The 72,089-nt window shown below is 44.3% G+C and overlaps 2 protein-coding genes and 1 pseudogene across 2 annotated transcripts; 2 read left to right on the top strand and 1 right to left on the bottom strand.

Annotated features, from left to right (window-relative positions):
- Window positions 1-38,954: 38,954 nt before the first annotated feature.
- On the top strand, window positions 38,955-42,942 carry NHX3 (Na+/H+ (sodium hydrogen) exchanger 3). The gene is made up of 14 exons (XM_048684642.2): window positions 38,955-39,304; window positions 39,414-39,532; window positions 39,654-39,751; window positions 40,426-40,485; window positions 40,571-40,617; window positions 40,714-40,908; window positions 41,030-41,076; window positions 41,162-41,228; window positions 41,307-41,407; window positions 41,554-41,655; window positions 41,870-42,011; window positions 42,090-42,152; window positions 42,233-42,316; window positions 42,411-42,942. The coding sequence occupies exons 1-14, from the start codon at window positions 39,131-39,133 to the stop codon at window positions 42,693-42,695; spliced, it is 1,584 nt and encodes a 527-aa protein (XP_048540599.2). The 5' UTR covers window positions 38,955-39,130; the 3' UTR covers window positions 42,696-42,942.
- Window positions 42,943-45,395: 2,453 nt separating this feature from the next.
- On the bottom strand, window positions 45,396-60,929 carry LOC147959090 (uncharacterized; annotated as a pseudogene).
- Window positions 60,930-61,785: 856 nt separating this feature from the next.
- LOC125519863 (Peptidase S41 family protein) lies at window positions 61,786-67,159 on the top strand. The gene is made up of 12 exons (XM_048684641.2): window positions 61,786-62,218; window positions 62,306-62,387; window positions 62,542-62,672; window positions 62,769-62,855; window positions 62,937-63,015; window positions 63,967-64,055; window positions 64,245-64,286; window positions 64,828-64,947; window positions 65,287-65,373; window positions 65,458-65,607; window positions 66,393-66,500; window positions 66,614-67,159. Exons 1-12 carry the CDS (start codon window positions 61,895-61,897, stop codon window positions 66,860-66,862), a joined length of 1,548 nt encoding a protein of 515 aa, XP_048540598.1. The 5' UTR covers window positions 61,786-61,894; the 3' UTR covers window positions 66,863-67,159.
- Window positions 67,160-72,089: the final 4,930 nt, after the last annotated feature.

Below are 72,089 nucleotides of genomic sequence, written 5' to 3'. Positions count from 1 at the left end.
TTGAGGTGAATACTTTGGGAGGCAAAACAATAAGCCCCTATCTTTCTATGTGTCCGGTTGAAACATTTTGCTCATGTGTATGCGGTGAGTGTTAGCAATCATAGAATACTATATGACGGTTGAGTATGTGGAGCTCTTACTTAAACTTTGTTGAATAAGTTGTTGCAATTGCTTGGTGACTAAGAACATAGGTTGTTGGGTTTCAAGAGAATTCATTGTTTGAACCTTAACATGTGAATTGGTTGCCACTATAACATGAGAAGTTTTATAAGAAAGAATTGTTGTTATGATGCTAGGAAAAGTGATTGAAATTATCATTGATCAAACTTGTGCACTTTGCTAGCATTCACACTTCATAAATTATTTCTTTTATCATTTACCTACTCAAGGACGAGTAGAAATTAAGCTTGGGGATGTTGATACGTCTCCAACGTATCTATAATTTATGTAGTATTCATGCCAATATATTATCATTCTTGGATGTTTTACAATCATTTTATAGCAACTTTATATCATTTTTGGGACTAACCTATTAACCCAGTGTCCAGTGCCAGTTGTTGTTTTTTGCTTGTTTTTTACATCGCAGAAAATCAATATCAAATGGAGTCCAAACACCGTGAAACTTTTTTTGAATTTTTTATGGGCCAGAAGACTCCCGATGGGCCAAAGCAGCACCTGTGGGTGCCCCGAGGGGGCACAACCCACTAGGGCGCGCTAGGGCCCCCTGGCGTGCCCAGGTGGGTTGTTGATAACCCACAAGTATAGGGGATCGCAACAGTTTTCGAGGGTAGAGTATTCAACCCAAATTTATTGATTCGACGCAAGGGGAGCCAAAGAATATTCTCAAGTATTAGCAGCTGAGTTGTCAATTCAACCACACCTGGATAACTTAATATCTGCAGCAAAGTATTTAGTAACAAAGTAATATGATAGTAGTGGTAACGATAGCAAAAGCAATATTTTTGGGTTTTGTAGTGATTGTAATAGTAGCAACGGAAAAGTAAATAAGCGAAGAACAATATGTGGAAAGCTCGTAGGCATTGGATCGGTGATGGAGAATTATGCCAGATGCGATTATTCATGCAATAGTTATAACATAGGGTGACACAGAACTAGCTCCAATTTATCAATATAATGTAGGCATGTATTCCAAATATAGTCATACGTGCTTACGAGAAAGAACTTGCATGACATCTTTTTTCCTACCCTCCCGTGGCAGCGGGGTCCTATTGGAAACTAAGGGATATTAAGGCCTCCTTTTAATAGAGTACCAGACCAAAGCATTAACACATAGTGAATACATAAACTCCTCAAACTACGGTCATCACTGGGAGTAGTCCCGATTATTGTCACTTCGGGGTTGCCGGATCATAACACATAGTACATGACTATTGACTTGCAAGATAGGATCAAGAACTCACATATATTCATGAAAACATAATAGGTTCAGACCTAAAATCATGGCACTCGGGCCCTAGTGACAAGCATTAAGCATAGCAAATTCATAGCAACATCAATCTCAGAACATAGTGGATACTAGGGATCAAACCCTAACAAAACTAACTCGATTACATGATAAATATGATCCAACCCATCACCGTCCAGCAAGCCTACGATGGAATTACTCATGCACTGTAACACCCTCGATGCGACTATAGCTCCCACGTGTCGAGGCACGACTTAGAGACATAATCGCATTGAAGGCATATGTCGCAAGTTAGGCAATCTTCACAACATCCCATGTAATATAAATAATAAAGGGGAGATAACATAGTTGGCTTACACTCGCCACGTCAATCAAGTACATAAATAAAATTACATCATCCAAACACTCATGGCCCGACTACAGCGCCAAAATAAAAGATAACCCAACATGCGACACGGTCCCGTTCACCCCCAACTGGGCACCACTACTGATCATCAGGAAAGGAAACATAGTAACGTTGAGAGTCTTCGTCGAACTCCCACTTGAGCTCAAACGCGTCTCCTGGAGCGGAATCATCAGGCCCTGCATCTAGTGTAATAGTAATCTGTGAGCCACAGGGACTCAGCAATCTCGCACCCTCGCGATCAAGACTATTTAAGCTTATAGGTAAGGCAAGGTAAAATATGAGTGGAGCTGCAGCAAGCGACTAGCAAGTATGGTGGCTAGCTTATTCGCAAAAGAGAGCGAGAAGAGGAGGCAAAGCGCGAGCGAGAAACTAAAGAGCAACCTGCGCAAACATTACTCCAACACCGTGTCCACTTCCCGGACTCCGCCGAGAAGAGGCCATCACGGTAACACACTCAGTTGATTCATTTTAATTAATTAAGGTTCAAGTTATCTACAACCGGACATTAACAAATTCCCATCTGCCCATAACCGCGGGCACGGCTTTCGAAAATTCAAAACCCTACAGGGGAGTCCCAACTTAGCCCATGACAAACTCTCATGGTCAACGAAGGAATAGACCTCCTCCCAAGACGTTCCGATCAGACTCGGTATCTCGGTAATTCAAGACACTTCGACAGATTAAAACAAGACCAGCAACACCGCCCGAATGTGCCGACAAATCCCGATAGGAGATGCACATATCTCTTTCTTAGGGCACACTCAGATTGTCCTAGGTACGGGTAGGCCAGCCCAGAGTTGCCCCTGGTGGCCACCGGTAGCTGACAGGTGGACCAACACTCAGAGGAGCACTGGCCCGGGGGGGGGGGGGGGTTAAAATAAGATGACCCTTGAGTCTGCAGAACCCAAGGGAAAGAAAAGGCTGGGTGGCGAATGGTAAAACCAATGTTGGGCACTGCTAGAAAAGCTTTAATCAAGGCGAAATATCAAGGGGTTCCCATTATAACCCAACCGCGTAAGGAACGCAAAATCCGGGAACATAACACCGATATGACGGAAACTAGGGCGGCAAGAGTGGAACAAAACACTAGGAGAGAGGCCGAGCCTTCCACCCTTTACCAAGTATATAGATGCATTTAAGATAACATAGCAATATAATGATATCCCAACAAGTAAATAAAAGATGTTCCAACAAGGAACGGCCTCCAATCTTCACCTGCAACTAGCAACGCTATAAGAGGGGGCTGAGCAAAGCGGTAACATAGCCAATCAACGGTTTGCTAGGACATGGTGGGTTAGAGGTTTGACATGGCAATTTGGGAGGCTTGCAAGAAAGTGGTAGGCATCGTAGCATTGGCATAGCAAAAGAGCGAGCAAACTAGCATAGTAAAGATAGTAGTGATTTCGAGGGTATGATCATCTTGCCTGCACAGTTGTCAGAGTTGACTGGATCCTCGAAAGCAAACTCAACGGGCTCCTCGTTAGCGAACTCGTCTCTAGGCTCTACCCAAACAAGACAAACAAGCAACAAGGATACAATCAACCACATGCAAACTCAAACAACGCAATGCAAAGATGGTATGCTATGCGGGATGCGATGCGGGATGCGAAATGCAAGATATAACAGGAAATGCATGAACCTGGCCTCAACTTGGAAATCCAAGTGTGCCACTGGAAAGATGAGATGAAATCGCTTGAAAACGATATAAAGAACACCGGAATCGGAGTTACGGTTTGGAAATGGCAAGCGATTCAAAATTGGCACCGGTCTGCGATTTACAGCAAGTAGCCATCTAAATGCAATGAGATGAACACGCTACAGCACCCAAACATGACAACAAAATACATGGCAGGGATGCACACAAGATGCTTAACAAAAGACTAGCACTGAGCTACGGCCAAATCATCCATTAACAGGTTCAAACAAGCATGGCAAAAATGCATATGACAAACAGATTTCAGACTTTGGTGATATTAACACTTGTCTGGAATCTCAGATCAACTAGCCCTCTTCGGAGCAACAAAACTACAAGCTACAGGACCTGATCATGGCAAAGTAAAGCATGGCATGGAGCTAATCAAAGAGCTTAACAAAAGTCCCTTAGTGACCTTGAGCCAAAAGGGATCAGAAAATACAATTGCAAGCATGTGAACATAGCAAAAACATAATCAGTTTTCAGACAGTGAAAACTGACACATGCTGAAACATAACTCAAGTAGGCATGTTTACGAGCTCGATGCACTCACTACGGTGCAAGTCATGGCAAGACAAGCATACAACCACCAATAAGGCACAAAATGCAAGCTAGACATGGCAAGAACAATAGCATAGCATGCACGGATCAACTACAACATCATCGGCAAAATCGCAAACAAGTTGACAATCTGCCCAGATTCACAAAGTAGCAAAAGTAGAGTTCGATTGACTCAAGCTAGGGTGCTCCATAATTGCAAACAAGGACATGGATGGATAGAGTACTACAATATTAACAAAACATCCTTACTGATCATCCTCAAAAGAGGCACGTATCACTAGGAAACAATATGAATATATGGCATCATGAGGTAAACAGCTTTAGGACTTTGTGAAATTACTAAGTCTCTGAAAACAGAATTAGCAAGTGCACCACTTTGCAAGCTTGCACAAGTCACCACACACATCACAAAAATACATGGGTTGCACCTCTGGAAAGATGAAAAAACCCTTAACAAAACACATGTAGAGCATCAGGGCATATCATGCACACATTAATCATGGCAAAAATGACAAAAACCTAAACGGATTAGCAGATCTGACAATTAACTCAAGTAGCCCTCTTCTAACAGCATTTCGGGTATCAAGATGAGCTCAAATGAAAATGATGCAATGGAATGAAATGATGTACTCTCCGAGATGAACATTTTGATATGCTATATGCATGAATCGGAGCTACGGATGCAAAGTTACGGGGCTAGGAAGAAGGGCACATGGATCTGCAATTTCGGGACTTAGACAAAAAAATCAACCTCTAGGGTTTACTGTTCACGGATCTCAGATCTGCATGCAAAATGAGGGCGGCGCGAGCGGCGACCGGCCGGCGAGCTCGGGCGGCGGCTTGCGGTGGCGGCGGGGCGGCGGGGTGGCGGGCGCGCGTGGCGACGCCGGACGCGAGGCAGGGCGGCGCGGCGAGGCGCCCTGGAGGAGGAGGCGCGGCCCGGGCGCGGGACGGAGGGGGCCGGCCTTGGGCCCGGCGGGTGTGGCGGCGGCGGGAGGCCACGTGGCAGCGTGGGAGTGGGCGCGGGCGGTGGAGCGGACGCGTCCGGCCGGGGCGGACGTGTCCGGCCGGCGCGGATCTGGGATTGAGGGTTTGAGGACGAGGAGGATTCGGATTTCGGGGAAGGGGTCTTTATATAGGCATAGGAGGAGCTAGGAGAGTCCAAATGAGGTGCGTTTTTTGGCCACGCGGTCGTGATCGAACGATCTAGATGATGGAGCAGAGTTTGGTGGGTTTTGGGCCAAATTGGAGGGGTGTTGGGCTGCAACACACACGAGGCCTTTTCGGTCCCTCGGTTAACCGTTGGAGTATCAAACGAAGTCCAAATGATACGAAACTTGACAGGCGGTCTACCGGTAGTAAACCAAGGCCGCATGGCAAGTCTCGTTCCAAGCCGGAAATGTTTAATCCCCACACACGAAAGAAAGCTAGAAATGACCACCGAAGGAGAACGAAGCGCCGGAATGCAAAACGGACAACGGGAAAAATGCTCGAATGCATGAGACGAACACGTATGCAAATGCAATGCACATGATGACATGATAAGAGATGCATGACAACGACAACAACACACGGAGACAAAGACCCGAACCCGAGAAAATAAATATAACTTAACGCCGAAACGGCAAGAGTTGGAGTACAAATTGGGAAAGTTACATCCGGGATGTTACAACACTCCACCACTACGAAAGGATCTCGTCCCGAGATCTAGGACTAAAAGAACACCGGGTACTCAGAACGGAGGTGATCCTGACGTTCCCAGGTAGCTTCACGATCGGAATGGTGTGACCACTTGACTTTGAGAAATTTGATTGACTTGTTGCGAGTCTTGCGTTCAGTCTCTTCGAGAATAGCAACTGGGTGCTCACGATAGGAAAGATCTTCTTGGAGCTCAATGTCCTCGAAGTTGACGGTGCGGTCAGGAGTCTTGAAGCACTTTCGAAGCTGAGAGACATGGAACACGTCATGAACAATTGCAAAGTTTGAAGGAAGCTCGAGTTGATAGGCGAGGTCGCCTCTCTTGCTGACAATCTTGAAAGGTTCCACGTATCTGGGGGCAAGCTTCCCTTTGATACCGAAGTGACGAGTACCTTTCATAGGAGAGACGCGGAGGTAAACATGATCTCCGATCTCGAAAGCCAAATCACGGTGCTTACTATCATAGTAGCTCTTCTGACGGGATTGGGCTGCTTTGAGGTTATCGCGAATGACTTTGCACATTTCTTCTGCCTCTGTGATTAAGTCATTACCCAAAAGCTGACGTTCACCGGTTTCAGACCAGTTGAGAGGGGTACGGCACTTCCTGCCATACAGAATTTCAAATGGGGCCTTGCCCGAACTTGCTTGAAAACTGTTGTTGTAGGAGAATTCAGCATAAGGAAGACAATCCTCCCACTTCATGCTGAAGGAGATCACACAAGCCCTGAGCATATCTTCAAGAATCTGGTTGACACGCTCGACTTGACCGCTAGTTTGAGGATGGAAAGTTGTGTTGAAACAGATGTTGGTGCCCATGGCCTTCTGAAAAGAATCCCAAAACTTCAAGGTGAAAATGCTGCCACGGTCTGAAGAGATCACTTGTGGAATACCGTGCAGAGAGACAATACGAGAGGTATAGAGTTCCGCCAATTGAGCTACAGTGATCGACTCTTTGATAGGCAGAAAGTGAGCCACTTTGGTGAGTTTGTCGATGACAACGAATATAGCATCATTGCCACGTTTGGACTTTGGAAACCCAGTCACGAAGTCCATTTCAATGTGGTCAAACTTCCATTCTGGAATGGCAAGAGGTTGGAGGAGACCTGCTTGCCTTTGGTGTTCTGCCTTCACTCTTCTGCAGACATCACATTCATTTACGAATTGAGCAATCTCGCGCTTCATTCGAGTCCACCAATAAGCTTGCTTGAAGTCCTGATACATCTTCGTGCTCCCAGGGTGGATGGAGAGGAGAGAATTGTGAGCCTCGTTCATGATCACTTTACGAAGGTCACCTTTGGGTACAACAATACGATCCTCGAAGAAGAGAGTATCCTTGTCATCAAGGCGGTAGCACTTGTACTTGGACTGACTCTTGGCAATCCCAATCTTCACCTTTTTCACCATAGCATCAAGAAGCTGGGCTTGGCGAATCTGGTCTTCTAAGGTAGGAGAGACTTGAAGGTTGGCGAGGAAACCTTGAGGAACAATTTGTAGGTTAAGTTTGCGGAAAGCTTCACAAAGCTCGGGTTGATAAGGCTTGAGAATAAGACTGTTGTAGTAAGCTTTTCTGCTCAATGCGTCAGCAATCACATTGGCCTTTCCTGGAGTATACTCAATACTCGGATTATACTCTTGAATCATTTCGACCCATCGAGTTTTCCTGAGGTTGAGATTAGGCTGAGTGAAGATGTACTTGAGACTCTTGTGATCAGTGAAAATGTCCACTTTTCTTCCCAATAGAAGATTTCTCCAAGTCAAAAGAGCATGCACAACTGCCGCCAACTCGAGATCATGAGTGGGGTAGTTCTTCTCATTAGGCTTCAACTGGCGAGAGGTATAAGCAACAACTTTCTTCTCTTGCATCAAAACTGCGCCAAGACCTTGGAGAGAGGCATCACAAAAGACCTCGTACGGCTTGGATTCATCAAGCGGAGTCAGAACTGGAGCAGTGATCAATTTCTCTTTCAAAGTGTTGAAAGCAATATCACACTCCGGAGACCAAACGTACTTGACGTGCTTCTGGAGAAGATTTGAGAGAGGCTTAGCGATCTTAGAAAAGTTTTCAACGAATCTTCGGCAATAGCTTGCGAGACCGAGAAAACTGCAGAGTTGCTTCACGTTCTGAGGAGGTTCCCAATTCACAATTGCAGACACCTTCTCGGAATTCACGGCAATGCCCTTGGCAGAGATGATATGACCAAGATAAAGAACCTCATCAAGCCAAAATTCACACTTGGAGAACTTGGCATAGAACTGATGTTCTCTGAGCTTATCAAGCACCAAACGCAAGTGCTTGGCATGATCTTCCTTGTTCTTCGAGAAAACCAGAATGTTATCGAGATAGACCAAAACAAAGTCATTGGTGTAGGCGTTGAAGATGAAGTTCATCATGCGAGAGAACGTCGGAGGAGCGTTGACGAGGCCAAAAGACATAACAGTGTATTCGTATGAACCAAAGCTTGTCCTGAAAGCCGTCTTGGGAATATCTTGCTCACGAATACAAATCTGATGATAACCCATACGGAGATCAAGCTTGGAGAATACTTGAGCACCTTTGAGTTGTTCGAACAGCTCATTGATGTTGGGAAGTGGGTATTTGTTCTTGATGGTCTTCTTGTTCACTGGACGGTAATCAACACAAAGTCAGTCCGTTCCATCCTTCTTCTTCACAAAAAGAACACCACAACCCCACGGAGAAGAACTAGGCCGGATGAGACCCATTTTCTCTTGAATATCGAGTTGCTTCTTCAGCTCCTTCAACTCTTCAGGTCCGAGCTTGTAAGGACGTTTGCACACAGGTTCCGTGCCAGGCTCAAGATCAATAACGAATTCAACTGGCTGGTGCGGAGGCATTCCTGGAAGCTCTTCTGGAAAGACATCTTGATATTCGCAAACGACTGGAATTTGAGAGATGCCATCGAGTTCACCCTTCTCATTGAGAGAAAACAGACGGATGGTATCATCACGAGCGGCAAAGACAATTACATCCTCAGACGAATGAGTCAATTGAATCTGCCTGGCAGCACAATCAAGATGTGCCTTGTGCTTAGAAAGCCAATCCATTCCGAGAATAAGATCAATATCCGAGTCACCGAGAACCGTTGGAGAAGCCAAGAACTTGTAGTCACCCAAAGTGATAGTAAGATCCGGAACGATGGAGTTAGCCTGCATGCGCTTACCGGGAGAGACAACTGCTAAAGGACTAGGCAAAACTTGCGAAACCAAATCATGCCTATTGTAAACGGTCTCAAGATGAAGCAATGCGATGCACCAGTGTCAAAAAGAACATTTGCAGGTATATCATTAACAGGAAGGTTACCCATGATCACATCTGACGAGTCCTCTGCCTGAGCTGCATTCATCAAGTTGACCTTGGCATGCTTGACCCACAGCTGTACTTGCCTATCTGACAGGAGGAGGAGGAAGACGCCTCTGGTTGAGACACTTGTTGGCATAGTGACCCTTCTGTTGGCACTTGTTGCACGTGACCTCTGAAAGTGGACGGTGATACGGAGCACTCGATCTTGGAGGTTGAGACGAAGTCTTGTTCTGAAAGCCAGGGTTGGGTGGGTGGGAAGAACCACTGCCACCTTTGCTCTTCTGCTGATATGGCTGACGAAACGGAGGAGGAGGAAGCCAATACTTCTGCTGCTTGGCCACTTGAGTAGAGGAAGAAGGAGTAACATCTCTGACTCGCTTCTTGGAAGCATCACACCTCAACTGAGCAGCCTCTTGCTTCAGTGCCATGTTGTAGAACTCATCGTATCTCAAGGGCTCAAAGAGAACAAGAGCTAGCTGAATTTCTTCTCTGAGACCACCCCAGAACTGGTATATCGTGCTCTTCTCATCAGGGACGTCCTGCTTGGCAAAGCGGGCGAGCTTCTGGAACAAATTGTTGTAGTCATAGACAGACAAAGAGCCTTGCTTCAGATTGCGGAATTCCTCACGCTTGCTTTCAACCACGCTCTGAGGAATATGATGAGTTCGGAAATCTCGACAGAAATCATCCCAAGTGATAACACGTCCACGTCTGGAATCCTTGTATTGCTGGAACCATTCTGCAGCTTGATATTTGAGTTGCAAGGAAGCGAACTTAACAAAGTCCTCAGGCCTGACGTTACTGCACTCGAAATGCTTACACAGATCCACAAGCCAATCGTCAGCATCAGTTGCCTCAACACAATTGCTGAAAGTCTTTGGCCCGTTAGCAAGGAATTGGTTGAGTGTAGCAAAGTGATTCTAATTGCTACCTTGATTCCCTTGGTTGCCTTGATTGCGCTCTTGAAGAATTTGCATGATCAACTGTGTGTTTGCATTGGTTGCGGCCATCACAGCTTGCCATGCCTCCGGAGGAGGTGGTGGTGGTGGCGGATCAGGATTCGGAGTCGTGCGTGTTGGAGGAGCCATCCTGAAGAGGTTGACCACCATTAGCACATTGATAGACAAATATTGAAGCTGAATCCAACGGAATGAAAATTGCAACATATAGTCTTCACAACCGAGCAAAATGAACGAATGCATTCCTCTTGAAATGGTCACATATCCATAAATTGAGAAGCCACGTAGAATTAAGGTAGAGAAATAATTCAACAAGGTACGGATCAAGAACGAATAATCGGTAAGAGATCCCCATCTCAAACCAATATCCGTGGAAGAAGAACTAGAGCTACTAGAATTCCCACCTATGAAACTCCCGAACCTTTCCGGTTATGCAATTAGGTGTTGGGGATACAGGGGAAGCATAATATCTCACCCAAACTAGCAAATCCTACATCCAGCTGTATCCATCCTTCAACACATAACCAAGAAACCTTCGGAAACCATCTACCTCAACCTTCGAAAAGCATCCGTTATACAAGTTATGGCGATACTCCCGAACTCCCGCCCCAGTACTGGGTGGCGTCGAGGTTATCTCACCAACGAACTGCATAAAAGAGATTTTCGATGTCGGCGTACTAAACTCAGGTATTCCAGAACTGCAACGATAAAATTATGATGACAACACCTCAGAGCTCAACTCCCCGGGACACTTCCACTAAACCCCTGAAAGGAGGCACCAAGACAATGTTCTCATCATAAAACCATCGGAACGATTCCGAGATACCCGCGTGATCCTAAAAAAAATTTAGTGAAATTTGAGAAGAGAAGAGTCAAAACTCTACGTCAGGATGCCTCACCAGAGCGATGAGGAGACTGGGAAGTAAAAAGAATTCCTAAACTCTCCGATATATAATTCCTAAAAGACTCAAAACATTTTTCTAGACACAACTCGGCCGCTAAAAACGATCAAGCAATGGGGCTCCTAAGGTCAGGGAAGGCTCTGATTACCAACTTGTAACACCCTCGATGTGACTATAGCTCCCACGTGTCGAGGCACGACTTAGAGACATAATCGCATTGAAGGCATATGTCGCAAGTTAGGCAATCTTCACAACATCCCTTGAAATATAAATAATAAAGGGGAGGTAACATAGTTGGCTTACACTCGCCACGTCAATCAAGTACATAAATAAAATTACATCATCCAAACACTCATGGCCCGACTACGGCGCCAAAATAAAAGATAACCCAACATGCGACACGGTCCCGTTCACCCCCAACTGGGCACCACTACTGATCATCAGGAAAGGAAACATAGTAACGTTGAGAGTCTTCGTCGAACTCCCACTTGAGCTCAAACGCGTCTCCTGGAGCGGAATCATCAGGCCCTGCATCTAGTGTAATAGTAATCTGTGAGCCACAGGGACTCAGCAATCTCGCACCCTCGCGATCAAGACTATTTAAGCTTATAGGTAAGGCAAGGTAAAATATGAGTGGAGCTGCAGCAAGCGACTAGCAAGTATGGTGGCTAGCTTATTCGCAAAAGAGAGCGAGAAGAGGAGGCAAAGCGCGAGCGAGAAACTAAAGAGCAACCTGCGCAAACATTACTCCAACACCGTGTCCACTTCCCGGACTCCGCCGAGAAGAGGCCATCACGGTAACACACTCAGTTGATTCATTTTAATTAATTAAGGTTCAAGTTATCTACAACCGGACATTAACAAATTCCCATCTGCCCATAACCGTGGGCACGGCTTTCGAAAGTTCAAAACCCTACAGGGGAGTCCCAACTTAGCCCATGACAAACTCTCACGGTCAACGAAGGAATAGACCTCCTCCCAAGACGTTCTGATCAGACTCGGTATCTCGGTAATTCAAGACACTTCGACAGATTAAAACAAGACCAGCAACACCGCCCGAATGTGCCGACAAATCCCGATAGGAGATGCACATATCTCTTTCTCAGGGCACACTCAGATTGTCCTTGGTACGGGTAGGCCAGCCCAGAGTTGCCCCTGGTGGCCACCGGTAGCTGACAGGTGGACCAACACTCAGAGGAGCACTGGCCCGGGGGGGTTAAAATAAGATGACCCTTGAGTCTGCAGAACCCAAGGGAAAGAAAAGGCTGGGTGGCGAATGGTAAAACCAATGTTGGGCATTGCTGGAAAAGCTTTAATCAAGGCGAAATATCAAGGGGTTCCCATTATAACCCAACCGCGTAAGGAACGCAAAATCCGGGAACATAACACCGATATGACGGAAACTAGGGCGGCAAGAGTGGAACAAAACACTAGGAGAGAGGCCGAGCCTTCCACCCTTTACCAAGTATATAGATGCATTTAAGATAACATAGCAATATAATGATATCCCAACAAGTAAATAAAAGATGTTCCAACAAGGAACGGCCTCCAATCTTCACCTGCAACTAGCAACGCTATAAGAGGGGGCTGAGCAAAGCGGTAACATAGCCAATCAACGGTTTGCTAGGACATGGTGGGTTAGAGGTTTGACAGCAATTTGGGAGGCTTGCAAGAAAGTGGTAGGCATCGTAGCATTGGCATAGCAAAAGAGCGAGCAAACTAGCATAGTAAAGATAGTAGTGATTTCGAGGGTATGATCATCTTGCCTGCACAGTTGTCAGAGTTGACTGGATCCTCGAAAGCAAACTCAACGGGCTCCTCGTTAGCGAACTCGTCTCTAGGCTCTACCCAAACAAGACAAACAAGCAACAAGGATACAATCAACCACATGCAAACTCAAACAACGCAATGCAAAGATGGTATGCTATGCGGGATGCGATGCGGGATGCGAAATGCAAGATATAACAGGAAATGCATGAACCTGGCCTCAACTTGGAAATCCAAGTGTGCCACTGGAAAGATGAGATGAAATCGCTTGAAAACGATATAAAGAACACCGGAATCGGAGTTACGGTTTGGAAATGGCAAGCGATTCAAAATTGGCACCGGTCTGCGATTTACAGCAAGTAGCCATCTAAATGCAATGAGATGAACACGCTACAGCACCCAAACATGACAACAAAATACATGGCAGGGATGCACACAAGATGCTTAACAAAAGACTAGCACTGAGCTACGGCCAAATCATCCATTAACAGGTTCAAACAAGCATGGCAAAATTGCATATGACAAACAGATTTCAGACTTAGTGATATTAACACTTGTCTGGAATCTCAGATCAACTAGCCCTCTTCGGAGTAACAAAACTACAAGCTACAGGACTTGATCATGGCAAAGTAAAGCATGGCATGGAGCTACTCAAAGAGCTTAACAAAAGTCCCTTAGTGACCTTGAGCCAAAAGGGATTAGAAAATACAATTGCAAGCATGTGAACATAGCAAAAACATAATCAGTTTTCATACTTAGTGAAAACTGACACATGCTGAAACATAACTCAAGTAGGCATGTTTACGAGCTTGATGCACTCAGTATGGTGCAAGTCATGGCAAGACAAGCATACAACCACCAATAAGGCACAAAATGCAAGCTAGACATGGCAAGAACAATAGCATAGCATGCACAGATCAACTACAACATCATCGACAAAATCGCAAACAAGTTGACAATCTGCCCAGATTCACAAAGTAGCAAAAGTAGAGCTCGATTGACTCAAGCTAGGGTGCTCCATAATTACAAACAAGGACATGGATGGATAGAGTACTACAATATTAACAAAACATCCTTACTGATCATCCTCAAAAGAGGCACGGATCACTAGGAAACAATATGAATATATGGCATCATGAGGTAAACAGCTCCAGGACTTAGTGAAATTACTAAGTCCCTGAAAACAGAATTAGCAAGTGCACCACTTTGCAAGCTTGCACAAGTCACCACACACATCACAAAAATACATGGGTTGCACCTCTGGAAAGATGACAAAACTCTTAACAAAACACATGTAGAGCATCAGGGCATATCATGCACACATTAATCATGGCAAAAATGACAAAAACCTAAACAGATTAGCAGATCTGACAATTAACTCAAGTAGCCCTCTTCTAACAGCATTTCGGGTATCAAGATGAGCTCAAATAAAAATGATGCAATGGAATGAAATGATGTACTCTCTGAGATGAACATTTTGATATGCTATATGTATGAATCGGAGCTACGGATGCAAAGTTACGGGGCTAGGAAGAAGGGCACATGGATATGCAATTTCGGGACTTAGACAAAAAAATCAACCCTAGGGTTTACTGTTCACGGATCTCAGATCTGCACGCAAAACGAGGTCGGCCGGGTCCCTTGCCGGAGTTCGTCCCCGGAGAAGAGGGAGGGGCCGGGCCGGAGCTTGGGGGCGACGCCGGCGAGCACGGAGGCCGGGGCGGCCGCCGGCGGCGCGAGCGGCGACCGGCCGGCGAGCTCGGGCGGCAGCTTGCGGTGGCGGCGGCGCGGCCGGGCGGCGGGCGCGCGCGGCGGCGCCGGACGCGAGGCAGGGCGGCGCGGCGAGGCGCCCTGGAGGAGGAGGCGCGGCCCGGGCGCGGGACGGAGGGGGCTGGCCTTGGGCCCGGCGGGCCGGCGGGTGTGGCGGCGGCGGGAGGCCATGTGGCAGCGTGGGAGTGGGCGCGGGCGGTGGAGCGGACGCGTCCGGCCGGGGCCGACGTGTCCGGCCGGCGCGGATCTAGGATTTAGGGTTTGAGGACGAGGGGGATCCGGATTTCGGGGAAGGGGTCTTTATATAGGCATAGGAGGAGCTAGGAGAGTCCAAATGAGGTGCGGTTTTTGGCCACGCGATCGTGATCGAACGATCTAGATGATGGAGCAGAGTTTGGTGGGTTTTGGGCCAAATTGGAGGGGTGTTGGGCTGCAACACACACGAGGCCTTTTCGGTCCCTCGGTTAACCGTTGGAGTATCAAACGAAGTCCAAATGATACGAAACTTGACAGGCGGTCTACCGGTAGTAAACCAAGGCCGCATGGCAAGTCTCGTTCCAATCCAGAAATGTTTAATCCCCACACACGAAAGAAAGCTAGAAATGACCACCTGAGGAGAACGAAGCGCCGGAATGCAAAATGGACAACGGGAAAAATGCTCGAATGCATGAGACGAACACGTATGCAAATGCAATGCACATGATGACATGATAAGAGATGCATGACAACGACAACAACACACGGAGACAAAGACCCGAACCCGAGAAAATAAATATAACTTAACGCCGAAACGGCAAGAGTTGGAGTACAAATTGGGAAAGTTACATCCGGGGTATTACACGCACGGCGGTGAGCATCATAAAATTTGTGATGGAGGAAGGTTGATGATGACGATGGCGACGGATTCCCCTCTCTGGAGCCCCGAACGGACTCTAGATCAGCCCTCCCGAGAGAGTTTAGGGCTTGGCAGTGGCTCCGCATTGTAAAACGTGATGAATCCTTCTCTCTGATTTTTTTCTCCCTGAACACGAATATATGGAGTTGGAGTTGAGGTCGATGGAGCGTCAGGGGGCCCACGAGGTAGGGGGCGCGCCCAGGGGGTAGGCGCGCCACCACCCTCGTGGACAGGGTGTGGCCCCCCTGGCCTTGATTCTTTCGCCATTATTTTTTATTATTTCCAAAAATAATCTTCATGAAGTTTCAGGTCATTCCGAGAACTTTCATTTCTGCACAAAAATAACACCATGGCAATTCTGCTGAAAACAGCGTCATTCCGGGTTAGTTCCATTCAAATCATGCAAGTTAGAGTCCAAAACAAGGGCAAAATTGTTTGGAAAAGTAGATACGACAGAGACGTATCAACTCCCCCAAGCTTAAACCTTTGCTTGTCATCAAGCAATTCAGTTGATAAACTGAAAGTGATAAAGAAAAACTTTTACAAACTCTGTTTGCTCTTGTTGTTGTAAATATGTAAAGCCAGCATTCAAGTTATCAGCAAAGATTATGACTAACCATATTCACAATAACACTTAGGTCTCATGTTTACTCATATCAATGTCATAATCAACTAGCGAGCAATAATAATAAATCTCGGATGACAACACTTTCTCAAAACAATCATAATATGATATACCAAGATGGTATCTCGCTAGCCCTTTCTGAGACCGCAAAACATAAATGCAAAGCACCTTTAAAGATCAAGGACTGACTAAACATTGTAATTCATGGTAAAATAGATCCATTCATACTCAATATAAATTAATAATAATGGATGCAAATGGCAATGGTGCTCTCCAACTGGTGCTTTTTTAATAAGAGGGTGATGACTCAACATAAAAGTAAATAGATAGGCCCTTCGCAGAGGGAAGCAGCGATTTGTAGAGGTGCCAGAGCTCGGTTTTGAAATAGATATGAATAATATTTTGAGCAGTATACTTTCATTGTCAACATAACAACTGAGGGATCTCGATATCTTCCATGCTACACACATTATAGGCGGTTCCCAAGAAGAATGGTAAAGTTTATACTCCCCCACCACCAACAAGCATCAATCCATGGCTTGCCCGAAACAATGGGTGCCTCCAACTAACAACAATCCTGGGGAAGTTTTGTTTGCAATTATTTTGATTTCATTTGCTTAAAGCATGGGACTGGGCATCCCGGTGATCAGCCATGTTCTCGTGAGTGAGGAGCCGAGTCCACTCCTCTTGAGAATAACCCACCTAGCATGGAGGATACAGACAGCCCTAGTTGATACATGAGCTATTTGAGCATACAAAATAGAATGTTTATTTGAAGGTTTAGAGTTTGGCACATAAAAATTTACTTGGAACGGCAGGTAGATACCGTATATAGGTAGGTATGGTGGACTCATATGGAACAACTTTGGAGTTTATGGAGTTGGATGCACAAGCAGAATTCCCACTTAGTACAAGTGAAGGCTAGAAAAAGACTAGGAAGTGACCAGCTAGAGAGCGACAACAGTCATGAACATGCATTAAAATTAATCAACACCGAATGCAAGCATGAGTAGGATATAATTCACCATGAACATAAATATCGTGGAGGCTATGTTGATTTTGTTTCAACTACATGTGTGAGCATGTGCCAAGTCAAGCCACTCGAATCATTCAAAGGAGGATACCACCCCCATCATACCACATCACAACCATTTTAATAACATGTTGGCACACAAGATAAACCATTATAAACTCCTAGCTAATTAAGCATGGCATAAGCAACTATAATCTCTAATTGTCATTGCAAACATGTTTCATTCATAATAGGCTGAATCAGGAACGATGGACTAATCATATTTACAAAAACAAGAGAGGTCGAGTTCATACCAGCTTTTCTCATCTCAATAAGTTCATCATATAATCATCATTATTGCCTTTCACTTGCATGACCGAATAGTGTGGAAAATAATAATAGTGCACGTGCATTGGACTAAGCTGGAACCGCAAGCATACAATTCAAGAGAGAAGACAAGGTAATATGGGATCTTTATTAGGTCAACATTAATGCATATGAGAGCCACTCAACATTTTAATCATGGTCTTCTCCTCTCAAACCCCAAAGAACAAGAAAGAAATAAAACTCTCCCAACAAGAAAAAGAAGAACGAGAAAACTTTTTGGGTTTTCCTTTTTAATTACTACTACTAAAGGCATGGAAAGTTAACTAGCTAAAAGCTACAACTAATTTTTCGGTTTTTCTTAAGGTTTTTCAAACACACAAGAAGAAAGCTTAAAAGAAAATAAACTAGCATGGATGATACAATGAAAAAGTATGAGCACCGACAACTAGCATGAGTGTGTGAGCATGAATGTAATGTCGGTGAGAAATACATACTCTCCCAAGCTTAGGCTTTTAGCCTAAGTTGGTCTATGCCCATGGATGGCCTAGTGGATATCCAAAGTTGAAGCTGGGGTCATACTGAGATGCATCAGCTATTGCCTGACGAGCTGTAGCTTGGAGGTGAGCTGCCTCCGTCCTCCTCTCGTACTCGATCGCCTCCTCCCTGGTTATAACATATCTCCCTTTTGCCTGAAAGTCAAAGAAGGCAGGATCAGGGAGAGCGACATGATAGGTGCGTCGTCTGTCAAAGATTAGTCGGAACTAGAGGAACTGATTGTTCCTCTCAACAAACTGATGACGAACCATGGCATTATAATCTAAATAAGCAGGAGGCAACTCAATATCATCTCCACGTATGGGTATCTCAAGAAAATCAGCTAAACGGGTTGCGTAAATTCCACCAAAGAAATCTCCATTAATTTTGTTATTATGCAACCTGCGTGAAATAATGGCCCCCAAGTTATATTGTCTATCTCCTAATACATCACTCTTGAGAACACTAGGATCTGGCACACACATGTGACATGCCTCATCCTTACCATTTATGCATCTACCTATAAAGAGAGCAAAATAATGTATAGTAGGAAAATGAATGCTCCCTATGGTAGCTTGCGTGATTTCCCTAGATTCCCCCACAGTTATACTAGCAAGAAAGTCTCTATATTCAGATTTGTGAGGTTCACTAACATTACCCCACTGTGGGAGTTTACAAGCTGTGTTAAAATATTCTAAGTCCATGGTATAAGATTTATCATAAAGATCAAACAGGACAGTTTGAGAATTGCGTGATGATGAAAATTCAAACCTTCTCACAAAGGAATCAGTGAGGTAGTGGTACTGAAGGCACTTATCTGCCATGAAGCTCTCAAGATCGGCATTACGCACATATGCTTCAAATGCCTCCTTGATTCCTGCTCGAACCATGAAGTCCTCTGACGGCCATTCACAAGGCCGCACTTGAGCGTCCCTCGATGGTTCATCGTCCGGCTCACGCATTGCGGGCCTGGGTCCTTGCTTCCTTGAAGAACCACCTTGTTACATTTTCCTAAACATATTTCCTCCTCTGAAAAATTTCTGAAATTTTTAGTAACTTCAAAATAAAAGTGAACCAAACTCAACAAAATTGATAGCAACTACTCCCACAAGTGCCTAAAGACTATATCATGCATTAGAACTACTTGGGACCATATAAATTTGAGATGCAAGCTCAAGAACAGGGTCACCTAAGTAGCAAAAAATTGCAATAGATAAAGCACTAGAACAAAAACTAATTGGACCATTGGAGGAGTCACATACCAAAGAACAATCCCCCAAAGCAGTTTTGTGAATGGAGCTTTGAGCTAGGAGATTGAAAATGGCAGCAAGATGAGCTAGAACTCGTGCTTGAGATGGATGGTGATTTTTTTGGGGAGGAAGGAGTGTGTGGTGGCTGGAATAAGTGGAGGGGAGCCACCATGGGCCCATGAGGCAGGGGCGCGCCCTGGACCCTCGTGGCCAGGTACTTGCTCCCACTGATGTGTTCTCAATGCCAGATATTCTCAAATATTCCAGAAAAAATCATATTTAAATTTCAGGACATTTGGAGAACTTTTATTTTCGGGGTATTTTTTTATTGCATGGATAATTAAGAAAACAGACAGAATATACTATTTTTGCATTATTTATTCTAAATAACAGAAAGTAAAAGGAGGGTACAGAAGGTTGTGCTTTCTAACTTCATCCATCTCATGCTCATCAAAAGGAATCCACTAACAAGGTTGATCAAGTCTTGTTAACAAACTCATTCTGAATAACATGGAACCGGAGAAATTTTGAATAACACTAGGTTACTTCAACGGGGATATGCATGTCCCCAACAATAAGAATATCATATTTCTTCTTGACTGTAGGAAGAGGAAATTCAAAATCTCCAATAGTAATAGTTGAAATTTTTCCAATAGAATTGATACTGTGGACTTGAGGTTGTTTCCTCGGGAAGTGTACCATATGCTCATTACCATTAAAATGAAAAGTGACATTGCCTTTGGTGCAATCAATAACAGCCCATGCTATATTCAAAAAGGGTCCTCCAAGAATAATATACATACTATCGTCCTCGGGAATATCAAGAATAACAAAATACGTTAGAATAGTAACGTTTGCAACCACAACAGGCACATCCTCACAAATACCAACAAGTATAGCAGTTGATTTAGAAGCCATTTGCAAAGATATTTCAGTAGGTGTCAACTTATTCAAATCAACTCTACGATATAAAGAGAGAGGCATAACACTAACAACGGCTCCAAGGTCACATAAAGCAGTTTTAACATAGTTTCTTTTAATGGAGCATGGTATAGTTGGTACTCCTGGATCTCCGAGCTTCTTAGGTATTCCACCCTTAAAAGTATAATTAGCAAGCATGGTGGAAATTTCAGCTTCTGGTATCTTTCTCTTATTTGTGACAACATCCTTCATGTATTTAGCATAAGGATTCATTTTAAGCATATCAGTCAGACGCATACGCAAAAAGATAGGTCTAATCATTTAAGCAAAGCGCTCAAAATCCTCATCATCCTTTTTCTTGGATGGTTTAGGAGGAAAGGGCATGGGTTTCTAAACCCATGGTTCTCTTTCTTTACCGTGCTCCCTAGCAACAAAGTCTCTCTTATCATAACGTTGATTCTTTGATTGTGGGTTATCAAGATCAACAGCAGGTTCAATTTATACATCATTATTATTGCTAGGTTGAGCATCAACATGAACATCATCATTAACATTATCACTAGGTTCATGTTCATTACCAGATTGTGTTTCAGCATCAGAAATAGAAATATCATTGGGATTCACAGGTGTGTCAATAGCAGGTTCACTAGAAGCATGCAAAGTCCTATCATTTTTCTTTCTCTTCCTTTTAGAAGGACTAGGTGCATCTATATTAGTTCTCTGAGAATCTTGCTCAATTCTCTTAGGATGGCCCTCGGGATACAAAGGTTCCTGAGTCATTTTACCTCCTCTAGTCATAACTCTAACAACATTATTATTCTTCTTATTATTTAATTCATTGAGCAAATCAGTCTGAGCTTTAAGTACTTGTTCTACTTGAGTGGTAACCATAGAAGCATGTTTACTAATAAGTTTAAGTTCACCTTTAACACTAGCCATATAATCACTCAAGTGTTCAATCATATAAGCATTATGTTTCAATTGTCTACCAACATAAGCATTGAAGTCTTCTTGTTTAACCATAAAATTATCAAACTCATCTAAGCATTTGCTAGCAAACTTAGTAGGAGGGGTTTCAGCTTTATCATATCTATAGAGAGAATTTACCTTTACTACATGTGTCGGGTTATCAAGACCATGTATTTTTCTTCAACATGCGGCAAATTAAGACCATGTATTCCTTCAATAGGTGGTAAATTCTTAACATCTTCAGTTTTAATACCTTTTTCTATCATAGATTTCTTTGCCTCTTGCATATCTTCAGGACTGAGAAATAGAATATCCCTTTTCTTTGGAGTTGGCTAAGGCGTTGGTTCAGGAAGTGTCCAATTATTTTCATTAGTCAACATATTATTCAATAGAATTTCAGCTTGATCAACAGTTCTTTCCCTGAAAACACAACCAGCACAACTATCCAGGTGGTCTCTGGAAGCATCGGTTAGTCCATTATAAAAGATATCAAGTATTTCATTTTTCTTGAGAGGATGATCAGGCAAAGCATTAAGTAATCGGAGAAGCCTACCCCAAGCTTGTGGGAGACTCTCTTCTTCAATTTGCACAAAATTATATATTTCCCTTAAAGCAGATTGTTTCTTATGAGCGGGGAAATATTTAGCAGAGAAGTAATAAATCATATCCTGGGGACTACGCACACAACCAGGATCAAGAGAATTAAACCATGTTTTAGCATCACCCTTTAATGAGAACGGAAATAACTTAAGGATATAATAATAGTGAGTTTTCTCATCATTACTAAATAGGGTGGCTATATCATTTAATTTAGTAAGATGTGCCACAACAGTTTCAGATTCATAGCCATAAAAATGATCAGATTCAATCAAAGTAATTATCTCAGGGTCGACAGAGAAATCATAATCCTTGTCAGTAACAAAGATAGGTGAAGTAGCATAAGCAGGATCATATTTCATTCTAGCATTCAAAGACTTTTCTTTAAGCTTAGCTAATAACTTCTTAAGATCAGATCTATCATTGCAAGCTAAGAAGTCTCTAAAAGTTTCTTCATCCATAACATAACCCTCAGGAACAATAGGTAATTCAAATCTAGGGGGAGAATCTTCATCATCACTTTCATCAATATTATCAGTTTCAATAATTTCATTCTCTCTATCCCTAGCAAGTTGTTCATCGAGAAATTCACCTAGTGGTACAGTAGTATCAAGCATAGAAGTAGTTTCATCATAAGTATCATGCATAGCAGAAGTGGCATCATCAATAACATGCGACATATGAGAATTAATTACAGAAGCAGGTTTAGGTGTCGCAAGCTTACTGAAAACAAAAGGTGAATCAAGTGCAGAGCTAGATGGCAGTTCCTTACCTCCCCTCGTAGTTGAGGGAAAAATCTTGGTTCTTGGATCTTTCAAGTTCTTCATAGTGATCAACAGATATAAATACCAAGTGACTCAAATTTGGGTTGAATACTCTACCCTCGAAAACGGCGCTAGAAAATAGTCTTGATAACCCACAAGTATAGGGGATCGCAACAGTTTTCGAGGGTAGAGTATTCAACCCAAATTTATTGATTCGACGCAAGGGGAGCCAAAGAATATTCTCAAGTATTAGCAGCTGAGTTGTCAATTCAACCACACCTGGATAACTTAATATCTACAGCAAAGTATTTAGTAGAAAAGTAATATGATAGTAGTGGTAACGGTAGCAAAAGCAATATTTTTGGGTTTTGTAGTGATTGTCACAGTAGCAACAGAAAAGTAAAGAAGCAAAGAACAATATGTGGAAAGCTCGTAGGCATTGGATCGGTGATGGAGAATTATGCTGGATGCTATTATTCATGCAAGAGTTATAACATAGGGTGACACAGAACTAGCTCCAATTCATCAATATAATGTAGGCATGTATTCCGAATATAGTCATACGTGCTTATGGGAAAGAACTTGCATGACATCTTTTGTCCTACCCTCCCGTGGCAGCGGGGTCCTATTGGAAACTAAGGGATATTAAGGCCTCCTTTTAATAGAGTACCGGACCAAAGCATTAACACATAGTGAATACATGAACTCCTCAAACTACGGTCATCACCGGGACTGGTCTCGGTTATTGTCACTTCGGGGTTGCCGGATCATAACACATAGTAGATGACTATTGACTTGCAAGATAGGATCAAGAACTCAAATATATTCATGAAAACATAATAGGTTCAGATCTGAAATCATGGCACTCGGGCCCTAGTGACAAGCATTAAGCATAGCAAAGTCATAGCAACATCAATCTCAGAACATAGTGGATACTAGAGATCAAACCCTAACAAAACTAACTCGATTACATGATAAATCTCATCCAACCCATCACCGTCCAGCAAGCCAATGATGGAATTACTCGCACACGGCGGTGAGCATCGTGAAATTGGTGATGGAGGAAGGTTGATGATGATGATGGCGACGGATTCCCCTCTCCGGAGCCCCGAACGGACTCCAGATCAGCCCTCCCGAGAGACTTTAGGGCTTGGCGGCGGCTCCGTATCGTAAAACGCGATGAATCCTTCTCTCTGATTTTTTTCTCTCCGAACACGAATATATGGAGTTGGAGTTGAGGTCGGTGGAGCGTCATGGGGCCCACAAGGCAGGGGGCACGCCCCCACCCTCGTGGACAGGGTGTGGGCCCCCTGGCCTTGATTTTTTCGCCAGTATTTTTTATTATTTCCAAAACTAATCTCCGTGAAGTTTCAGGTCATTCTGAGAACTTTTGTTTTTGCACAAAAATAACACCATGGCAATTCTACTGAAAACAGCATCAGTCCAGGTTAGTTCCATTCAAATCATGCAAGTTAGAGTCCAAAACAAGGGCAAAATTGTTTGGAAAACTAGATACGATGGAGACGTATCAGTTGTGCCCACCTCAGTGGCCTACCGTACCCCTTCTTTGCACTATAAATTCCCAAATATTCCAAAACCCTTCGGGGTTAACCTAGATCAGAAGTTCCGCCGCCGCAAGGCTCCGTAGCCACCGAAAGCCAATCTAGAGCCGTTCCGGCACCCTGCCGGAGGGGGGAATCATCACCCGTGGCCATCTTCATCATCCTGGCGGCCACCACGATGAGGAGGGAGTAGTCCACCCTCAGGGCTGAGGGTTACCAGTAGCTATGTGATTAATCTCTCTCTCTCTCTCTCTCTATCTCTCGTGATCTATATCATGGGCTTTGTTAATATAGATGGATCATATGATGTTTCTCCCCTCTATACTCTTCTTGTGATGAATTGAATCTTTACCCTTTGAAGTCTTGTCATGTCGGATTGAATGTTCAGATTTGAGAACACATGATGTATGTGTTGCGGTATGAATACTTGAGGTGACAATGGGGTTTCTTATTGATTCACTTGATATACGTTATGTCACTCAACTTGCGGATTCCTGCGGTGATATTGGGGTAATCTTTGCATAGGGGTTGATGCACGTTTTTATTATCTTTTCTCCGATAGAAACTTTGGGGTCTCTTTGTAGTTCTTTGTGTGGATTGAGTATTATGAATATGAATATGCTTTGGTGTTACTCTAGTACGGACTCTAGGATAGATCGAACGGAAAAAATAGCTTTGTGTTATTTTAGTACGAACTCTTGAATAGATGGAGCGGAAAGAATAGCTTAATAGGAACTCGGGAGTGATTCTTTATTGCACTTTGAGGGATAATCATATGATCCAACTATGCTAGCACTATTGAGAGATTGCATTATCGAAAGTACGGACTCTAGGCCTTGTTTTTAAGCATTGCAATACCGTTTTTGAGCCCGTTTACTATTTGCTACCTTGCTGTTTTTATTTATTCAGTTTATAAAAATGTATTTCTACCATCCATATTACACATTTATCACCATCTCTTCGCCGAACTAGTGCACCTATACAATTTGCCATTGTATTGGGTGTGTTTGGAACACAAGAGATTTCTTGTATTTGGTTGCAGGGTCGTTTGAGAGAGACCATATTAATCCTACACCTATCACGGATTGATAAACCTTAGGTCATCCACTTGAGGGAAAATTGCTATTATACTACGAAACTCTACGCTTGGAGGCCCAACACGTGTCTACAATAATAAAGTTGCATAGTAGACATCAATGGGTAAACAAAATACTGTTGGGAAATTGATAGAACTTCAAATACTCATGATGATATCGAGGCAATGATCATTACATAGGCATCACGTCCAAGATTAGTAGACCGACTCCTGCCTGCATCTACTACTATTACTGCACACATCGACCGCTATCCAGCATGCATCTAGTGTATTAAGTTCATGGAGAAATAGAGTAATGCAATAAGAGTGATGGCATGATGTAGACAAGATCTATCTATGTAGAGATTAGTAGCAACGATACATACGTGTCAGTTTGATACGTCTCCGTTGTATCTACTTTTCCAAACACTTTTGCCCTTGTTTTGGACTCTAACTTGCATGATTTGAATGGAACTAACCTGGACTGATGTTGTTTTCAGCAGAATTGTCATGGTGTTAATTTTGTGCAGAAATAAAAGTTATTGGAATGACCTGAAAATCAATGGCAATTATTTTTGGAATATATAAAAAATACTGGCGAAAGAATCAACGTCAGGGGGGCCACACCCTGTCCATGAGGGTGGGGGCGCGCCTACCCCCTGGGCGCGCCCCTATGCCTCGTGGGCCCCCTGATGCTCCACCGACGTCCATCTTGACTCCATATATTCACGTTCAGGGAGAAAAAATGAGGGAGAAGGATTCATCACGTTTTATGATACAGAGCCGCTGCCAAACCCTAAACTCTCTCGGGAGGGCTGATCTGGAGTCCGTTCGGGGCTCCGAAGAGGGGAATTCGTCGCCATCGTCATTATCAACCTTCCTCCATCACCAATTTCATGATGCTCACCGTCGTGCATGAGTAATTCCATCGTAGGCTTGCTGGACAATGATGGGTTGGATGAGATTTATCATGTAATCGAGTTAGTTTTGTTAGGGCTTGATCCCTAGTATCCATTATGTTCTGAGATTGATGTTGCTATGACTTTGCTATGCTTAATGCTTGTCACTAGGGCCCGAGTGCCATGATTTCAGATCTGAACCTATTATGTTTTCATGAATATATGTGAGTTCGTGATCCTATTTTGCAAGTCTATAGTCATCTATTATGTGTTATGATCCGTTAACCCCGAAGTGACAATAATCGGGATACTTACCGGTGATGACCGTAGTTTGAGGAGTTCATGTATTCACTATGTGTTAATGCTTTGGTCTGGTACTCTATTAAAAGGAGGCCTTAATATCCCTTAGTTTCCAATAGGACCCCGCTGCCACGGGAGGGTAGGACAAAAGATGTCATGCAAGTTATTTTCCATAAGCATGTATGACTATATTCGGAATACATGCCTACATTACATTGATGAACTGGAGCTAGTTCTGTGTCACCCTATGATATAACTGTTGCATGATTGATTGCATCCGACATAATTATCCATCACTGGTCCATTGCCTACGAGTTTTTCATATACTGTTCTTCGCTTATTTACTTTTCGTTGGTACTGTTACAATCACTATAAAACCAAAACTACTACCGTTACTTTTGCCACTGTTACCACTACTATCATATTACTTTGCTACTAAATACCTTGCTGCAGATATTAAGTTTCCAGGTGTGGTTGAATTGACAACTCAACTGCTAATTCTTGAGAATATTCTTTGGCTCCCCTTGTGTCTAATCAATAAATTTGGGTTGAATACTCTATCCTCAAAAACTGTTTCGATCCCCTATACTTGTGGGTTATCAAGACTATTTTCTGGTGCCATTGTCGGGAGCGTAGCTCTTTTCTTTGAGTCACTTGGGATTTATATCTGTTGATCACTATGAAGAACTTGAAAGATAAAAGAACCAAGATTTTCCTTCAACTACGAGGGGAGGTAAGGAACTGCCATCTAGCTCTGCACTTGATTCACCTTCTGTTATGAGTAAACTTGCGACACCTACACATGCTATTGATTCTGATAGGTCGCATGTTATTGATGATGCCACTTCTGCTTTGCATGATACTTATGATGAAACTACTTCTATGCTTGATACTACTGTGCCACTAGGTGAATTTCTTGATGAACAACTTGCTAGGGTTAGAGAGAATGAAATTATTGAAACTGATAATATTGATGAAAGTGATGATTAAGATTCTCCCCCTATATATGAATTGCCTGTTGTGCTTGAGGGTTATGTTATGGATGAAGAAACTGCTAGAGACTTCTTAGCTTGCAATGATAGATCTGATCTTATGAAATTATTAGCTAAACTTACAGAAAGGTCTTTGAATTGTAGAATGAAATATGACCCTGCTTTTGCTACTTCACCTATATTTATTTCCGATAAGGATTGTGATTTCTCTGTCGATCCTGAGTTAATTACTTTGGTTGAATCTGATCCTTTCTATGGTTATGAATCTGAAACTGTTGTGGCACATCTTACTAAATTAAATGATATAGCCACCCTGTTTACTCATGATGAGAAAACTCGCTATTACTTTATCCTTAAGTTGTTTCCATTCTCATTAAAGGGTGATGCTAAAACATGGTTTAATTCTCTTGATCATGGTTGTGTGCGTAGTCCCCAGGATATGATTTAATACTTCTTTGCTAAATATTTCCCCGCTCATAAGAAACAAGTTGCCTTAAGGGAAATATATAATTTTGTGCAAATTGAAGAAGAGAGTCTCCCACAAGCTTGGGGGAGGCTTCTCCAATTACTTAATTCTTTGTCTGATCATCCTCTCAAGAAAAATGAAATACTTAATATCTTTTATAATGGACTAACTAATGCTTCCAGAGACTACCAGGATAGTTGTGTTGGTTGTGTTTTCAGGGAAAGAACTGTTGATCAAGCTGAATTTCTACTGAATAATATGTTGAGTAATGAAAATGATTGGACACTTCCTGAACCAACTCCTAAGCTAACTTTGAAGAAAAGGGGTATTATATTTCTCAGTCCTGAAGATATGCAAGAGGTAAAGAAATCTATGAAAGAAAAAGGTATTAAAGCTGAAGATGTTAAGAATTTACCGCCTATTGAAGAGATACATGGTCTTGATAACCCAACACAGGTAGTGAAGGTAAATTCTCTCTATAGATTTGATGAAGGTGATATTCCTCGTTATAAGTCTGCTATCCAATGCTTAGATGAGTTTGATAATTTTATTGTTAAACAAGAAAACTTCAATATGTTGGTAGACAATTGAAATGCAATGCTGATATGCTTGAACACTTGAGTGATTATATGGCTAGTGCTAAATGTGAACTTAAACTCATTAGTAAACATGCTTCTATGGTTACCACTCAAGTAGAACAAGTACTTAAGGCTCAAAATGATTTGCTCAATGAATTAAATAATAAGAAAAATGATAATGTTGCTAGAGTTGTGACTAGAGGGGGAAAAATGACTCAGGAACCTTAGTATCCTGAGGGCCATCCTAAGAGAATTGAGCAAGATTCTCGGAGAATTAATGTTGACGCACCTAGTTCTTCTAAGAAGAAGAAAAAGAAAAATGATAGGACTTTGCATGCTTCTAGTGAACCTGTTGTTGACACACCTGAGAATCCCAATGATATTTCTATTTCTGATGCTGAAACACAATCTGGTAATGAACATGAACCTAGTGATAATGTTAATGATGATGTTCATGTTGATGCTCAACCTAGCAATAACAATGATGTAGAGATTGAACCTGCATTTGATCTTGATAACCCACAATCAAAGAATCAATGTTATGATAAGAGAGACTTTGTTGCTAGGAAGCACGGTAAGGAAAGAGAACCATGGGTTCAGAAACCCATGCCTTTTCCTCCTAAACCATCCAAGAAAAAGGATGATGAGGATTTTGAGCGCTTTGCTGAAATGATTAGACCTATATTTTTGCGTATGTGTTTGACTGATATGCTTAAAATGAATCCTCATGCTAAGTATATGAAGGATATTGTTACTAATAAGAGAAAGATACCGGAAGCTGAAATTTCCACCATGCTTGCTAATTATACTTTTAAGGGTGGAATACCAAAGAAACTTGGAGATCCAGGAGTACCAACTATACCATGCTCCATTAAAAGAAACTATGTTTAAACTACTTTATGTGATCTCAGAGCCGGTGTTAGTGTTATGGCTCTCTCTTTATATCGTAGACTTGATTTGAATAAGTTGACACCTACTGAAATATCTTTGCAAATGGCTGTCAAATCAACTACTATACCTATCGGTCTTTGTGAGGATGTACCTGTTGTGGTTGCAAACGTTACTATTTTAACGGACTTTGTTATTCTTGATATTCCCGAGGAAGATAGTTGGTCGATTATCCTTGGAAGACCCTTTTTGAATACTGCAGGGGCTGTTATTGATTGCAACAAAGGCAATTCCACTTTTCATGTTAATGGTAATGAGCATACGGTATACTTTCCGAGGAAACAACCTCTAGTCCACAGTATCAATTCTATTGGAAAAATTACAACTATTACTATTGGAGGTTTTGACTTTCCTCTTCCTACTGTCAAGAAGAAATATGATATTCTTATTGTTGGGGACATGCATATCCCCGTTGAGGTAACCTAGTGTTATTCGAAAATTCTCCGGTTTCATGTTATTCGAAAAGAGTTTGTTAACAAGACTTGATCAACCTTGTTAGTGGATTCCTTTTGATGAGCATGAGGTGGATGAATTTATAAAACACAACTCTCTGTACCCTCTTTTTACTTTCTATTATTTATATTAAATAAAGAAAAAATAGTATTTTCTGTCTGTTTTTTGAATTATCCATGCAATAAAAAATACCCCGAAAATAAAAGTTCTCCAAATGCCCTGAAAATTTAATATGATTTTTTCTAGAATATTTGAGAATATTTGGCACTGAGAACACACCAGGGGACCCACCACGTGCCCACGAGGGTGGAGGGGACGCCCTACCCCCTGGGCGCGCCCCCTGCCTCATGGACCCCACGTGGGTCCCCTCCACTTATCCTTGCACCCACACATTTTGTCTTGCTCTAGAAAAAATCATCCACGAGCTCAAACCCGAGTTCTAGCTCATCTTGCTGCCATTTTCGATCTCCTTGCTCAAAGCTCCATTCACAAAACTTCTTTGGGGGATTGTTGTTCGGTATGTGACTCCTCCGATGGTCCAATTAGTTTTTGTTCTAGTGCTTTACTTATTGCAAATTTTTGCTTCTTAGGTGACCCTGTTCTTGAGCTTGCATGTAAATTTATGTGGTCAAAAGTAGTTTTAATGCATGATATGGCCTCTAGGCACTTGTAGGAGTAGTTGCTATCAATCTTGTTAAGTTTGGTTCACTTTTATTTTTAAGTTACTAAAAATTTCAGAAATTTTTCAGAGGAAGAAATATGTTTAGGGAAATGTACCAAGGTGGTTCCTCAAGGAAGCAAGGACCAAGGCCCGCAATACGTGAGCCGGACCATGAACTACCAAGAGAAGCTCAAGTGCGGCCTTGTGAATGGCCGTCAGAAAATTTCATGGTCCAGGCAGGAATTAAGGAGGAATTTGAAGCATATGTGCATAACGCTGAACCTGAGGGCTTTGTGGCAGATAAGTGCCCTCAGTACCACTACCTGACTGATTCCTTTGTGAGAAGATTTAAATTCACATCATCACGTAATTCTCAAACTGTCATATTTGATCTTTATGATAAATCTTATACCATGGACTTAGAAGATTTCAATATTGCTTGTAAACTCCCACAGTGGGGTAGTGCTAGTGAGCCTCACAAATCTGAATATAAAGACTTTCTTGCTAGTATAAATGTGGGGGAATCTAGGGAAATCACGCAATCTACCATAGGGAGCATTCATTTTCCTGCCATACATTATTTTGCTCTCTGTATAGGTAGATGCTTTAACGGTAAGGACGAGGCATGTCACATGTGCGTTCCCGATCTTAGTGTTCTCAAGAGTGCTGTATTAGGAGATAGACATTATAACTTGGGGGCCATTGTTGCACGTAGGTTGCATAATAATAGTATTAATGGAGATTTGTTCGGTGGAATTTATGAAGCCCGTTTAGCTGATTTTCTTGAGATACCCATACGTGGGGATGATATTGAGTTGCCTCCTGCTTATTTAGATTATAATGCTATGGTTCGTCATCAGTTTGTTGAGAGGAACGATTAGTCCCTCCAGTACCAACTAATCTTTGACAGACGACACACCTATCATGTCACTCTCCCTGCTCCTACTTTCTTTGACTTTCAAGAAAAAAGGAGATATGTTATAACCAAGGAGGAGGCGAACGAGTACGAGAGGAGGACGGAGGCAGCCCGCCTCCAAGCTGCAGCCCTTCAGGCAGTAGCTGATGCATCTCAGTACGGCCTCAGCTTCAACTTCGGATATCCACCAGGCCATCCATGGGCATAGACCACCTTATGCCAAAATCCTAAGCTTGGGGGAGTATGTATTTCTCACCGACATTACATTCATGTTCACACACTCATGCCAGTTGTCGGTGCTCATACTTTTTCATTGTATAATCCATAGTAGTTTATTTTCTTTTTAAGCTTTTTTCTTGTGTGTTTGAAAAACCTTAAGAAAAACCAAAAAAATTAGTTGTAGCTTTTAGCTAGTTTACTTTCATGCTTGTAGTAGTAATTACTAAAAAGGAAACCCAAAAAGATTTCTCGTTCTTCTTTTGCTTGTTGGGAGCTTTCCCGTGTAAATAGTTTCCTTTCTTGTTCTTTGGGGGTTGAGAGGAGAAGACCATGATGAAAATGTTGAGTGGCTCTCATATGCATTATTGTTGATCTAACAAAGAGTCCATATTACCTTGTCTTCTCCCTTGAATTGAATGCTTGCAGATTCCAGCTTAGTCCAATGCACACGCACTATTATTATTATCCACACTATTCGGTTGTGCAAGTGAAAGGCAATAATGACGATATATGATGAACCGATTGAGATGAGAGAAGCTGGTATGAACTCGACCTCTCTTGTTTTTGTAAATATGATTAGTTCATTGTTCCAGATTCAACCTATTATGAATAAAACATGTTTGCAATGACAATTAGAGATTATAGTTTCTTATGCCATGCTTAATTAGCTAGGAGTTTATAATGGTTTACCTTGCGTGCCAACACTCTATTATGAATGAAACGATTTGAGTGGCTTGACTTGGCACATGTTCACGCATGTAGTTGAAACAAAATCAACATAGCCTTCACGATATTTATGTTCATGGTGAATTATATCCTATGCATGCTTGCATTCGGTGTTGATTAATTTTAATGCATGTTCATGACTATTGTCGCTCTCCAGCTGGTCGCTTCCCAGTCTCTTTCTAGCCTTCACTTGTACTAAGCGGGAATACTGCTTGTGCATCCAACTCCAGAAACCCCAAAGTTATTCCATATGAGTCCACCATACCTTCCTATATGCGGTATCTACCTGCCGTTCCAAGTAAATTTGTATGTGCCAAACTCTAAACCTTCAAATAAAAATTCTGTTTTCTATGCTCGAATAGCTCATGTATCAACTAGGGTTGTATGTATCTTCCATGCTAGGCGGGTTATTCTCAAGAGGAGTGGACTCTGCTCCTCACTCACGAGAAAATGACTGGTCACTGGGATGCCCAATCCCATGCTCAAATCAAATCAAAATAATTGCAAACAAAACTCCCCCAGGATTATTGTTAGTTGGAGGCACCCGTTGTTTCGGGCAAGCCATGGATTGATGCTTGTTGGTGGTGGGGGAGTATAAACTTTACCATTCTTCTTGGGAACCGCAATGTGTGTAGCATGGAAGATATCGAGATCTCTCGGTTGTTATGTTGACAATGAAAGTATACCGTTCAAAATATTATTCATCTCTATTTCAAAACCGAGCTCTGGCACCTCTACAAATCCTTGCTTCCCTCTATGGAGGGCCTATCCATTTACTTTTATGCTGAGTCATCATCTTCTTATTAAAAAGCACTAACTGGAGAGCACCACTGTCATTTGCATGTATTATTGTTAGTTTACATTGAGTATGACTTGACTGGATCTCTTTTACCATGAATTACAATTTCCAGTCAGCCCTTGATCTTCAGGGGTGCTCTGTATTTATGTTTTGCGGTCTCAAAAAGGGCTAACGAGATACCATCTTGTTATATCATATTATGATTGTTTTGAGAAAGTGTTGTCATCTGAGATTTATTATTATTGCTCGCTAGTTGATTATGCCATTGATATGAGTAAACATGAGACCTAAATGTTATTGTGAATATGGTTAGTTCATAATCTTTGCTGAAAACTTGAATGCTGGCTTTACATATTTACAACAACAAGAGCAAACAGAGTTTGTAAAAGTTTTTCTTTATCATTTACAGTTTGTCAACTGAATTGCTTGAGGACAAGAAAAGGTTTAAGCTTGGGGGAGTTGATACATCTCCGTTGTATCTACTTTTCCAAACACTTTTGCCCTTGTTTTGGACTCTAACTTGCATGATTTGAATGGAACTAACCCGGACTCACGCTGTTTTCAGCAGAATTGCCATGGTGTTATTTTTGTGCAGAAATAAAAGTTCTCAGAATGACCTGAAAATCAACGGAGATTATTTTTGGAATATATAAAAAATATTGGCGAAAGAATCAATGTCAGGGGGCCCACACCCTGTCCACGAGGATGGTTGGGTGCGCCTACCCCCCTAGGCGCGCCCCCTGCCTCGTGGGCCCCCTGATGCTCCACCACGTCCATCCTGACTCCATATATATATATATGTTCGGGGAGAAAAAAATGAGGGAGAAGTATTCATCAAGTTTTACGATACGGAGCCGCCGCCAAGCCCTAGACTCTCTCAGGAGGGCTGATCTAGAGTCCGTTCGGGGCTCCGGAGAGGGGAATCCGTCGCCATCCTCATCATCAACCTTCCTCCATCACCAATTTCATGATGCTCACCGTCGTGCGTGAGTAATTCCATCGTAGCCTTGCTGGACGGTGATGGGTTGGATGAGATTTATGATGTAATCGATTTAGTTTTGTTAGGGTTTGATCCCTGGTATCCATTATGTTCTAAGATTGATGTTGCTATGACTTTGCTATGCTTAATGCTTGTCACTAGGGCCCGAGTGCCATGATTTCAGATCTGAACCTATTATGTTTTCGGTGAATATATGTGAGTTTTTGTGATCCTATTTTGCAAGTCTATAGTAACCTATTATGTGTTATGATTCGTTAACCCTGAAGTGACCATAATCGGGATACTTACTGGTGATGACTGTAGTTTGAGGAGTTCATGTATTCACTATGTGTTAATGCTTTGGTCTGGTACTCTATTAAAAGGAGGCCTTAATATCCCTTAGTTTCCAATAGGACCCCGCTGCCACGGGAGGGTAGGACAAAAGATGTCATGCAAGTTCTTTTCCATAAGCATGTATGACTATATTCGGAATACATGCCTATATTATATTGATGAACTGGAGCTAGTTCTGTGTCACCCTATGATATAACTATTGCATGATTGATTGTATCCGACATAATTATCCATCACCAGTCCATTGCCTACGAGCTTTTCATATACTATTCTTCGCTTATTTACGTTTCCGTTGCTACAGTTACAAACACTATAAAACCAAAACTGCTACCATTACTTTTGCCACCGTTACCACTACTATGATATTACTTAGCTACTAAATACCTTGCTGTAGATATTAAGTTTCCAGGTGTGGTTGAATTGACAACTCAGCTGCTAATACTTGAGAATATTCTTTGGCTCCCCTTGTGTTGAATCAATAATTTTGGGTTGAATACTCTACCCTCAAAAACTGTTGCGATCCCCTATACTTGTGGGTTATCACGGTTCGCCTTTTGTCACTGAGATCAAGCACCATAAGATCGAACCCACTACAAAGGACCTCTCCCCATTGCAAGATAAATAGATCAAGTTGGTGAAACAAAACCCAGATATCGGAGAAGAAATACGAGGCTATAAGCAATCATGCATAAAAGAGATCAAAGAAACTCAAATACTTTCATGGATATAAAAAGATAGATCTGATCATAAACTCGAAGTTCATCCGATCCCAAGCAAAAAGAGTTACATCATATGGATCTCCAAGACATCATTGTATTGAGAATCAAACAAGAGAGAGGAATCCATCTAGCTACTAACTACGGACCCAAAGGTCTACAAAGAACTACTGACTCGTCATCGGAGAGGCACCAATGGAGGTGGTGAACCCCATCCGTGATGGTGTCTAAATTGGATCTGGTGGTTCTGGACTGTGCGGCAGCTGGAATTGATTTTTGTCGACTCCACTAGGGTTTCTAGAATATTGAGGTATTTATAGAGTAAAGAGGCGGTCCAGGGGGCACCCGAGGTGGGCACAACCTACCAGGGCGCGCCTGGGCCTCCTGGCACGCCCTCGTGGGTTGTGCTCTCCTCGGAGCACCCCCCAGGCACAGCCTTGGCCCATTAGGTGTCTTCTGGTCCATAAAAAATCTCCGTAAAGTTTCATGGCATTTGGATTCCTTTTGGTATTCATTTTCCGCGATATAAAAACATGCAAAAAAACAACAACTGACACTTGGCACTATGTCAATAGGTTAGTACAAAAAATGATATAAAATGACTATAAAATGATTATCAAACATCCAAGGTTGATAATATAACAACATGGAACAATAAAAAATTATAGATACGTTGGAGACGTATCAACATGTTTTTCGATTTGAGTTTTCGCTTGAGGACAAGCAAGGTCTAAGTTTGGGGGAGCTGATACGTCCATTTTGCATCATGTTTTCCTACTGTTATTTATGATGTTTTTATCCATAATAATGCTTTTTGGTATAATTCTAATGCCTTTTCTCTCATAATATGCAAGGTATACACAAAGGGGGAGAATTCCGGCAGCTGGAAATCTGGACCTGAAAAAGCTACGTCAGGGTACCTATTTTGCACAAGTCCAAACAATCTGAAACTTCACGGAGGAGGCCCACCAGGTGGGCACAACCCTCTTGGGCACACCAGGGAGCCCAGGCGTGCCCTAGTGGGTTGTGCTCACCCAGGCCCACCTTCGGTGCCCATCTTCTGGTATGTAAGTCATTTTGACCTAGAAAAAATAAGGAGAGGACTTTCAGGATGGAGCGCCACGGTCTCGAGGCGGAACTTGGGCAGGAGCATTTTTGCCCTCCGGCGGAGCGATTCCGCCGAAGAAATTTCCCTCCCAGAGGGGGAAATCATCATCATCATCACCAACAACTCTCCCATCTTGGGGAGGGAAATCTCCATCAATATCTTCAACAGCATCATCTCATCTCAAACCCTAGTTCATCTCTTATGTTCAATCTTGTTACCGGAACTATAAATTGGTGCTTGTCGGTGACTAGTAGTGTTGATTACATCTTGTAGTTGATTACTATATGGTTTATTTGGTGGAAGATTATATGTTCAAATTCAATATGCTATTTAATACCCCTCTGATTTTGAGCATGATTATCATTTGTGAGTAGTTACTTTTGTTCTTGAGGTCACGGGAGAAATCATGTTGCAAGTAATCATGTGAACTTGATATGTGTTCGATATTTTGATAGTATGTATGTTGTGATTCCCTTAGCGGTGTCATGTGAACGTATACTACATGACACTTCACCATATTTGGGCCTAAGGGAATGCATTATGGAGTAGCAATTAGATGATGGATTGCGAGAGTGACAGAAGCTTAAACCCCAGTTTATGCGCTATTCCGTAAGAGGCCGATTGGATCCAAAAGTTTAATGCTATGATTAGAATTTATTCTTAATACTTTTCTCGTAGTTGTGGATGCTTGCGGGATGGTGAACCATAAGTAGGAGGTTTGTTCAAGTAAGAACAGCACCTAAGCACCGGTCCACACACGTATCAAATTATCAAAGTAGCGAACACGAATCAAACCAACATGGTGAAAGTGACTAGATGAAAATCCCGTGTACCCTCAAGAACACTTTGCTTATCATAAGAAACCGTTTTGGCCTGTCATTTTCCTCAAAAGGATTGCTGCACATTGCTTACTATTATCGTTACTTGCTCGTTACAAATTATCTTGCTATCAAACTGCTCTGCTACTTACAATTTCAGCACTTGCAGACATTACCTTGCTGAAAATCACTTGTCATTTCCTTCTGCTCCACATTCGGTTCGACACTATTACTTATCGAAAAGAGATACAATTGATCTCCTATAGTTGTGGGTCATCACGCCCCTCTCCATAGTTTAGTCCTCCGTCTAGTTTTCCGCAGTACACGACGAAGCCCTGCGGGAACAATTTCACCACCACCGTCACCACGGCGTCGTGCTGCCCGAACTCATCTACTACTTCGCGCGTCTTGCTGGATCAAGAAGGTGAGGACGTCATCGAGCTGAACATGTGCTGGAGGTGTCGTATGTTCGGTACTTGATCAGTTGGATCGTGAAGGTGTTCGACTACATCAACTGTGTTGTTAAACGCTTCCTCTTTACGGTCTACGAGGGTACGTAGACATACTGTCCCTCTCGTTGCTATGCATCTTTATGGATAGATCTTGCGTGTGCGTAGAATTTTTTTGTTTTTCATGCAACGTTCCCCAACATTTATGCATGCACATACACTCATTTCTATGAATGCGCATGCATGCTCCATCTTGATTGACAAAGTCACCATAGTACAGGTCGATGAAGCGCCAAACTTTGAGAGACGGAGCAGGCAAGTCATTGATGAAGTCACCATAGTCATATCACAGTCAATGAGATGTTGTTTCCACTTAACTTCAAGAGACCAAGCAGGCAAATCTTATCATTGACTAAGTCACAATAGTCACCTAATATCGACGAGGTATCATCCTCGCTAAATGAATATCCTTGAAAAGTCTAAATAAATTCTAAAAATACGAGTATTTTACTAAGTTTAGAACTTAAAGCAAGATGGACTGCCCCCTCCCGTCAATGGTGTAACGTGCACCTTTCCGTTGATGTGGAGGCTCTCCAAATCTTCAGGGATAAGACTTCTAGACTGGCCCTTGGAATCATAGGAAGTGTGTCACAGAGTAGGCACCACTAGTCTACGAACATGTTCTTAGCGTAGACATAGGGACCACATTATATGCCAGTAGCTGATGGTTCGCGCATGGGTGGAGGATATTCATTGTCCTCTTGGACCCGGCGCCCTAGTGCAAGATGTGGTATTATGGCGGCCTCTTCGCCCCATCCTATTGATTGACGAGCTAGATGTGCTTCGACAACGTTTGATGCCTATTATGTCAAATCATGCTACCTTGCCCTCTTCCGGGGCTTGATCGCGGAGCCCAATCGACACTTTTAAAAATAATAAATGAAACATATCATGACAACTTTACTATAAATACTATGATAACTTCAATGTAACATCATGGCAACTTTTGACCTAAAAAACGTTGAAACATATCAATATGTGATGAAAATGATTTTTATCAAGACGGATTCAGTGATAAAAACGATTTTTATCGGATTTTTATTTAAAAAATAAAATATTTTTAAGGCCGAAAAAGTAAAAAGATTTCGTCGGTGTCATCTATTTGATATGGCAGAATGAATGACAATGAGACGTTTGAACCATGTTGCATCATACTATGAGTGTAACATTTATTAGTTGGATAAAAAAAATGCACCGAACCCTTTTACTATGTCAGAGCTTTGTGGGCCCCAAGCAGAACGCACCAGTCGTATCAAGGTTGTTTAGTCCCACCACACACACAAAATAAGTTCTTTAATCCCTTCCTGCAGAAAAAACAGGTCGTGTCAGGGCCCTTCAACGCCATCCAGAGTCCAGGCGTGGCACCATGTGACCGTACCAGCTCACCCGCCACGCAGGCACTCCCGGCCACGCGTGCCGCCCCCTCCTCGAACTCCAAACCGATCGCCGCCGCCTCGCGCCAAAATCACGCGTCACCACACTCACAGCGGCACCCAAACGTAGGAATAGTACGAGAAACAGAGAAGGTAGACAGGGTTAGAGCTCTCTGCTCGTCGCGCGTACGTACAGAGGCAGCTAGCGAAGAAGAGGGCGGAGCAGGCGGCGGCGGTGATCTGAAGCCAACCCGGAGCGAGAGCTACACCTATGCGCGCGGCACATGGCGGCTTCCTCGCTGTGGGACGAGCTGGTGGTGGCGGCGTCGACGGGGGGGAGCAGCGGCACCGTGGTGTCCATCTGCGTGTTCACGGCGGTGCTCTGCCTCTGCCTCGTCGCCGGCCACCTCCTCGAGGAGAACAAATGGGTCAACGAGTCCATCACCGCGCTTATCATCGTACGACACGGCGTCTCGTCTCATCCCCAACACACACGCACATTTCAGGGAACATCCATCATCGTGGCGAGACGTCCTGATTTCTCTCTGCTTCTGTGTTTCATGGCAGGGGTGCATTGTTGGGGCTCTCATCTTCCTGCTGAGCAAAGGCAGGAACTCGCACATCCTGAGGTTCGACGAGCAGCTCTTCTTCATCTACGTTCTTCCGCCAATAATCTTCAACGCCGGGTATGTATATATCTTTACCAGCTTTGTTAACTCTGCTCTGTATGGAGGTACTAAATAATTTACCAGCTCTTCAGTACTTTACTGAGTCTTGTGTCCAACTGTCCATGGCTCTTCTTTGCAGGTTTCAGGTCAAGAAGAAGCAGTTCTTCCATAATTTCCTCACCATCATGTCCTTTGGGGTATTCGGTGTTTTCATCTCGGTCGCAATAGTTTCCGCAGGTACTACCTCTTTGCTGATTATTCGACTTTTCTTGCATGTCTTGCGTGGGCATGTGTACTTCACACATTGCAAGAGAAATACTTATAAATTTGCAAGACTTAGCTGCTAAACTGAGTGCAAGTCAACCAACTTTACATGAGTGAAGAACATACTACATGACCATGACATGGAAGATTCTGCTCACAAAAGGGCAATTCCATACTAGTGAGGTCTGTGTAGATATTGTGAACTTGGTTTCGCATCCATCGGCATTCGGAAATCAGGCATGAATATGGGTTGGTTTTGTCTCCTTCAACACATTCTGGCATGTGTAGGCGACAATCGCGTGGAACAAACTTTTTGTTCCTTGTTTTGGAGTTGGGATTATCAAATTCATCGCCCCCTTCCGCGGCTCTCGCACCCTGAATGGTGCACCAAGCAGCGAAAGATTGGGTTTTGTCTTTTCGCTCAAGTGACGATCTTTCGTTGGATGCTTGGAGAATTTGCATCGAGTGACAATGTGATCCAGGGTCTCAGGATTGCGGCAATGTTCGCGAGCTGTGCTGTTGGTCCAATCCTTTTTTTTTAACTGTCTTCACTTATACTCTTTTATGCACTGGTAACCATTTTTCAAGGGAGATATTTTGTGCATCATACTAACAATCTGCCTAAATACCACTTTTCTTGATATCAGGTTTCTACTGGCTCCTCCCAAAAGTTGGTTTTGGCAAACTTGACGCGGTGGATTATCTAGGTCCTTACTTCTGCATTTGTGATTTTTTTGGGCCACTTCCTTTTGCTTCAAATTAATCAGTTTGGGTCTGATTTTTGAATTGCAGCACTAGGAGTCATATTTTCTTCGACAGATACTGTGTGCACACTGCAGGTCCGTTGGATGTTCGAGTTCTATGTAACCTCTCGAGTGTTTTCTCCACTATAAATTTTTCTAAACATACGTTCAATCTCTTGAGCTCAAACTCAGGTCATAAGCCAAGATGAAACACCAAGGTTGTACAGCTTGGTCTTCGGAGAAGGAGTTGTCAATGATGCAACATCTGTGGTCCTATTCAATGCTATAAAGAATATGGATATCACTAAGATCAAAAGCGGGGCGGTGCTAAAAGTTATCGGAGATTTCCTCTATCTTTTTGCAACTAGTACTATCCTTGGCGCCACAGTAAGGACACTATTTTTTAACAATCTAATTTTGTGATATTTATAATCATGGTGTTACATAATTTTTCCGGAACCATGGCACCAATTTAGTTTTCATACTTTTGTTTCCCGAATGATATCAGATCGGACTGTTCACTGCTTATGTTCTCAAAGCGCTGTATTTTGGCAGGCAAGTAGCAGAATACTAGCACATTAGTTGGTTTCCGTCCATCTTCTGCGCTTTTATGTTCTAAATTCCTCCCCTGATTTTGCAGGCACTCGACTGACCGGGAGGTCGCTTTAATGGCTCTCATGGCTTATTTATCGTATATGTTAGGAGAGGTAATTCCATGAGAGCTTAACTTCTGACGGTTCATATGCTTGTCCACAATGCACCTGAGCAAACATTCATTTTGGCAGTTGTTAAGTCTGAGTGGGATTTTGACTGTTTTCTTTTGCGGCATCGTCATGTCCCACTACGCATGGCATAATGTAACAGAGAGCTCCCGAATCACGACAAGGTGCTATTACTCTGCTGTTTCTGTATTACTAAATTATCTGTATGGCTTTCAAAGCCACTGCTAACTTATGTGTTTTATTTTGGTTAACCTGTTTTGATGAAAAACATGTGTTGGAAGTAATAGTAATGTAAATGATGTGACTACAGGCACATATTTGCGACACTATCATTCATCGCTGAGACCTTTATCTTTCTTTATGTTGGAATGGATGCCCTTGACATGGATAAATGGAAGACAACACAGGCAAGGTGAGCAACAAAGCATGCATGTCTCTTTTTTTTTGTAGTGCCAAAGAACTAATCACTTCTCTCAAGTTACCTTAAAGCATTCAATTCCAAAAAAAGTTACCTCCGTTTCAAAAAAAAATTACCTTAAAGCATTCAATTTAAAAAAAGTTACCTCCGTTTCGAATTTTTTTTACCTTAAAGCATTTCTCAGAGACATACTTTGTTACTGTGCCAGCTTCAAGACCTCAGTTGGTATTTTCGGTGTCATCATTTCACTCATTTTGCTGGGACGGGCCGCGTTTGTTTTCCCTCTTTCGATCCTTTCAAATTTTATGAGTGGGAATTCTGAAAAAGCACCAATCACATTCAAGCACCAGGTTGCTTCTAAACCAATGATTATTCCCTGGTAGAAAATCCTCTGAATGATGTACTCAAAATTCTCTAATCATGTGAAGATCGTGATTTGGTGGGCCGGGCTCATGAGAGGCGCCGTTTCAATTGCGCTAGCATACAATCAGGTACGTCCTCTCATCATCCGGCCGCCTTCAAGATATACGAGAAGACAAGTGGTTTGCTGAACATTTTGCATGCTTTTCAGTTCACATTTTCAGGTGTAACACTGGATCCAGTCCATGCAACCATCATCACCAGTACAATCGTCGTAGTATTTTTCACAACCTTGGTAGTAACCGAATCCCACGCTTTTCGTTACATGATGTTCTATCGGCAAAAGCTATACACGGCACATAGAAGCTGATACATTCTGATCATTTCAGGTGTTTGGCTTCTTGACAAGGCCATTGATAAGCGCCATGCTCCCGCAGCATCGGCACCGGGAGCCGGCGGGAGGCCGCAGCACGGGAAGCAACTCGCCGAAGGACGAGTTCATCCTGCCGTTTCTCGGCGACGAAGACGCGTCGGGGAGTGGAAGTGGCTTCGTCCAAGCCAAGAGAAGCATATCAATGATGTTGGAGAGACCCATCCACACGGTGCACATCTACTGGAGGAAGTTCGACGACAGGTTCATGAGACCAATCTTCGGTGGACCACGATCTTACTGACTGGAATAATTCTGTGCAAGAGAAGAGGTGGAATAATTGGCGCTCTTACGACTGGAGGAGTATAATCGAGTTCGGCGACGGTAATTCAGTGTAACAATATCTCTGAATTTTGTGTCTTTGGTTTGTAACATGAACAGTGTTACTACCTTACTAGCAGTGTATAGTTTGTAACATGAACAGTGTCGAGCAAATTCAGTTTGCTCTTTATTTAGTGTATTTGTAGTATTACAAATTCTGGAAGTATAAACGGAAGCAAACACGCTGAAACTCAACTGGAGTGCAGTGCTCCAGGAGACCAGGACCTTGTGTCGGACAAACGGCTCTCGTACAGTTGTACTCCAGGGACTCGCGGGAACGCCTGCGTGCTGGCGGCGGAGGCCTGGGAGCCTCCGGCTGTGCCCTTTGCCTCTGCATCTGCTCTGGAGCCCTCTGCATCCGCCTCCTCTGCACCAGTGCTGTGCTGGAGGCCTCGTCGTCTTCATCAGTGAGCTCTCCAAGCTCTGGATCCATCTAGCTAGAGAGGGGCTGTTCTGAGTGGGAGAGGTTGAGGTGGTTTTTTTTTCTGTTTTTCTTTAGGGCAAGGTGGGCTTTTTATTGACAAAGTGGTAGGAGAGTGGGTAAAAAGGCCTAGGTTTTTGGCAACGTATCGGGTGAAAATGCTTGTTTAGTGAAAATCTGGAAACTTTCCCTCTTAACCATCAGATCTAAAATGAACGGATTATACGAGAGGTGGGATTCCGCTTAGCCACTTAAACGTGTTTGACAGAAAACCCCTACCACATCTTAATCTCGTTGTTTGACATAAAGGTTCTAACTTAAGTTGAAGACTCGTTACAACTTACATAATAACTTGGCATAAAAGTTTCTAACATAATACACTAGAGTTCAAATACATTGACAAAGCCCTAGTTAACTTCCCATTCCCCAAAATGTACACCTCAAATCAAGCATCAAATTCTTAGGCCACCTACTTATAAAGGCCTAAGATGTACTTAACCACCACAACTACCAGTTCATTACTTCATGATGGTCTTGACTTTTCTCTAACTTCTCCTTGCTCCCATAATCATCTTTCAATAGCTCACCACTCGCATGCTCAAGCTTCACCTTCTCTTTTTTAAGTAGATCTCTATCCACTTCAATCTCCTTCATGGCCTTCATGGGGATAATGTTAGCTTGGCTCTATAAACTTTTCCATATGCGCCTTCAACTTAGCATTCTCCTCTATATCTTTCTTTCTCTTCTAAAACTCTTCCTCCTCTACTGCCTTCTAGTACTCCATGTAGTCCATCTTCCCATCTTGCCAAGCAAACATCTTGGAAACATCATCCACAAGCTTGCTATACTTAGTGCCCAGTTTCTTATTGTCCTTCTTAAGCTTGCCTCAATGTTTCTCATATGCCTGCTTGGCAATAACCCTTCCACAATTCTGCTCATGACACATTTCCCACAACTTTGACAAACAATTCTGAAGAATAGGAGGGTGAGGCCTATCAAGCCACTCAACAGCACCACAGTTCACACCTCCTCCCAGCAATTGCAAGTGCATAATTACATAACAATTCACACTGCCTAATTGTCAACAAGCATATAATAAATTGTTAACATGAAGATGATAATAGACAAACTACAGCTAATACATAACATCGTTAACATGAACATATTTTTTTGTCAAAGTGTATACATTCAAAATACTAGAATCTGCTAGCCCTGAATGGCTTGAATCTGCTACTTATACTAATGCATGGGTTTAGCTTGAATCTGCTACTTATACTAATGCATGGGTTCAGGCATATTCAGTTACTTATACTAATGCATTTGGAAATATTCAGTTGCATCTGCTACTCATACTAATGCATCACGTTCAAACACATATCACTGAATCTGCTACTTATACTACCAGGCATATTCGGTTACAAAAAATAATTTTGCTACCTAGTGCATGTTTCAGAAATAGCACAGATATAATTCATAGATTTGGTGCTAACTTGAGAGAAAGGTTGCTAGATAACCTACGTTGGACATCCATAAAAACATCTTCCTATGAAAATTCTTCAAAGGCCACGCACTTGATAGGCCTCATGTGGTGTAGCATGCATTTGGGTTTAGATTCCTCAAGTTGGCCACAGAAAAGGGGCTCTACAATGGTCTTCGGGTCTCCTGCATCCACAAAAACAACAATAGAGCAAATCCCCAATTACACTAAACATAGCTCGACAAGAACCCTAACCCTAGCTCAGCCAAAAAAATGTCCTCACTGCCCCATATCCATGTTGGTGATGTCGAAGTCAGTCTTGGAGCTCGATCCGCCGTCATTCCAGGAAGGCATGGCGGAAGGAGGCGAGCACTGGTGTTATTAGCGGTGGCGGCGAGCTAGGCGGAGCCAGAGAGAAGAGTGAGAGCGAGAGGAGTGAGAGCATGGGAGTGAGGGAGATAGTGATGGGTCGATCTACTTATGACAGAGCCAGTTGGTTCCACCTGCACCGATCAGCTAACGGGCGCTGATCCACCCCCCCCCCCACCCGCACATGGCCTAACTGGCAGGCCACCGCTGTCAGAAAACATGTTAATATGTTAGCAATGAGCAGTTTGGGTTTTTTGAAATAGCCAGCCACACTTTCGGTAGTTATCAATGACAAACAAAAATCCAGTAGTTTTTTGGAACCATAACCTGAAAAGTAATAGTTTTACCCTATTCACTCAAAGTCGCAGGATGGCGATGGCAGCCTTCTTCTCGACTTCAGTTGACATGGTGATGTCGAATGCGACAAGATCGCCCTTCTCCTGATGCGGGATCGCAAAGGGCGGGGTTCTGAATGCCTGCTCTCACGTACAACTATGCACGCGATGGGATTGTCGACAGCAACAACATGAACGAGCTGAACGACGGTGGGTGATGTGCACGAGGATGCATCAGTGCATTTTTCCTTCTTTTTTGTGGCAAAACTACTACTACCGGAACGACCCATCTTCCCATGTGTAATTGCATGTGTTGTAACGAAAGTGCAATCACATGGGACCAACCTGTGATTGGATGGTTAGGAGGACAGTGGTATCCCCAGCCCATCAGAGTTCAAGTCCTAGATTTGACATTGGTGCTTGCATTTTTCTAGGTTTATTTCAGACTTTACGGCGATGTTCGTTCAATGAGAGGAAAATTTCCATCGACTATGAGACGTCTATACCGACTTCGTCAATCTCAAAATGCTATGTTGGCTTAGTTGAGGTGCTCATAGGGTAAGGTGTGTGTGTGCGCGCGCGCCTTCATAAGGTGAGTTTATGCTTGTGTACATGAGCAACTTCAGTTGTACCATGTGAAAAAAGTTCAATCACATGTACGACTGACGACGGAAACTCTCTTGTAACTCGCCTCCTCGCCGCCACCAGCGCTTGGCCTGTGCCTCCCGTTGGCGTTGCCGTCAGTCTTCCTCGTCATCTGTGGTCTTAGGGCCATGGAGACGCGGTGGACCCCGGCCTTTGCTGGCGCTAGGTTTTCGTTTTCTAATGTTTTTCTAAGTTTGTTAGGGTTTGTATCCTATTCAGAAAGATGAGGCAGCGACGACTCTTTGTAGATGGAATAAGGTACTTCCCGCCTAGTCCCCGTTCCGGCGGTGCTTCTTGCATCATTTGAGAGCATGTGGATATTTGTCTCTGGCGGATCTCGCAGGATTCGGCTGACGTTTTCCTAAAGTGGATACACGTGGATTTGGTTTGCGTTCGTCAGTGATCGTGTGTCTACAGGTTGAATCCCTCCGTTCTAAGCTTCTCTTCATCGGCAGCGGTTGTTATTCTAGTGCATTGGTCCTTAGGGCCTTAGCACGACGACTTCCCGACTGTCTGCTACAATATGTTTGCCCGGCTCTGATGAGGGAGGGGCGATTACGGTGGCGCGCCTTCAGCTTACTCCAGTGCTTCTCGTCGTCGCTAGGTGGATTATGGATCTGGATGTAATTTTTAATTTTGGTGTTCTTTGTACTATCTCGACAATTGATGAATAGATTGAAAGTATTTCTCAAAAAACACATGCGCCCCAATGCACGTGCAACTAGAGGTTTTTTTCTGGAAAACAGATGCGCGGTTTTACTTACGCCCATCCATGCGCAACTTATATGGTAGTTCAATTATTCCAAAAAAAACATAGTAGTATTCTTCTTCACATTAGATTGTACAAATGAGTTCTTAAGGGGGAAAATCCTATGAAACCTTACGGTTTCGTTTTTTGGATTACTATATGGAATTTTCTCATTATATTTTCTAATAACCAATAATATTTTGGGCGACCCGACGGGCCAGCCGGGGGATAATAAGAAAATATTCGTTGCCTCGCTGACCATTAGATGGACACGTTAATGGCCATTTGATCTACCCACGTAAGCAGTCACCTCTTTGCAACAAGAGTGGTGTTGCTAAAGGCCTTCTACAACAAGATGGTTGTTGCAACCACCACAAAGAATTCATTTATTTTTCTAAAAAAATCTTTACAACAAAAGTAATGTTGCGAAAAATATTTGCAATAGAGAATGTGTTGCAGAAAACGTTGTTGGCCATTTTCTACCGTATTTTTTTGCAACAGAGCTCTTGTTACAGAAAACTTTTGCAACAACAAACATGTTGCAGAGAGCATTCTAGTGGCAGCATCTTGTTAGAGAAGCCCGTAGGCGTGCTTGCTGGCGCCAAGCGATGGTGGAGGCAATCGGAGCAGCACGGAGAGGCGACAGCTTGACGGGGGAGCTCGATATCTCTAGTTGCACGCCTTGCAACAATGTGCATCTCGTCAGAGAAGCACGACGGCGGCGGCAGTCGGAGAAACATGGGGAGGCGGCGACTCGACAGGAGGTTGAGGCGGTCGGAGCAGTTCGGGGAGGCGGCGGACTCAACGGGAGCTTGGCAGGAGCAGGAGAGGCGACTTGTCTCTAGGATCCAGATCCTACAACCGAGCCTTTTTTCCGCGGGTGAACAGAATTGTTGTTGCGATGAGAGAAATTGCAACAACACGAGTTGGAAACAATATTTCCTTGATTGATGATTACAGTTACAGAGTACAGAGGTTAAGTAGGGAGAGTGGAGCACCAGTCGCCCTACAATGTAGGCACGCAGGCCATGGCGAGGTGTGGTCCTACAAACCAGGAATATACAACAAAGTATATGCTACAATGTATAGCTGAATATACACAGATTCTAACAGCCCCCCCCCCCCCTCAGCCAGAACTCCATTGGGAAGGATGTTCAGGCTGCTGCGAAAATCTGTGAAGACTGGAGACGGCAAACCCTTCATGAAAATGTCAGCATACTTAGAGCTGGATGGAACGTGTAGAACACGAGCTTCACCGAGAGCCACACGGTCACGAACAAAGTGCAAGTCGATCTCAATATGATTGGTACGTTGATGTTGAACTGGGTTGCTGGCGAGGTAAGAAGCACTGACATTGTCACAATATACAAGGGTGGCACGATTCGGAGGGAGCTTGAGCTCATGGAGAAGTTGACGTAACCAGCATGACTCAGCCACACAGTTTGTGATGCCCCTGTACTCAGCTTCGGCACTTGAACGCGAGATGGTAGGTTGCCTCTTCAAAGACCAGGAAATGAGGTTGTCACCAAGAAACACACAAAACCCTGAAGTGGACTTGCGGGTGTCCGGGCAACCTGCCCAATCGGCGTCGGTGTAAGCAAGAAGATCCATGGAGGGGGATTTTTACAGCTGTAGGCTGTAATGAGACGTGCCTTTGAGGTAGCACAAAAGCTGTTTGACAAGTGGCATGTGTGTATCCCAAGGGGCATGCATGAAGAGGCACACTTGTTGAACGACATAGGCTATGCCGGGGCGTGTAAGAGTGAGATATTGGAGTGCACCGGCAAGGCTACGGTAATGCGTAGGGTTGGAGAGAAGGGCGCCGGTGTGAGAGGACATCTTGGAGCTCGTGTCGATGGGTGTGGAAACCGGCTTGCAATTGAGCATCTTGGCGCACTCTAGAATCTCTAGGGTGTACTGTTGTTGGCACAAGAAGAGGCCGGACGAGTTGGTCGTGACATTAATGCCCAAAAAGTGATGGAGTGCACCCAAGTCAGTCATGGAGAACTCGGACTTGAGAGAGTTGATGATATATGTGAGGGTGGAAGAAGAGCTAGCCGTAAGTATGATATCATCAACGTAAACGAGCAAGTACGCAATGGAGTTACCATGGTGCATGATGAAAAGAGAGGAGTCACTCTTTGATGCCCGAAATCCCAAGTGAAGAAGAAATTCCTGAAACCGGAGAAACCAAGTCCTGGGGGCTTGCTTAAGGCCGTAGAGAGACTTGCGAAGAAGGCAAACATGATCCGGTTTGGAGTTGTCCACGAACCCCGAAAGTTGACTGTAGTACACTGTCTCGTTGAGATCCCCATGAAGAAATGCATTTTTGACATCGAGCTGGTGAATAGGCCATGAGCGAGAAGTAGCAATGCTGAGTACCACACGGATAGTTGCTGGTTCGACCACGGGGCTGAAAGTTTCACCATAATCCACACCCTCTTGTTGAGTAAAGCCACGCACGACCCACCGAGCCTTGTAGCGAGCAAGAGGACCATCCGGGTTGAATTTGTGACGAAAAATCCACTTGTCCGTGACAATATTGACACCTGCAGGTTTAGGCACCAACGACCAAGTAAAGTTGTTCATTAAAGCATTGTATTCATCGAGCATTGCCTGGTGCCAATGGGGGTCTTTGAGAGCGGATTTGTAGGTGGGTGGGATGGGAGAAATCGTGTCGGAAGTAGCATCAGCAAGAAGGAGTCGCTTGGGCATGAGATAACCGGTTTTAGTGCATGTGGACATTCTGTGTGCATTGTTGGGTGGCTGAACCGAAATAGCATGGCGAGGAAGGCGTGGCGCAGGCGGAGTGGATGGTGCGAAAAGCGAGGCAGATTCGGTGGGGACAGGGGCAGGCGACGCAGCTGCAGAGGGCGTGGGATCCGAGGCAGATGCGGTGGCAGGCGGGCTGGTGGGAACAGATCGCGAGGGAGATCAAGGGGTGGTTGGGGAGACAGGCACGCTGGACGAGGAGGACCAGTAACGAGTGGGGGCGAGCCAGGGGTGAGCGAGCACATGGCGGGGTGGGTGGGGGAGGACGTTGCAGGATTGGGCGGCCAAGTCGCAGGTGGTGGTGGCAGGGCCCCGTCCGAAGTAGGTGGAGGTAGGTGCGGGCGATCCAAGAGATCCGGTGGGGGCTGTTTTGCATGGGGATTTTCTGTGGTCGTGGATGTGGTGTGCCATGGCAGTGTGGGCATGTATGGGAACACGTTTTCATCAAACGTGACATGGCGGGACACGACGACGTGGCGAGTGGTGAGGTCGTAGCACCAGTAGCCTTTGTGCTCGAGGGGGTATCCGAGGAAGATGCAGCGGGAGGAGCGGGGAGCAAGTTTGTGGTCGGTGGTGGCATATAAATTTGAGAAACACAAACACCCAAAAACCCGTAAGTGTGAATAGTCGGAGTGTGCACCATGGAGAAGGTAGTATTGTTGGGGAACGTAGTAATTTTAAAAAAATTCCAACGCACACGCAAGATCATGGTGATGCATAGCAACGAGAGGGGAGAGTGTTGTCTATGTACCCTCGTAGACCAGCAACGGAAGCGTTGACACAATGTAGAGGAAGTAGTCGTACGTCTTCCCGATCCGACCGATCCAAGTACCGAACGTACGGCACCTCCGAGTTCTGCACACGTTCAACTCAGTGACGTCCCTCGAGCTCCGATCCAGCCGAGTGTTGAGGGAGAGTTTCCTCAGCACGACGGCGTGATGATGGTGATGATGTTCTACCGACGCAGGGCTTCGCCTAACCACCGCTATGATATGACCGAGGTGGAATATGGTGGAAGAGGGCACCGCACACGGCTAAGGAACGATCACGAAGATCAACTTGTGTGTCATGGGGTGTTCCCCTGCCCCCGTATATAAAGGAGGGAGGGGGGAGGTGCGGCCGGCCCCTAGGGGTGCGCCTGGAGGAGTCCTACTCCCACCGGGAGTAGGACTCCTCCCTCTTGCCTTGTTGGAGAAGGAAAGGGGAAGGGGGAAAGAGGAAAGGGGGCGCCGCCCCCCCTTCCTTGTCCTATTCGGACTAGGGGGGAGGGGGCGCGCGGCCTGCCCTGGCCAGCCCTCCTCTTCTCCCTTAGGGCCCATGTAGGCCCATTAACCCCCGGGGGGGTTCCGGTAACCCCCCGGTACTCCGGTAAAATCCCGGTTTCACCTAGAACGATTCCGATATCCAAATATAGGCTTCCAATATATCAATCTTTATGTCTCGGCCATTTCGAGACTCCTCGTCATGTCCATGATCACATCCGGAACTCCGAACAACCTTCGGTACATCAAAACACAAAAACCCTAATTACGATCATCACCGAACTTTAAGCGTGCGGACCCTATGGGTTCGAGAACTATGCAGACATGACCGAGACACGTCTCCGGTCAATAACCAATAGCGGAACCTGTATGCTCATATTGGTTCCTACACATTCTACGAAGATCTTTATCGGTCAAACCGCATAGCAACATACGTTTGTTCCTTTTGTCATCGGTATGTTACTTGCCCGAGATTCGATCGTCGGTATTCCAATACCTAGTTCAATCTCGTTACCGGCAAGTCTCTTTACTCATTCCGTAATACATCATTCCGCAACTAACTCATTAGTTGCAATGCTTGCAAGGCTTAAGTGATGTGCATTACCGAGAGGGCCCAGAGATACCTCTCCGACAATCGGAGTGACAAATCCTAATCTTGAAATATGCCAACCCAACAAGTACCTTCGGAGACACCTATAGAGCACCTTTATAATCACCCAGTTACGTTGTGACGTTTGGTAGCACACAAAGTGTTCCTCCGGTAAACGGGAGTTGCATAATCTCATAGTCATAGGAACATGTATAAGTTATGAAGAAAGCAATAGCAACAAACTAAACGATCAAGTGCTAAGCTAATGGAATGGGTCAAGTCAATCACATCATTCTCCTAATGATGTGATCCCGTTAATCAAATGACAACTCATGTCTATGGCTAGGAAACATAACCATCTTTGATCAACGAGCTAGTCAAGTAGAGGCATACTAGTGACACTCTGTTTGTCTATGTATTCACACATGTATTATGTTTCCGGTTAACACAATTCTAGCATGAATAATAAACATTTATCATGATATAAGGAAATAAATAATAACTTTATTATTGCCTCTAGGGCATATTTCCTTCAGTCTCCCACTTGCACTAGAGTCAATAATCTAGATTACACAGTAATGATTCTAACACCCATGGAGCCTTGGTGCTGATCATGTTTTGCTCGTGGAAGAGGCTTAGTCAGCGGGTCTGCAACATTCAGATCCGTATGTATCTTGAAAATTTCTATGTCTCCCACTTGGACTAAATTCCGAATGGAATTGAAGCGCCTCTTGATGTGCTTAGTTCTCTTGTGAAATCTGGATTCCTTCGCCAAGGCAATTGCACGAGTATTGTCACAAAAGATTTTCATTGGACCCGATGCATTAGGTATGACACCTAGATTGGATATGAACTCCTTCATCCAGACTCCTTCATTTGCTGCTTCTGAAGCAGCTATGTACTCCGCTTCACATGTAGATCCCGTCACGACGCTTTGTTTAGAACTGCACTAACTGACAGCTCCACCGTTCAATATAAACACGTATCCGGTTTGCGATTTAGAATCGTCCGGATCAGTGTCAAAGCTTGCATCTATGTAACCATTTACGATGAGCTCTTTGTCACCTCCATATACGAGAAACATATCCTTAGTCCTTTTCAGGTACTTCAGGATGTTCTTGACCGCTGTCCAGTGATCCACTCCTGGATTACTTTGGTACCTCCCTGCTAGACTTATAGCAAGGCACACATCAGGTCTGGTACACAGCATTGCATCCATGATAGAGCCTATGGCTGAAGCATAGGGAACATCTTTCATTTTCTCTCTATCTTCTGCGGTGGTCGGACATTGAGTCTTACTCAACTTCACACCTTGTAACACAGGCAAGAACCCTTTCTTTGCTTGATCCATTTTGAACTTCTTCAAAACTTTGTCAAGGTATGTGCTTTGTGAAAGTCCAATTAAGCGTCTTGATCTATCTCTATGGATCTTAATGCCCAATATGTAAGTAGCTTCACCGAGGTCTTTCATTGAAAAACTCTTATTCAAGTATCCCTTTATACTATCCAGAAATTCTATATCATTTCCAATCAGTAATATGTCATCCACATATAATATCAGAAATGCTATAGAGCTCCCAATCACTTTCTTGTAAATACAGGCTTCTCCAAAAGTTTGTACAAAACCAAATGCTTTGATCACACTATCAAAGCGTTTATTCCAACTCCGAGAGGCTTGCACCACTCCATAAATGATCGCTGGAGCTTGCACACTTTGTTAGCTCCCTTTGGATCGACAAAACCTTCTGGTTGCATCATATACAACTCTTCTTCCAGAAATCCATTCGGGAATGCAGTTTTGACATCCATCTACCAAATTTCATAATCATAAAATGCGGCAATCGCTAACATGATTCGGACAGACTTAAGCATCGCTACGGGTGAGAAGGTCTCATCGTAGTCAATCCCTTGAACTTGTCGAAAACCTTTCGCAACAAGTCGAGCTTTGTAGACAGTAACATTACCGTCAGCGTCAGTCTTCTTGAAGATCCATTTATTCTCAATTGCTTGTCGATCAACGGGCAAGTCAACCAAAGTCCACACTTTATTCTCATACATGGATCCCATCTCAGATTTCATGGCTTCTAGCCATTTTGCGGAATCTGGGCTCACCATCGCTTCTTCATAGTTCGTAGGTTCATCATGATCTAGTAGCATGACTTCCAGAACAGGATTACCGTACCACTCTGGTGCGGATCTTACTCTGGTTGATCTACGAGGTTCGGTAGTAACTTGATCTGAAGTTTCATGATCATTATCATTAGCTTCCTCACTAATTGGTATAGGTGTCACAGAAACCGGTTTCCGTGATGTACTACTTTCCAATAAGGGAGCAGGTACAATTATCTCATCAAGTTCTACTTTCCTCACACTCACTTCTTTCGAGAGAAACTCCTTCTCTAGAAAGGATACATTCTTAGCAATGAATGTCTTGCCTTCGGATCTGTGATAGAAGGTGTTTCCAACAGTCTCCTTTGGGTATCCTATGAAGACACATTTCTCCGATTTGGGTTCGAGCTTATCAGGTTGAAGCTTTTTCACATAAGCATCGCAGCCCCAAACTTTCAGAAACGACAACTTTGGTTTCTTGCCAAACCACAGTTCATAAGGCGTCGTCTCAACGGATTTTGATTGTGCCCTATTTAACATGAATGCAGCCGTCTCTAAAGCATAACCCCAAAACGATAGCGGTAAATCAGTAAGAGACATCATAGATTGCACCATATCTAGTAAAGTACAATTACGACGTTCGGACACACCATTACGCTGTGGTGTTTCCGGGTGGCGTGAGTTGCGAAACTATTCAGCATTGTTTCAAATGTAGACCAAACTCGTAACTCAAATATTCTCCTCCACGATCAGATCGTAGAAACTTTATTTTCTTGTTACGATGATTTTCAACTTCACTCTGAAATTCTTTGAACTTTTCAAATGTTTCAGACTTATGCTTCATTAAGTAGATATACCCATATCTGCTTAAATCATCTGTGAATGTGAGAAAATAACGATATCTGCCACAAGCCTCAACATTCATCGGACCACATACATCTGTATGTATGATTTCCAACAAATCTGTTGCTCTCTCCATAGTACCGGAGAACGATGTTTTAGCCATCTTGCCCATGAGGCACGGTTCGCAGGTACCAAGTGATTCATAATCAAGTGATTCCAAAACTCCATCAGTATGGAGTTTCTTCATGCGCTTTATACCGATATGACCTAAACGGCAGTGCCACAAATAAGTTGCACTATCATTATCAACTCTCTATCTTTTGGCTTCAACATTATGAATATTTGTATCACTACTATCGAGATTCATCAAAAATAGACCACTCTTCAGGGGTGCATGACCATAAAAGATATTACTCATATAAATAGAACAACCATTATTCTATGATTTAAATGAATAACCGTCTCACATCAAACAAGATCCATATATAATGTTCATGGTCAACGCTGGCACCAAATAACAATTATTTAGGTCTAATACTAATCCCGAAGGTAGATGTAGAGGTAGCGTGCCGACTGCGATCACATCGACTTTGGAACCATTTCCCACACGCATCGTCACCTCGTCCTTCACCAGTGTTCGCTTAATCCATAGTCCCTGTTTTGAGTTGCAAATATCAGCAACCGAACCAGTATCAAATACCCAGGTGCTACTGTGAGCTCTAGTAAGGTACACATCAATAACATGTATATCACATATACCTTTGTTCACCTTGCCATCCTTCTTATCTACCAAATACTTGGGGCAGTTCCGCTTCCAGTGTCCAGTCTGCTTGTAGTAGAAGCACTCAGTTTCAGGCTTAGGTCCAGATTTGGGTTTCTTCTCCTGAGCAGCAACTTGCTTGCTGTTCTTCTTGAAGTTCCCCTTCTTCTTCCCTTTACCCTTTTTCTTGAAACTGGCGGTCTTGTTGACCATCAACACTTGATGCTCCTTCTTGATTTCTACCTCCGCAGCCTTTAGCATTGCGAAGAGCTCGGGAATCGTCTTATCCATCCCTTGCATGTTATAGTTCATCACGAAGCTCTTGTAGCTTGGTGGCAGTGATTGAAGAACTCTGTCAATGACACTATCAACAGGAAGATTAACTCCCAGTTGAGTCAAGTGATAATGATACCCAGACATTTTGAGTATATGTTCACTGACAGAACTATTCTCCTCCATCTTGCAGCTATAGAACTTATTGGAGACTTCATATCTCTCAATCCGGGCATTTGCTTGAAATATTAACTTCAACTCCTGGAACATCTCATATGCTCCATGACGTTCAAAACGTCGTTGAAGTCCCGATTCTAAGCCGTAAAGCATGGCACACTGAACTATCGAGTAGCATCAGCTTTGCTCTGCCAGACGTTCATAACATCTGGTGTTGCTCCAGCAGCAGGCCTGGCACCCAGCGGTACTTCCAGGACGTAATTCTTCTATGCAGCAATGAGGATAATCCTCAAGTTACGGACCCAGTCCGTGTAATTGCTATCATCATCTTTCAACTTTGCTTTCTCAAGAAATGCATTAAAATTCAACGGCACAACAGCACGGGCCATCTATCTACAATCAAACATAGACAAGCAAGATACTATCAGGTACTAAGTTCATGATAAATTTAAGTTCAATTAATCATATTACTTAAGAACTCCCACTTAGAAAGACATCCCTCTAATCTTTTAAGTGATCACGTGATCCAAATCAACTAAACCATAACCGATCATCACGTGAAATGGAGTAGCTTTCAATGGTGAACATCAATATGTTGATCATATCTACTATATGATTCACGCTCGACCTTTCGATCTCAGTGTTCTGAGGCCATATCTGCATATGCTAGGCTCGTCAAGTTTAACCTGAGTATTCTGCATGTGCAAAACTGGCTTGCACCCGTTGTAGATGGACGTAGAGCTTATCACACCCGATCATCACGTGGTGTCTGGGCACGACGAACTTTGGCAACGGTGCATACTCAGGGAGAACACTTTTATCTTGAAATTTAGTGAGAGATCATCTTATAATGCTACCATCAATCAAAGCAAGATAAGATGCATAAAAGATAAACATCACATGCAATCAATATAAGTGATATGATATGGCCATCATCATCTTGTACTTGTGATCTCCATCTCCGAAGTACCGTCATGATCACCATCGTCACCGGTGCGACACCTTGATCTCCATCGCAGCATCGTTGTCGTCTCGCCAATCTTATGCTTCCACGACTATCGCTACCGCTTAGTGATAAAGTAAAGTATTACAGCGTGATTGCATTGCATACAATAAAGCGACAACCATATGGCTCCTGCCAGTTGCCGATAACTCGGTTACAAAACATGATCATCTCGTACAATAAAATTTAGCATCATGTCTTAACCATATCACATCACAACATGCCCTGCAAAAACAAGTTAGACGTCCTCTACTTTGTTGTTGCAAGTTTTACATGGCTGCTACGGGCTTAGCAAGAACCGTTCTTACCTAAGCATCAAAACCACAACGATAGTTTGTCAAGTTGGTGCTGTTTTAACCTTCGCAAGGACCGGGTGTAGCCACACTCGATTCAACTAAAGTTGGAGAAACTGACACCCGCCAGCCACATGTGTGCAAAGCACGTCGGTAGAACCAGTCTCGCGTAAGCGTACGCGTAATGTCGGTCCGGTCCGCTTCATCCAACAATACCGCCGAACCAAAGTATGACATGCTGGTAAGCAGTATGACTTATATCGCCCACAACTCACTTGTGTTCTACTCGTGCATACAACATCAACGCATAAAACCTGGCTCGGATGCCATTGTTGGGGAACGTAGTAATTTCAAAAAAATTCCTACGCACACGCAAGATCATGGTGATGCATAGCAACGAGAGGGGAGAGTGTTGTCTACGTACCCTCGTAGACCGGCAACAGAAGCGTTGACACAACGTAGAGGAAGTAGTCGTACGTCTTCCCGATCCGACCGATCTAAGTACCGAACGTACGGCACCTTCGAGTTCTGCACACGTTCAACTCGGTGACGTCCCTCGAGCTCTGATCCAGCCGAGTGTTGAGGGAGAGTTTCGTCAGCACGACGGCGTGATGACGGTGATGATGTTCTACCGACGCAGGGCTTCGCCTAAGCACCGCTACGATATGACCGAGGTGGAATATGGTGGAAGGGGGCACCGCACACGGCTAAGGGACGATCACGAAGATCAACTTGTGTGTCATGGGGTGCTCCCCTGCCCCCGTATATAAAGGAGGGAAGGGGGGAGGTGCGGCCGGCCCCTAGGGGTGCGCCTGGAGGAGTCCTACTCCCACTGGGAGTAGGACTCCCCCCTCTTGCCTTGTTGGAGAAGGAAAGGGGAAGGGGAAAGAGGAAAGGGGCGCCGCCCCCCCTTCCTTGTCCTATTCGGACTAGGGGGAGGGGGCGCGTGGCCTGTCCTGGCCAGCCCTCCTCTTCTCCCTTAGGGCCCATGTAGGCCCATTAACCCCCGGGGGGGTTCCGGTAACCCCCCGGTACTCCGGTAAAATCCCGATTTTACCCGGAACGATTCCGATATCCAAATATAGGCTTTCAATATATCAATATTTATGTCTCGACCATTTCGAGACTCCTCGTCATGTCCGTGATCACATCCGGGACTCCTAACAACCTTCGGTACATCAAAACACAAAAACCCTAATTACGATCGTCACCGAACTTTAAGCGTGTGGACCCTACAGGTTCGAGAACTATGTAGACATGACCGAGACACGTCTCTGGTCAATAACCAATAGCGGAACCTGGATGCTCATATTGGTTCCTACATATTCTACGAAGATCTTTATCGGTCAAACTGCATAACAACATATGTTTGTTCCCTTTGTCATCGGTATGTTACTTGCCCGAGATTCGATCGTCGGTATTCCAATACCTAGTTCAATCTCGTTACTGGCAAGTCTCTTTACTCGTTCCGTAATACATCATTCCGCAACTAACTCATTAGTTGCAATGCTTGCAAGGCTTAAGTGATGTGCATTACCGAGAGGGCCCAGAGATACCTCTCCGACAATCGGAGTGACAAATCCTAATCTTGAAATATGCCAACCCAATAAGTACCTTCGGAGACACCTGTAGAGCACCTTTATAATCACCCAGTTACGTTGTGACGTTTGGTAGCACACAAAGTGTTCCTACGGTAAACGGGAGTTGCATAATCTCATAGTCATAGGAACATGTTTAAGTTATGAAGAAAGCAATAGCAACAAACTAAACAATCAAGTGCTAAGCTAACGGAATGGGTCAAGTCAATCACATCATTCTCCTAATGATGTGATCCCGTTAATCAAATGACAACTCATGTCTATGGCTAGGAAACATAACCATCTTTGATCAACGAGCTAGTCAAGTAGAGGCATACTAGTGACACTCTGTTTGTCTATGTATTCACAAATGTATTATGTTTCCGGTTAATACAATTCTAGCATGAATAATAAACATTTATCATGATATAAGGAAATAAATAATAACTTTATTATTGCCTCTAGGGCATATTTCCTTCAAGTATGGTGTGTGAGGTGCAATGGCACGAGAGGGCGGCGGTTTAGTAAGTACGTGGCGGTGTGGAGGGCCCCGACCCAAAATGGGGGAGTGAGCTTGGCTTGGAGTAAAAGCATGCGGACGATGTCATTTGTTGTGTGAATGAGTCGTTCGGCTTTACCATTTTGGGGGGAGGTGTGGGGGCAAGAAAAGCGATAGACAACGCCATTGGAAGAGAAGAAGGAGCGGAGGGAAGAGTTGATAAACTCACCACCGTTGTCACATTGCATGCTTTGGATTATGACATGAAATTGAGTGTGGACATATGTGAAGAAGCGTTAGAGAAGGCTGGAGTTGTCAGACTTGTGGCGCTTAGGAAAAGACCACGAATAATGCGTGTAACATCCAACACAATGAGGTAGTATTGATATCCAGAGAAGCTTACAACCGGAGAAGTCCACAAATCACAATGAATTAACTGAAAAGGAGCACATGTTTTGCTAGTAGAGGAAGGAAAAGGGAGACGTGGTTGGCGCCCTAGTTGGCATGCACTACATAGAGAGTGCGGTTCCTTATTACAAATACTAAGAAAGTCGTGAGACAATGTGGAGGGAGTGTGAGCGCTTGGATGTCCAAGTCTTCGGTGCCACAATGCCGAGGAAGTGGTGAAGAAAGCGGCCGCCCGTGCCGGTTTATTGCCGATGAAGGGGTAGAGGTCGCCGGTGCTAGCGGAGATCATGAGAACTTTCCGAGTGCGTAGATCCTTCACAAGAAAACCACACGGATAAAATTCAATGGAGTAAGAATTGTCCTTAGTAAACTTGCGGACAGAAATAAGACTAGTGACGACATTGGGGGAGACAAGAATATCTGTAAGCTTAAAATCATGAGGGGGGAGGGTGGTGGAGCCGGTGGCAGTGACGGGAAGCGAGTGACCATTGCCAACAAGAATGCTACGAGGAACATGCTTTAAAGAAGAACTAGACATGGCGAGGTTACCTTGAGTGCCTGTCACATGGGAAGATGCGCCGCTGTCGAGGTACCACTCGGCGTTGGGATTGGTGGGGAAGCCAGAGTTGCTGTAGGCGGCGTTGAGCATGGCAAGGTGCTCCCATGACGGTGGTTGGGGTGGGTAGGACGGAGGAGGCGGTGAAGGCTGGTACACCGGGTAGGCGTGTGCATGGGAGCCCGGGCGCGGGCCAAGCACGCTGGCGGCATTGGGCGGCACCCAACCAGAGCATGGCGAGGGGAGCGCCATGCCGTAGGGCGCAAAGTAACCGGTGAACGGCGAGAACTGGAGCTGGGGTCTAGAGCCGTGACCCGATTGGTCGCCTCGACCACGCCCACGGCCACGGCCGCGTCCGTGGCCACGGTCACCGCCATCGGCCGAGCGATCTCCGCGTCCACGACCAGGGCCGGACTGCTGCTGGGGAAGATGGCCCTGGCAGTCGTTGGCGCAGTCATCGCCGGAGCCACGAGCACAACCACCAGAGCCACTGCTCTGGCCGCGGTCACCGCCGGGGAGCGCAAACGTCGAGGCGCTCTCCTCACGGCGTGCTGCGCCTGGGATTCCTCGGCCAGGATGACCCGAGAGAGGACGGTGTCGAAGGGCAGCTCCTGGTCGCCGAAAACGACCCTGATGGTGTCGAGGCACTTGTCGAGGCCGTGAAGGAACTGAGTGCGAAGATCCACCTCGGTGACAGCGTGCTCGATGTCGGCGAGGCCGTCGGTGAGGAGTTTCATGCGCCGCGCGTACTCGGCCACGGAAAGATCACTCTGCTTGAGGTTGCGATACTGCCGGTTGAGGACCATGAACCGGGCAGCACGGTTGGTGAGGAAGAAATCCTTGATCTTGTGCCAAAGGGCGAAGGTGTTGGTGGCGCCGACGACGTGATCCACCATAGAGTCGGCGAGCGTGGCGGAGATCCAGAGAATGACATGGGCATCGAGCTCAAGGTAGGCGACATCAGCGTTGGGAGGAGGAGGATGCTCGATGAGGAACTTGACGCCGTGGCGAATGAGAACCATGAGGAAGAAGGATTTCCATTTTTGTGGTAGTTGTGATCCGCAGGGTTGAGAAGAAACTTGATGTGGTTGGAGATGTGGTCGTTGTAGATGGAGAGGCGGGGAGCAGAGGGCGGCGGCGCCGTAGGGGCAAAGGAGAAGAGAGGCGCAAACTGCGATCCGGCAGAGGCGAAGCTGCTGCTGAAGAGAGAGGGTGTTGTACCGAAGACGAACGGCGGAGAGGAAGTAGAGGAGGAGGCCGAGGCGGTGGTGGCGGCGGGCGCCGTGGAGAAAAGAGAGCCCGGCGAGGTGCGGAGTCCATGGCGGCGGCGGACGGGGAGGAGTTTGTGCCGGCCATGGAGAAAACCTAGAAGCAGCTGATAACAAGTTGGAAACAATATTTCCTTGATTGATGATTACAGTTAAGTAGGAAGAGTGAAGCACCAGTCGCCCTACAATGTAGGCACGCAGGCCATGGCGAGACGTGATCCTACAGACCTGAAATATACAACAAAGTATACGCTATAATGTACAGCTGAATATACACAGATTCTAACTACACGTCAGTTGCAAAAACTAGTAGTGATGGCCATGGCGCATGGGACACGCGGCTTGCAGAGAAAGCGGCAGACGCGTGACTGCGATCCCCGCGTGATTTATAGGCTTTCCCATAATATTTGTGCACTTTGCGGCATTTTCCCCTGCCGGTTCTGCACATCACAAATTCCCAGGGCGCGGCTGCATATTCCTCTGCATATTTGGTGCGCCCACCACCACCCAAATGCTGGACTGGGAGACGTGTCCCGGCCTGAATAGGCCACGCAGAGATCCCCGGCACGGATCTCCTCCTGTCCACCAAAACCCAGCGGTAACAGCCAAAAAGATTCCTCCCGCTTCCTCGCTCCTCTCTCTCGCGGACTCCGGCGGGTTTATATCTCGCGCGCTCGCAGGCACCCCGAGCCCACCCGCGCCCGTCCCCGTTGCCACATTGCGTGATTGCTCGCGTCCATGGAAATGGTAGAGTGCTCCCTGGCCGCCTCCCGCGCCGCGAGGCCCGTGCCCGGCCGGGTCCCGAGGTCCCCGGCGCCTGTTCTTGGTGTTGGCGCCGGGAGAGCCAGGCTCCGGGTGCGGTCCGAGAGGCGGGAGCAGCCTCCGCCGGTCATCAGGGCTTCCGCGCCGCCGGAGCACGACGGAGGGGCGCTGGCGAAGGCGGCCGCGGGGCTCGCCGCCGCTGCCGTGGTGTCGCTGACCGGGTTCGCCGGGGACTTGGCCCCGCCGCCGGCGCTGGCCGAGTCGCTCACGGTCGCCTTCCCCGTCTCCAAGGCCCGAGAGGTGGGTGTCGGTGGTCCTACCGCAGACACCACCTTCCAAGAAAGGGGAACTTTGGGCTGAATTTCTCGTTTGGGTTCTTCTTGGCAGGTGAACCGGGTGCAGAGGACGCTGGTGGAGGCATGGGGTTTGATCCGTGAGACCTTCGTCGATCCCACCTTCAACCACCAAGGTATACCGGGTTGCATACACTTGTTCTTGGTGCCGTTTTGAATTAATAACTTAGAAAGGTCGTCGAAGTTTGGTGGTGTGTTTGATTCTGCTTATAGAGTTAAAGTGAACTACTAGTGAAGTTACCAGTGTCTGTGGTTCTGCTCGGTGTGCAGACTGGGACCAGAAACTTCAGCAGACGATGGTGGAGATGTTCCCGCTGAAATCGGCAGACGCCGCCTACGGCAAGATCAGCGGGATGGTGTCCACGCTAGGCGACCCCTTCACAAGGATCATCACCCCCAAGGTATGTATGGACAAAGATCATGCCCTCGCTGTCTGGCTTCAGGTTTGTTCTCACACATGGTGAATTGTCACATAATGTTTGTTTGGTGAGATGCAGGAATATCAGAGTTTCAGGATCGGAAGTGATGGGAATTTGCAAGGGGTTGGCATATTCATAAACAGGGACCCTGCCTCAGGACGCTTGGTAAGTTCACTTCTCCTTTTTCTTTTCTGCAAGAGGACATCATAAGAGTGTTGCAATTTATACCTCCAAACCTTCTTGCAGCTTGTTATGAACTGCATTGAGGGAGGCCCAGCGGACCGAGCAGGCATACGTGAAGGCGATGAGCTAGTTGAGATCAACGGTATTTTACTCTCTGTACTAAAACTTCATTTTAGTAAAAGGAGATGCTTATGTACTTTTGAAAAGCCTTCCCTGTAAATTCATATCAATCTGAGTCACACATCGATGACCTATGTGGCTAAATAACATACTGAAATATTCGGCTGATATTGACCGTTGAGAAGGCTATAAAAACAACAATGTTCATTGGTCACAACTGATAATATTTAAAGATGACAGAGGCTAGTCGATTATCCCTACTAATAGATTTTTTTTATTGCCCTTTCTATCTATTAACCAATAAAAAGGCAACCTGGTGCATGTAGCTCCCGCTTGCGCAGGGTCCAGGGAAGGGTCCGACCACTTTGGGTCTATAGTACGCAGCCTTTCCCTACATTTCTGTAAGAGGCTGTTTCCAGGACTTGAACCCATGACCTCATGGTCACAAGGCAGCAGCTTTACCACTGCGCCAAGGCTCCCCTTCCCTTTCTATCTATTAACAATGACCGAAACTAAAGAAAATTTGCCAAAAGTATGAACTATATGGTGTCGATAAATAATATGATCCACACGTGTCTCTGAACAATTAAGGCATAATGGTGTCTTTGCAAAAAAATGTATCTTGTGCAATTTAACCTTTGCAAAACAACTTAGTTAATCTAATCTTCTTGAGTTCCTTTTCCATCATTGGAAAACCAAGTTGTTCTAGATTCAAGAACTAGTTTTTTCTCTCCCGCGGAAGTGGCATAGCAATGCAGAGATTAATAGCACATGTTCACATACTACGCTTATCTGCTGATGTCACAGATGAGCGGTACATCCTGATTGATTGTGGTTTTCTAACTAAAAGGGTGGAACTTCTATTTTTAACTAGTCTTAAGATGGATGGTGCAGTCTTGTTGTTATTATTGAGTTCATGAGCTCTCCTTCTTTTCATAATACGATATGCCCTTAATCTCGACTGGTTTTGTAGGGAATAGTGTTTTGGGGTTGGACGTGGAAGCTGTGGCTCAGAGACTTAGAGGTCGTGCTGGAACGACTGTGGAAGTAAAACTATTGGATGTATGCCCTTATCCTTAGCCTCAACTTGAGAGTACTTGTTAGTATTTTTCTATCTGTATTTCAAAAGCAACATTTCTCAATCCTAACTCTTTGTTACGTAATGATCACATCCAGATTCTCAGTTACACACTCTTGTCATCTTCTATCCTAACTTTCTCCATCTTCCTGTATTTTCTAACTGATACCCAGGGTACTGGAAATGAAAGGAGTGGTAGGATAAAGGCAAAAGAGGTATATGCTTAACTTCTTTTCATTACGTAATAAAAACTTCCCTGAAGACGAATGCAGTAAATAAAACATGATAACATCAACACTGTATTTAGATTCTCTTATCCTCCTTGAAGGGAAAAATATTTCTGGACTTCCTCTTCGAACATTCATGGCTAAAATTTTCCATTTGTGTGATTTGAAAAGTGTTTTTTTAAGAAAAGGAGGATCACCCCCGGCCTCTGCATCATTACGATGCACACAGCCATATTTTATTAAAATTTAAGAGTCTCGGTTTCCAACATCAAGTAGTACCAAAAATTATTACAAGCCACAACCGGCAAAAATAGGAAAATATGCCTACACATAGCCTATTATTGGACCGCCATCCAAACTGGTTGTATTTATCCTGTGCTACCATCTCCTATTGGTTGCACCCATAGCCTATTACTGGAAATGAAAAGTGTTGCATTCTTCAATTTAATCCAAGATGTGTTCAGTATCCCTCATTAAGCATATGATATTGTACTTTCCTAATTACAAGTGCACATTTTATTTCCAAAAGGTCCAGCTATCTCGTGAGGTTATCAATCTTTCACCTCTATCAACGGCAATTATCTCCCATAGATCGGGTGATGGGCATGAGGGCAAGACTGGGTATGTTAGGTTAGCTGCATTTTCTCAGGTAAGTACCAATCTTTGTTATATTTTTGCACTTGCAGTTTTTTATAGATAATCAAAGCTGTAATTTTGTACTTCTTCTTAGTACAAAACTATATAGCTCTTTCATTGCTTTCTACGCGACATTATCATACCAAAGACATTTCTGCTGTTTTGAATATTCCAGCTTCCAGTCATACTGAAAAATGGATCCAAGCGATAGGTTGTTCCATGCAAATGTGCATGCACATGTTATGTTTTAATGTTTTATTCTTTTGTCATCTATACACACCGAAACTCACTAAACTAATCATTATTGATATTTGAGATCCTTCACTCATGTTTTATTTATTTTTCAACCCAGACTGCTGCTGCTGAAATGGAAAGGGCCATTAAAAAGATGGAAGATCAAGGTGTCCAGTCATATATTTTAGATCTGCGGAATAATCCAGTCAGTCTGTTCTCATCACAGTCTGTCTTTATAAATCATAATTTCGATGCAAAAATCATGTATTAATGTTACTTCCTATAACAGGGTGGTTTAGTAACAGCTGGTCTTGATGTGGCTCAAATTTGGTTAGATGGAGATGAAACTCTAGTGAACACCGTTGACCGTGAGGGCAATGTGCAAGCAATAAATATGGTCCAAGGCCAATCTTTAACACATGATCCTCTTGTGGTGCTTGTGAGTACCCACTCTCTGCACATTTCTTTTCGAAAAAAAACTCTCTGCACATTTGACTATGTGGTCTTTGTTGCTTTTTTAATCCGCGTGGGTAGAAAATTCATACAATTTACTATTCATAAGATTCACATTCTTCCATCATGTTTTCCCGCTTTCATAAAGGGCAAGCAGAATAGAGGTGCTGCTTCACTGCTAGTTCAGTTTTTAATCATGATGTTTTAGTTCTCCTATAAGAAAAAAGAGCAAAACCACAAACTTATAATACCTCACAGAAGGTACTATCTCTGTCGAAATAAAGAGAGCCCCCTCAAGTTTTGAGCTAACTTCGATTTTAAATTTAACTAATAAAATATGAGTTGTATGTTATAAGACTTATACTATTGGAAACCTCTTTCGAATAAGAATCCAATAGTATACTTTTTACAGCATATAACTCATATTTTGTTAGTCAAAGTTAGGCTCAAAATTCTAGGAGGTCGCATGTATTTGGACGGTGGGGTACTTCTCACTTAGTGAGACTACTTTTGAAGCAGAAATATAGGCCTGACCATTAGGTCAAGTCAGGTAGTTAACATTGGATGAATCTCCAAAATTTATATGTTTTTTTTTGGCATTTGCAAATGAGCACAGTTACATATGATTTTTGTTTTAGTACTGCAATATTTGTTTTCCTCAAATACCAGCAGCACACGAATGTTTCTTTGTTAACATTCATTTATAGAATAAGTGAAACTGTTTTTTTTATGCGAGGCCTCTCGCTTGTGTTCATGTGTGCCAATATGTAGGTCAACGAAGAAAGTGCCAGTGCAAGCGAAATTTTGGCTGGGGCATTGCATGACAATGGCCGTGCTATTCTGGTAGGCCACAAAACCTTCGGTAAAGGAAGAATACAGGCAAGGCCGATTTCTCTAGGCACTCATGTTACTGTGTAGATCTAAATGCTTGGATTTTATCATGCTTCATTCCAGAAACATGTATAACTGAACCAAACCTTACCTTCGTGCAGAGTGTGACAGAGCTGGACGATGGCTCTGCTCTATTCATCACGGTTGCAAAGTATCTCTCTCCGGCGCTGCACGAAATCGACCATGTCGGGATCCAACCCGACATACAATGCACCGCTGACGCGCTATCCTTACCGAGGGCGCCTTCGCTCACCGGGAACAACGAGGCCGCGAGTTTAGAGATGGACTCGTGCATTATGGTGGCGGAGCAAGCGCTGGAGATTCAGCAATCGAAGGGCTCCGCTTCGTAGATGGTTTCTCACTGATAGCCAGAACCGAGCCATCATATGTTGGCTACATGTACACTGTTGTATCCTGCCTTGTAGTGTATATATTCGTTAGTATAGATTGGATCACTGGATAGTGATGTAGCAATGTATAGGCTGATCCTATGTCGTTAGATTTGTAGGTGGTGGAGCATGGGTTCATGGGTCATATGACCGGATCAACGTCGTTGATTCGACAGCTGATCAGGTTTTGGGATTGTAACCTGTATTGTTGTATTACAGCACATTGGCTGCCTGGCATCATTGTCATTTATTCTGGTACGAGCTAGCGGAATGCACGAGCTGAGGTACCGCTGTAACAGACGCAAGAACAAGTGAAAGCTGAAAGTTCTAGCGGTGCGATGGTTAATTTACATGCATCTGACACTGTTTAGCGACATTAAGCAGCACCGAAATGGAAATGCGGTGAGCTACACTCGCCTAAATCAAAAACTTCTACCGCGTGCGTACGAGAACATGCTGAAGTTATAGATGGACGTGATTACAACTAGACGCACACTCACATTACATTATTACAGCATCTACAACTGGACCTCTCAAACCCGCATCATACGTCCGGGTGGGCTGCCCGGTCATTGACCAGCCATGATTTTTCAACCCAGACGGACGCCTCAAACGTCCGGAATGACTGGCACCCCTCCATATCCATCCCAAATATGGGACGGATATGAGGACGCTCGGGCACGCCCACCACGTCGGACCCGGCCCATGCTGGCCCACTCAACCCCACTTATATCCGTCCCCATCCTCACGCCGGAGCAAACCCTAGCCACCTCACTACACTGCCCTCCGCCACTCGAGCTCACCTCCGGCGGTTTGCAGCCTTCTCCGTCATGGCAGGCAGCGGATTAGACTCCGACCAGTCTTTATCCGTCAACTGGAGTGTCGTCCCGTGTGGGTTGGAGGAGGCAATGGCAGTCTGCATTGCACTCCGCCGCTCCCGGGAGAATAGCGCCCGGCCGACGGACGGATCCGTCCGCCGCGACACCATAGCGTTGGCTCACCGGGTGCTCGGGTCCTCTGGTGTTGGATCCTCGCGGTCCCGGCCGGAACATCTCTCCTTCCCCATCACCGGCAGGGCAGACTATGAGTCCCATTGGGAACGGGCGGCCCGCCGTGGGAAGGGGAGGATAAGGGCCGCTGAGGCCCGTATCGTGACAGAAATGGCGGCGCCGCGGGGGCGACCGTGGAGGAGGAAGCCATCCGCGCCCGCATTATAAAGAAACGTGTTGGGGAACGCAGTAATTTCAAAAAAATTCCTACGCACACGCAAGATCTATCATGGTGATGCATAGCAACGAGAGGGGAAGAGTGTTGTCCACGTATCCTCGTAGACCGTAAGCGGAAGCGTTATGACAACGCGGTTGATGTAGTCGAATGTCTTCACGATCCGACCGATCCTAGCACCGAAAGTACGACACCTCCACGATCTGCACACGTTCGGCTCGGTGACGTCCCACGAACTCTTGATCCAGCTGAGTGTCAAGGGAGAGCTTCGTCAGCACGACGGCATGATGACGGTGATGATGAAGCTATCGGAATAGGGCTTCGCCTAAGCACTGCAACGATATGACCGAGGTGGATTATGGTGGAGGGGGGCACCGCACATGGCTAAGACAACTGTCAACTTGTGTGTCTATGGGGTGCCCCCTCCCCCGTATATAAAGGAGTGGAGGAGGGGGAGGGCCGACCCTCTATGGCGCGCCCTGGAGGAGTCCTACCGGGAGTAGGATTCCCCCCCCCCCCACCTTCCCTAGTTGGATTAGGAGAGGAAGGAAGGGGGGAGAGGGGGAAGGAAAGGGGGGCCGCCCCCCCACCCAATTCGGCTTGGGATTTGGGGGCGGGGCCCTCCTAGGCTCCTTTCTCCTCTCTCTCCCACTATGGCCCAATAAGGCCCATATACTTCCCGGGGGGTTCCGGTAACCTCCCGGTAGTCCGATATATGCCCGAACTCACCCGAAACCATTCTGATATCCAAACATAGTCATCCAATATATCGATCTTTATGTCTTGACCATGTCGAGACTCCTCATCATGTACGTGATCATATCCGGGACTCCGAACAACCTTCGGTACATCAAAACACATAAACTCATAATACCGATCGTCACCGAACGTTAAGCGTGCGGACCCTACGGGTTCGAGAACTATGTAGACATGACCGAGACTCATCTCCGGTCAATAACCAATAGCGGAACCTGGATGCTCATATTGGTTCCTACATATTCTACGAAGATCTTTATCGGTCAAACCGCATAACAATATATGTTGTTCCCTTTGCCATCGTATGTTACTTGCCCGAGATTCGATCGTCGGTATCATCATACCTAGTTCTATCTCGTTATCGGCAAGTCTCTTTACTCGTGACGTAATGCTACATCCCGTAACTAACTCATTAGTTACATTGCTTGCAAGGCTTATAGTGATGTGCATTACCGAGAAGGCCTAGAGATACCTCTCTGATACATGGAGTGACAAATCCTAATCTTGATCTATGCCAACTCAATAAACACCATCGGAGGCACCTGTTGAGCATCTTTATAGTCACCCATTTTACGTTGTGACGTTTGATAGCTGCTACCTCTTGAGCACTGCGTTGGTTTTCCCTTGAAGAGGAAAGGGTGATACAGTAAAGCAGCGTAAGTATTTCCCTCAGTTTTTGAGAACCAAGGTATCAATCCAGTAGGAGACCACGCGCGAGTCACCTCGTACCTACACAAACAAATAAGAACCTCGCAACCAACGCGATAAAGGGGTTGTCAATCCCTTCACGGCCACTTGCAAGAGTGAGATCTGATAGAGATGATAATAATAAGATAAATATTTTTGGTATTTTTATGATATAGATTGAAAGTAAAGGTTGCAAAATAAAATACATTGGAAACTTGTACGATGGAGAATAGACCCGGGGGCCATAGGTTTCACTAGTGGCTTCTCTCAAGATAGCATAAGTATTACGATGGGTGAACAAATTACTGTCGAGCAATTGATAGAAAAGCGAATAATTATGAGAATATCTAGGTATGATAATGTATATAGGCATCACGTCCATGACAAGTAGACCGACTCCTTCCCGCATCTACTACTATTACTCCACACATCGACCGCTATCCAGCATGCATCTAGAGTATTAAGTTCATAAGAACAGAGTAACACCTTAAGCAAGATGACATGATGTAGAGGGATAAACTCATGCAATATGATGTAAACCCCATCTTTTATCCTCGATGGCAACGATACAATACGTGTCGTTTCCCTTTCTGTCACTGGGATCGAGCACCGCAAGATTGAACCCAAAGCTAAGCACTTCTCTCATTGCAAGAAAGATCAATCTAGTAGTCCAAACCAAACTGATAATTCGAAGAGACTTGCAAAGATAAACCAATCATACATAAAAGAATTCAGAGAAGATTCAAATATTGTTCATAGATAGACTTGATCATAAACCCACAATTCATCGGATCTCGACAAACACACCGCAAAAGAAGATTACATCGAATAGATCTCCAAGAGAATCGAGGAGAACTTTGTATTGAGATCCAAAGAGAGAGAAGAAGCCATCTAGCTACTAGCTATGGACCCGAAGGTGTAAAGTAAACTACTCACACATCATCGGAGAGGCCATGGAGTTGATGTAGAGGCCCTCCATGATCAATGCCCCCTCCGGCGGAGCTCCGGAAAAGGCCCCAAGATGGGATCTCTTGGGTACAGAAGGTTGCGGCGGTGGAAATAGGGTTTCGTGGTGCTCCTGGATGTTTGCGGGGTATATGGATATATATAGGAGGAAGAAGTAGGCCGGTGGAGCAACGAAGGGCCCACGAGGGTGGAGGGCGCGCCCCCCTGCCTCGTGGCCTCCTTGATTGTTTCTTGACGCCCACTCCAAGTCTCCTGGATCACGTTTGTTCCAAAAATAACGCTCCCAAAGGTTTCATTCCGTTTGGACTCCGTTTGATATTCCTTTTCTGCGAAACACTAAAATAGGCAAAAAAAAACAGCAATTTGGGTTGGGCCTCCGGTTAATAGGTTAGTCCCAAAAATAATATAAAAGTGTATAAATAAATCCATTAACATCCAAAACAGATAATATAATAGCAAGGAACAATCAAAAATTATAGATACGTTGGAGACGTATCAATAGCACGCTAAGTATTCCTCCGGTATTCGGGAGTTGCATAATCTCATAGTCATAGGAACATGTATAAGTTATGGAGAAAGCAATAGCAGTAAACTAAACGATCATCGTGCTAAGCTAACGGATGGGTCAAGTCAATCACATCATTCTCTAATGATGTGATCCCGTTTATCAAATGACAACTCTTTGTCCATGGTTAGGAAACTTGACCATCTTTGATCAACGAGCTAGTCAAGTACAAGCATACTAGTGACACTCTGTTTGTCTATGTATTCACACATGTACTAAGTTTCCGTTTAATACAATTCTAGCATGAATAATAAACATTTATCATGATATAAGGAAATATAAATAACAACTTTATTATTGCCTCTAAGGCATATTTCCTTCAGTCTCCCACTTGCACTAGAGTCAGTAATCTAGATTACATTGTGATGATTCTAACACCCATGGAGTCTTGGTGCTGATCATGTTTTGCTCATGAGAGAGGCTTAGTCAATGGGTCTGCAACATTCAGATCCATATGTATCTTGCAAATCTCTATGTCTCCCTCCTTGACTTGATCGCGGATGGAATTGAAGCGTCTCTTGATGTGCTTGGTTCTCTTGTGAAATCTGGATTCCTTTGCCAAGGCAATTGCACCAGTATTGTCACAAAATATTTTCATTGGACCCGATGCACTAGGTATGACACCTAGATCGGATATGAACTCCTTCATCCAGACTCCTTCATTTGCTGCTTCCGAAGTAGCTATGTACTCCGCTTCACATGTAGATCCCGCCACGACGCTCTGCTTGGAACTGCACCAACTGACAGCTCCATAATTTAATAAATATATGTATCTGGTTTGTGACTTAGAGTCATCCGGATCAGTGTCAAAGCTTGCATCAACTTAGCCATTTACGACGAGCTCTTTGTCACCTCCATAAACGAGAAACATATCCTTAGTCCTTTTCAGGTATTTCAGGATGTTCTGGACCGCTGTCCAGTGATCCACTCCTAGATTACTTTGGTACCTCCCTACTAAACTAATAGCAAGGCACACATCAGGTCTGGTAC

The sequence above is a fragment of the Triticum urartu genome, chromosome 7A, assembly GCF_056163025.1.
Source record: "Triticum urartu cultivar PI428250 chromosome 7A, HENAU_Tu73, whole genome shotgun sequence".
Taxonomy (NCBI): domain Eukaryota; kingdom Viridiplantae; phylum Streptophyta; class Magnoliopsida; order Poales; family Poaceae; genus Triticum; species Triticum urartu.
This window is presented reverse-complemented; position numbering and strand designations above follow the sequence as displayed.

Bases quoted from the DNA above. Each gene is read 5' to 3' on its own strand.
- LOC125519863 (XM_048684641.2), top strand. From the start codon at position 61,895: ATGGAAATGGTAGAGTGCTCCCTGGCCGCCTCCCGCGCCGCGAGGCCC. The intron at 62,388-62,541 runs GTATACCGGGTT...CTCGGTGTGCAG, and splicing joins TCCCACCTTCAACCACCAAG to ACTGGGACCAGAAACTTCAG. The intron at 62,856-62,936 runs GTAAGTTCACTT...ACCTTCTTGCAG, and splicing joins ACCCTGCCTCAGGACGCTTG to CTTGTTATGAACTGCATTGA.
- NHX3 (XM_048684642.2), top strand. From the start codon at position 39,131: ATGGCGGCTTCCTCGCTGTGGGACGAGCTGGTGGTGGCGGCGTCGACG. The intron at 39,533-39,653 runs GTATGTATATAT...TCTTCTTTGCAG, and splicing joins CCAATAATCTTCAACGCCGG to GTTTCAGGTCAAGAAGAAGC. The intron at 42,012-42,089 runs GTTGCTTCTAAA...AATCATGTGAAG, and splicing joins CAATCACATTCAAGCACCAG to ATCGTGATTTGGTGGGCCGG.